The sequence below is a fragment of the Drosophila willistoni genome, chromosome 3R (genome assembly GCF_018902025.1).
Source record: "Drosophila willistoni isolate 14030-0811.24 chromosome 3R, UCI_dwil_1.1, whole genome shotgun sequence".
NCBI classification, from domain to species: domain Eukaryota; kingdom Metazoa; phylum Arthropoda; class Insecta; order Diptera; family Drosophilidae; genus Drosophila; species Drosophila willistoni.
The window spans coordinates 14,286,253-14,347,200 of NC_061086.1; the positions used below are offsets into that span (position 1 = coordinate 14,286,253).

The 60,948-nt window shown below is 39.3% G+C and overlaps 5 protein-coding genes across 8 annotated transcripts; 2 read left to right on the forward strand and 3 right to left on the reverse strand.

Moving 5' to 3' along the window:
* The first annotated feature begins 13,312 nt into the window (after positions 1 to 13,312).
* On the forward strand, positions 13,313 to 15,355 carry LOC6651075 (insulin-like growth factor-binding protein complex acid labile subunit). Of its 2 annotated transcripts, none has more exons than XM_002073904.4 (2): positions 13,313 to 15,025; positions 15,143 to 15,355. In XM_002073904.4, exons 1-2 carry the CDS (start codon positions 13,352 to 13,354, stop codon positions 15,158 to 15,160), a joined length of 1,692 nt encoding a protein of 563 aa, XP_002073940.2. In that variant the 5' UTR covers positions 13,313 to 13,351; the 3' UTR covers positions 15,161 to 15,355. The 2 variants fall into 2 exon arrangements, with proteins under 2 accessions (XP_002073940.2, XP_023035953.1); XM_023180185.2 differs by having other exon boundaries at positions 15,148 to 15,355.
* Positions 15,356 to 27,359: 12,004 nt separating this feature from the next.
* LOC6651076 (DNA polymerase iota) lies at positions 27,360 to 30,938 on the forward strand. The gene is made up of 3 exons (XM_002073905.3): positions 27,360 to 27,457; positions 28,076 to 29,038; positions 29,108 to 30,938. Exons 2-3 carry the CDS (start codon positions 28,082 to 28,084, stop codon positions 30,356 to 30,358), a joined length of 2,208 nt encoding a protein of 735 aa, XP_002073941.1. The 5' UTR covers positions 27,360 to 27,457; positions 28,076 to 28,081; the 3' UTR covers positions 30,359 to 30,938.
* A 265-nt stretch (positions 30,939 to 31,203) lies between these two features.
* Positions 31,204 to 32,281, reverse strand: LOC6651072 (dynein axonemal assembly factor 6). The gene is made up of 3 exons (XM_002073901.4): positions 32,033 to 32,281; positions 31,748 to 31,977; positions 31,204 to 31,683 (listed from the first exon to the last, which is right to left on the reverse strand). Exons 1-3 carry the CDS (start codon positions 32,160 to 32,162, stop codon positions 31,420 to 31,422), a joined length of 624 nt encoding a protein of 207 aa, XP_002073937.2. The 5' UTR covers positions 32,163 to 32,281; the 3' UTR covers positions 31,204 to 31,419.
* A 1,902-nt stretch (positions 32,282 to 34,183) lies between these two features.
* On the reverse strand, positions 34,184 to 46,686 carry LOC6651077 (neurofibromin). Of its 3 annotated transcripts, none has more exons than XM_002073906.4 (16): positions 46,590 to 46,686; positions 46,251 to 46,394; positions 45,805 to 46,189; positions 45,602 to 45,743; positions 44,956 to 45,546; positions 43,485 to 44,897; positions 41,833 to 43,424; positions 41,165 to 41,771; positions 38,748 to 41,103; positions 38,429 to 38,686; positions 38,275 to 38,370; positions 37,543 to 37,632; positions 36,951 to 37,153; positions 36,708 to 36,894; positions 36,485 to 36,650; positions 34,184 to 34,314 (listed from the first exon to the last, which is right to left on the reverse strand). In XM_002073906.4, the coding sequence occupies exons 1-16, from the start codon at positions 46,647 to 46,649 to the stop codon at positions 34,307 to 34,309; spliced, it is 8,298 nt and encodes a 2,765-aa protein (XP_002073942.4). In that variant the 5' UTR covers positions 46,650 to 46,686; the 3' UTR covers positions 34,184 to 34,306. The 3 variants fall into 3 exon arrangements, with proteins under 3 accessions (XP_002073942.4, XP_023036643.2, XP_046868080.1); XM_047012124.1 differs by lacking the exon at positions 34,184 to 34,314 and adding an exon at positions 36,143 to 36,305; XM_023180875.2 differs by lacking the exon at positions 37,543 to 37,632.
* Positions 46,687 to 47,855: 1,169 nt separating this feature from the next.
* LOC6651078 lies at positions 47,856 to 59,791 on the reverse strand. Its single transcript, XM_047012125.1, has 4 exons — positions 58,991 to 59,791; positions 56,592 to 57,250; positions 51,398 to 51,808; positions 47,856 to 51,328 (listed from the first exon to the last, which is right to left on the reverse strand). The coding sequence occupies exons 1-4, from the start codon at positions 59,067 to 59,069 to the stop codon at positions 48,146 to 48,148; spliced, it is 4,332 nt and encodes a 1,443-aa protein (XP_046868081.1). The 5' UTR covers positions 59,070 to 59,791; the 3' UTR covers positions 47,856 to 48,145.
* Between the last annotated feature and the right edge of the window lie 1,157 nt (positions 59,792 to 60,948).

A 60,948-nucleotide genomic window follows, 5' to 3' on the forward strand; every position in this document is an offset into this window, starting at 1 on the left:
ACATCGACGCTGCGGGCGTTTATTTTGGTAGATATTTTCCTTGACCCCTTGATGCTGTTGTTGTTGTTTTTGCTGCTATTACATTGATGATTTATGCACACTAGACCAAGTTACAGGTGCATTAGGTCACAGGTAACCTAGAAATATATATATGATGCATTTTAAATGAAATAAAGAATGAATGTGACTCTTATATATTTTTTATTTAGATAAAAAACTATTTAATTTTATATTTCATATTTTATTTATTTATTTGTACATGTTAGTTTATAGATAAATCTATAGCTACAGGGGGGACAGCCATATAGCTTCTAAGGCTTTCGGCTGGTTTATGTTTAGATATTCATTTCTTTAATACAATTCATATAGTTTTTGCTTAGTCTAGATTATATTATTTTGTATGTTAGCTTATCTTATAAAAGGTTCATAATATTGGTTAGATTGAGGTATTTTATAATTTCTCTTAGATTTTCAGGGGTTGGGTTGGATAGTAGTAGGATAAGGTTTTGGTTTAGGATTTGGTTTCGAAAACATCGTGCATGTGTTCATGAGGAATCGGTGTTCGTGTGTTAGTCTCGTATGTTCTAGCCGTAACCTTATAAGTTTTACTTGGGTTTTTCTAGGTATTTGGCAAATTTCTAACTTTGTTAGATAGATACATTAAGACAGATACATTAAAACCCACTTCTCCAACCTAAATACACTACGAATTCAACAGACATGATGCTGGTATCAAGAGATAAACAGACATAACAAATACAATGTTGATTTCATATTTTATTTTATATTATTGTTACTAATTAATATAAAAAAAAACGGCAATAGAAAGTATAAAAGGTCTTCTTATTCTTTTAGGAGTTACCTAATGACATTAGCCTTTTGAAATCTACTAAACATTTTTAGTTGTCAAAAAGTGTTTTTTGTTTTAAGATTTCTGGGTCTTATTTCTTGTGCATATTATTTATAAACCATGTGAAAAAAAATTGTCAATCTCTTATACTTTTATTACACAATTAACAACAATTGCAAAATGTTAATAGTTAATTTGACAAATTATTTCTATAAAATCGATCGAATAGTCACGACATTTGGTTCATGTTTTAAAACTGGGAAACAATCTTTTGTGTTGCCTTGTCGTACAATTTGAATACTTTGGCATGTGCCGCGAAATCGAAGCTGCAACATATTGGCACACTTGAAGCACGTGCGGCACATTGCACATCACTTGAACTCGCAACACCAAGTGCGTCTGGTCTGTAGGTCCTGGTCCTGGTCCTGGTCCTGGTCCTGGTCCTGGCCCTGGCCCTGCGGGGTGGGTTACCACACAAAAAGTTTGCCCACCAACACAGTTTTTCTTTCTTTTTCTTGTTTTTTTTTTTTTGTTCCAAAGAAGTCGCACGCTCTCTATAGGAATTTTTACAATGAAAAACCCTTGAGGTTTGTGAGGTGTTCTGGTGGTGGTTGGTGGGGTAAATTTGAACTTTTTTATTTGCGGTTCAAGAAGAATGGTGAATGGCTGAAGTGCTGCTTGCAAAACAAAAAGCGTTTTAAGTTTTAATTACACCAGGCACAAAGAAAAAAGGCTAAAATGAAAGCGAACAGAAGACCAAACGGCGACCCTAGAAACACATGGTGGTCTCTTCAAGTGGAAAGTAGCTATACATATATATTTTAGGGGAGATATGGGGAGGAGGATAAGTTCTGGAAGGCATGGATAATAAAGTAAAAGTTTTCCAGTTGCACTCAGAAATCGAATCTTCATTTTCATTGCTTATCGTCTGGCAAATCTTTAAGCATTTTTCAAAATCATTTCACAACGTTGAAACTTAACTTGGGCACCTTAAGGTGCCATCTGCCACTATCTATCAAATACAGGCAGCCATAGCTTGTCATTGATTAGATTCTTTAACTGTGTTTTTTTCCAAACGTTTTTTTTAACCAAAAATAGTAGCAAAGAAATTATAGGCCAAAGCACTTTACAATTGCTTCGAAGTATTGATTCCCTATACACCTGGGGTAAGTAAGTTGTTGGCTCACTCATTACCTGTGGCGTTGGGACTACTCCCAAGTAAGAGGTAGTTGAGAAATTGCTCAATTGCTTCTACTGATTAGACTTTGTTTTCAATTTGTCTGACGACGTGCCCAAAAATATGCCTCTGGCATAGAGTTTTTAATCAAAATTGTACAGGAAATCAAAAATCAGTTGGGAAAAATAAAAATCACAGTTTCTTATCATGATGTTTTTTTTTTTGTTATTTTGCCTTACCCCAATTGCCCCCAAAACCATCATCAAGTTAGAACCCCTCAACCCAAAACCCTTACCCTTGGTTGCTTCTTCTCTGTCTTTGTCTAAACAATTGAATGAGACTTTCAACGAAGTATAAATATAGAGGGAGACACAGATATATATATATATGTCTATGTATAGTGTGTAATTTGAGAAAAGCAAACGCAGTAGCTATGAAATCAATTACGCGATAAAGATTTGACAGCACAAGCGCAGCAATGTGGCAGTCGATAATTAATTTTAACGCCTTTATCGCCATGAGGTGCGCCCGACTGAGGTGACGGAGGCAGAGACTCCGACTGCGACTGGGATTGGGACATGACTGAAGAGATAGACCGATAGCAGGGCCAAGATAGCCACCAAAACCGATTTTGATTGAAGTCTGTCTAAAGAAGTTTTTGCCCTAATCTATGACAGAGAAAACCAACAAAATCACAAAACAAATAAAATAAGAACTTATGAGTTTCAATCTTTTTCTTCTACCCCCTTTCCTTTTTCATCTCTCTCTGTCTCTCTCTATCTTTGTATAATATAAGGTTATGAATTTATTAAAATCGGTTTTTTTTGGGCTTTATGTTTATGATTGCTGCGGCTGCGGCTGCTGCTGGTCCATTGGAAATGTTGAGAGATGCTTTCCCATGATATGCAAACGAACTCAATTATTTATTTTATCACAAATGATTTTGCTTATCAAATCTAGAAATCGCGTCATCTTCACCAAAAACCACAAAAATAAAATCCCAAAACTCGACAAAACCTTTTCTCAGCTCTCAACTGAACTGAACTCTCATCTCATCTCATCCCCCATTCACATTTCATCTCATTTCTTATGTGTTTTATGTTATATTCTCTTTTTGGCCACATACCTTTTTACCCTCTTGAGTTTTTCTTACAATTGCTTGGTGTCTGGTTTTGGTTCTGGTTCTGGCTCTGGCTCCGGCTCGGTTCCGTCCTTTGGCCATTATTCAAGGAGCCATTCTCAAGACTCTTTCTCTTACTGTCTCTCTCGCTCTCTCTCTCTCTCTGCTTTTCTCTCGGCTCATTCGCAAGCAGCATCGCATCGTTTTGGCGCTATCTTTGCCTTGAAATCTCCACAGTTCATGTCAAATTTCTTGTGTTTTTATATATCATCGCCATGCCTTTCCCTCTCTACCCACTTCAGAGTCAGCAGCAACTCCTGGCTGACTGTCTGACTGTGTGTCTGTCTGCCTGGCTGGCTGCTTTCCTTGTAAGTATGTAAATGTCGTCAGACTCCGACTGCAGCTGCATTTTGCTGCAGCTCTCCTCTCTAGCTCTTTGACTGATTGTCGTGCGTTTATCTTTTGATGGGGCATGGCTTCTGTTGTTGCCAGATATATCTTCTTGGGGTCTGGTTAATTAAGTTTCCAAGCAAGTTTTGCCACTGTCGGGGCGTCGCCAAAAAGTCAATTTTTAGCACCTATTGACATGCAAAGAGCTCGCATTAAAATAAGGATCCTCGACCCAATACCAGATCCGACCAACCCGCATGGCCATCATGGCCACACAGGCAGCTAGTCAAAAGCAAATCAATCAATTCCACACGCAAAACTTGTACCCGATAATTTCTCTATTTTGACTTCAAACTGGAAACCAACCAGGGACTAAGACCCAGGCCTGAGACTGGGTCTGGGTCTGGGTCTGGTTCGCTGGGACCGAGACTGGCTATAAATAATAACTCAATACAAATCCCAATTATAGCCAAGTGCCACCCGCCTAGCCAAGCCAAGGAGCACGAAGGTATAAGGACAACCCTCACGGCTATATATATGTATAAGGGGAAATCCTTGCCAGCTACCAGGCAACCTTTTGATTGTCCTTTTTGTGTGTGTTTGTGTGTGTTGATTTTATTTGATTCGATCAGCGGGGTTTCGCCTACATGAACCACAACGTCGACATCGCCTGGCGTCTGAGTATTTTTTGGGTTTATCCTGCCCCGCCACATAAATCGTGATTCGTGTGTTCGTTTCTGTCTCTCTGTGTGTGTCTGTGTCTGTGTGTGTGTGTACCGTCTCTTTTATTTAAATTTTCATTTAATTTGTTATTTGTTTACATGAAATACACCGACATACAAACCAACAACGGAGGCGACATATGACAACATTCTCAGCCGGCCACAATTGCCATTGTCTGCCTCTCAACACGGGAGTGACAGAGTGCTGGTGGGAGGCAGAGGGGGGCACGAATAGTTATCTATTGTCTTCTATTGTCAACCGCTGCTGCTTCCAAATGCAGTGACCACACACACCTGGACTGTCAGCTAGATGGACAGTAAGCAATCGGCCACTGTTTTGACCACTGAGTGTCTAATTGCTGTATTCAAACAAGAACGACTCCAGGGAGGAAGAGTGAATATTCATTGGGTATTTAAGGGAGGCCATCTAAAGCCCCTTTCTCACCAATTTTGTGGCTGAACTAAACCATTAACAAAATGATAATTCTAACACATTACTAAATTCTTTTGGGTTAGGTTTAAAGCTAGATGTTTCTTAAAAGAAATATCTCAAGTTCTTAAAGATTTATCATGGAAATTATATTTAGATTATGTTTATGAATAGAAACATATAGAAATTAGAACACTTGAAAACATTAATTCTTAAAATATTTTACATATGCCAAATTTCTTAACAATTTATTAAGCTGAGGAAACTTTTCCCAATGAAGCCCATTGGATTAAAAAAATATCAATGAAGCTAACTTCGGCTGTTTATATACCCTTGCAGTCCTTGGCCATAATATTTTTACATGCTCCAATTGGAGATACACAGACGAAACCTTCCAAATATCATTTCAATATCTTTATCTTCTTCTTCCCCATGCTGCGCTCTGTGGATTTCAAGCAATAACCTAGTACAGCCGATTTATATTCACTGTAACTTGTGTCATATTTATCCGATCAGATTAAAATTTCGGAATCTGATGTTTCATATCCAAAACTATGACATTAGTAAATTTCATAGGGATACTCCTATTTCTTCATCTATATTTCTTCTATAACTATATGATATAGTGGTCCGATACTGACAGGCTATAAGTAGCTCAAATATCAAGTTTCATCCCAATAGCTTTTGAGATAGCGGCGTCAAGTTGACTTGCGCAGACGGACGGACATGGCTATATCGACTCAGCTTCTCATGCTGATCAAGAATATATACCCCTTTTGGGGTCGGAAACGTCTCCTTCTGTGCGTTGCAAACATCTGACCAATTTTATAATACCTTCTGCAAGGGTATACAAATACTGTTTGATCTGAAAATATTTCCCACACTGAATTTATTATGCAAATTAAACATTTGGTGGAGACCTTTTTTCTCGAAAAAAAAGAAGCAAACGCATTTTATGCTCTCAAAAAAAAAAACTAGTTCAAAAGCTTAAGTCTAAGAGAAAAAAAAATTAATGTCAACATTTCGAAAATCTATTCGACGATAAACGCCAAAAAACCATAAATATTTGTGCGTATGTGTGTTTGTTTGTTTGTTGGTTTTGTGTTTATAACACGGTCATCAAAACGATCTACAGCGAATTAGTGGTAGCAAGAGCCAAAGAGACATTAGGCCGAGATTTAGTATCTGGACAGCATCTCTAACAAATTAAGTGGACAACAATAAATCAACGGGCCTCACGACGAAATTCGAATGAAAAATCAATAAGCAGAAAAATCTATTTAACCAAAACTGACTGAATACCCAATTTCAATTCCAATTTCAACTCCGAAAACCTCTGAAACCGAATCCAAATACCAAGTCCGAGCCGAGTCCGAGCTGCGTGTTTAACAACAAACAATTAAGATGGCGACCAATTGATAAGACAGACAGTCAAATCATCAACACAGTAACAAAAGTTGTCAGAAGGGGGGGAGGAGAACGGAGAAGGAGACGCAGACAAAGATGGAATTGATGGAAGGGGTGGGGGGTCTGATGAAACAAATGGCCATAATGAAATAATTATGACTGCGCTTTAGGGGCTAGACAACAACTAACCTAAACTATGTATGTATTTAGTTGGCAGTGGCCTTTGATTGAAGCAATGCCCCAGGAACTTTATCACAGCCAGCTGATCGAAATGTATGCGACTCGTTCCGATTCCGATTGGCAAGGATGTGGCATGCTTATTGCTTATTGTCGATGATGTTTCTGGCTCTATCCCTCTGTCCCGGTCCATGGCCTTGGCATCTGTGAGCAGAGTTGATGGCTTTGATTGCCGTTTTTGGCCATGCGTGATATTTATTTGTTATTTGACACAAAACGCTGATTGCTAAAGACGACGACAACGGCCACGACCACTACGATGGGGGCACCTTTTTGGCATGTGTCGCAGACAATTGAGTGACCAACATGAAAAATGAAGCCCAGTCAGGCCAACCACTGGAAACATTTTTAATTTGGCTGCCATTGTGAGGCCCAAACAGGGTAGAGGAAAAGCGAAAGGGAACACAGAACAACAAAACACACACACACAAAAAAAAAGGAATTGTAAACATTTTTGCGCGCCATCATCAAGATAAGTGAATAGAGGAACAGCAAAGAAAAAAAAAAAAAAAAAAACCAAAGCAAGCCACAAACACGATACAAAGGCACTCTCCGGAGGACTATTTGGCCAGCGAGAAATTAGACACGTGATGAGCTGCCTTGGACCCGAGATGGTGGCAACAAAAACCAACTTGATAACCAAACACAAAAATGTATTTAAAAAAATAAAAGGAGACTCCACTTTTTGTTTCCCTTTTTTTTTTGTTATTCTTTTTTTTAACCTCTCTCTCTCTGTCTCTCTTCCTATCTCTCGTTTGTTGATAACAAACGAAACAAAATGCAGCCAAGAGACGACTTCCCCCAGATTAGGAAAAGTCGATTCAATCAGCTGCCACTTCTGCTGCTGCTGCATCATTTGAATAGGTGAGAACAGGCGATCCAACGGACTCGATAACAAACAGGAAGTCAAGACATCCAATGCCAAATTATGACTAGATTTTCTCATATCTCTAGTTATGTAGATATTTAAAGACATAGGCATAGGGGCTCAATGATCAGCGAGCGCATTGGCATTTGCTTAAATTCCATTTTTAAATTTGAATGTCGTTTATACACTATCCAAACAGGGTATCACAAATGTCAAAACTATCACCAAATCTTGCATTTTTCAATTAAATTGGATCTTTTATCCTTATGCTATAAAGAGGGCTCTCAAACCTGGGAAAAACTATATAAACAAAGTGCTTTAACTTGTTTTATTATTCTTTAAAATCAAGAAATACTGTAATGAAAACAGAAGAAAGTAAATATAATTCTCAATGGATTGGAACAAAAATTTATTAAATACCTACCCCACCAGTTTTAGGGTTGAAGACATAGTATTGCTATTGCAATTCTCGAGTTCTTTATCAAAGTCTGCTCACCTTTTTGTGCTATCTTTGAAATAATCTTTGAAATAATTGACCTCAGACCGGCTAAATTGCAAGGTTTGATTTAAATTTCAAATAGGTCGTAATCTAACCAGATTAAATACCTACCTACATATACAGTACATATTTATATCGATTTAGAGTTCCATATATATAGAATTAGATTAGAAAGAACTTTTAAGCCGCTCAACCAACGAAATTGATGTATTTTTTTACTTAACTAAACTCACTAACGTCACATTCTATTCATAAATGAACATTATAACTTAGTATTAATTAATTAGTTACCCGCCTAATAATACTGTAATAAATCTTATAAAGTTTTCAAGTTTGTCAGGGTATAGAAACATCGGTATACCACACACCCAAAGTTCCTATGGCCGTCTGTTCGAGGTTTTTTTTTTCTTCTTTTTTTTCGGTGGCATCCAATTAAATTCAATTTTCATACAAGTTCGAGCGATGCTACTGCGATAAATTAAGCAAACATTTTGTCGTTTTTGTGGTTGCTGGAACAGAAATCAAACATAAGCAAGTTGCATGGCAAACAGAGCAGAGAAACACACACACACATGGGGGACAGAACGCAGAACACAAGAAGTGTTGATTATCAAAATTTGATAAGAAATTAGACAGAAACATAAACACATTGACATACACTGCACACAATATTCGGCATTATTAATGACATTTAGTCGAATGGTTAAGGATCTTAATCAACTGAAGCCATAAATTTTCTTCAAGTGTATTCCTCGTCGCTTCGGTTCACTTGCTCTTCTGGGTTTGCCCGAATAAATTTACCAACAACAAGTTTATTTGTGCGTAAACAAATATATTTATTGGAAAGGTAACACTTGCCGAGGCAGCCACAAAACCGCATAAGGGGAAGGTGTTCGATTGGAGTGAGGTGTGGCGTGGTGTGGTGAGGAGAGGTGTGGGGGCCAAACACCAAAAACCAACAACAACTGTTGCCCAATTGACCAATACAATTTGAGTGATGATGTGCGTCGCTACATGTGGCCCAAAGGGTGTGAAATCCAACTTCATTGACAACCTTTAGTCTTGAATAATCAATTCACTTGGCAGGACTAGAATAGAAAGCCGATAGAAGGGCGTCTAAGAGTTGTTTATTAGCAAAGATACCACAAGACACAAGATGCTAAGTTAGTAGTGACCTTGTTAGTTAGAGGAACTATTACGTCCAAGTTTTCCTTTCTTGTTATTTTCTTATTTATATGCTAAAGTGGGATAGACTAAATGTGGATGAAAATTCAGCTGACTTGGTCAATTAATTCTATTAAGATGATAAGATTTTGCTTGTGATATGGCTTGAAATTATTTGATTTAGAAACTAAAACTAATTAATATTAAAAATTAATGATTTTGTGTTTTATTAAGAATTGATTGTCAACTGTATACTTAATCGACAAAGTGCATTATCTTCACCTGTAACCTGGTTGGGTTTTTCCCCACATTTCTCTAGCGTAAATAGTGACTGTCTGTCTGTTTGTCTCTCTGTCTGTCTGTCTCTCTGTCTGTCATAGTGAACATCAGTTTTCGGAGGCGCCACAATAATGATGACTTGCACAATGTTTGCCATTTTGCCCTAACAACTTTGTAATTTTTTGTTTACACGCTTAAATTGTGCGGTAATTGCTTTGGGAAGTGACAATTGTTGGGTCTATCTATTCAGAATATTGTGCTGTGTGTGTGTGTTTGTGTTATGTATGGTTGCGTTTTGCTGTGAAAGCGGACACATGTTCCAAACTGACTCCGACTCCAACTCCAACAGATACTTCACTAAGCCAAGTACGCACTTGGCCCTGTCAAAGACAGACCACTGAACGATGGAGGGCAATGGAGATTAAACAGATGCTAACGGTCAGATAAACCTGCCGACTGCGATGTAATTTGTGTAATTATATTCTCAATTACCAAAAAAAAAAGAAGAAGAAAAACGAACCAGGGGAAAAAACTTACCCAAAGATGCTGTCGTTTTGATTAGAAGCTCAGAAAGCGTTTTCAGATTTCTCGTTATTCCACAAAAAAAAAAAACAAAATTATGAAAGAGGCCATAGATAATGCCCTGAAAGCCCAGAGAAGGGATGACTTCGGAGTAAAGGGTGTATATGGTATGGATGGATGGATACAAAGACATATGCAAATGGCAAAAAGGCATCCTGCGGTCCTGTGGCCAGGCAACTTAAGTGGTTGCTGCTCAGGAAGCGACATCAGGCACAGCAGCAGCAGCAGCAGCGGCAGCAACATTCGCAGTAGCGATGTGATGCCAGCTACGATATGATATGATTATGTTAAACGCTCGTTTTGTTTGCTCACACACACACACACACACAGAAAGAGATATATACATACATACATACGTATATACACAAAGCCAATTGGTCATTGGCTTGGAGCGGGCAGCTGTTGCTCTTACTCCTACCAAGCGACTATGTTGTCGTCGTCGTCGTCGTCGTCATGCTCGCTTAACTGATTTTCCAGTTCTATGGATAAAAAGGAGCAGCCAGCTCTCTCTTTCTTTCTCTCTGTCTTTTTCCCTGTGGTAGTGCATTCAGTTCAGTTTCAAGTTGACGATTCCATAATTCAATTTACAAGATAAGGCCAAAAAAAGAAAAAAAACCCAAGAACTGGCAACCGTTTTGGGGCGTGTTTTTTGAAAAGAAGACAGCTAGCAGCAAAATATCACAACAAAAAGACGAGAGAGCACAACAACAAACCAACCAACAACCTTTTAATTAATTATGCATCAGCGATTGTGTTTAAATAAAATGAAGCTCAGTCAAATCTTTGTCTGATATTTGGTTGTTGTGGTTGCTGTTGTTGCCTTTATCTGTTTGTTTTTTGATCCCCAACAACAGCTGCCAGTGACAAGCTCACGTTACGCATACGCCATGATGAACAGTATGAGATAATTTATTAATCTGCATCTCTTTTATAAACAAAAAGTGCTCCGATTTGAACTCAATATGTTTTAAAGTACAGTTAGATAGTTTTTCCTTTTCCAGCAAAGATGAGGAATTACTAATTAAGTACTAATTAAGATAAAAGGTTTGCCAAGGTTATTCACAAATCCTTCTGTTTCTTCACATCAAAACAAATCTTTAAGTACCTAAAGTAGTTTTTTATGCAGATGTTTGTTTCTCAAATAAGTAGAAGTCTTCATTTTAATGCATTTGTCAATGGGTCGTCAGGGGAAACATGACTTCTGACACAATGATGAGAGCCCATATGCCCACATTGGAAACATTATTGTTGTTGCTTCTTGTGCTCGATCATGGGCATGGACAGCAGCGGGATATGGATGAGCGGCGGCGCAAGTTAGAAGCCATCATAATTTAAACATGAGTGTTGGCTGCCACTGCGCACTGCGCTAACAATGAGGCTGAGGATTCAAGTTTGTTCTCTCTTACTGAAGAGCAGAGGGTCAGGGTCCGTCCATTTGCAGCATGTTATCAGTAACTCTGATGGCAGATTAATCGGCTCCGATAAGCCAAGTGAGTGCCTGCTTTTTGGACATGGCATTGGGACCTGAAAACCAGGGACCGAACCGATGACGAGTGAGGATCTCTACTGATGACGGTAGCATGCATGGAGCGTTTGCTTTGACGTTCGATGACTGAGCGTGAGGGTTCATCATCAACTCCACCTCATCGTCATGGAGTTACTTTCTATGCTTTTGTTCATATCACATACTCACGTGTATATGTGTGTGTGTGTGTTGGTATGTTTTGTGGTTTTATCCCTTCAACTCCTTTGTGAAAAGGTGTGCCTGGGTTATGCGAAATATGCATCGAACATTGATCAGACTGGGCGATCTCTCTCTCTCCCATTGCCCAAAGTGGTTTAGATTAAGGGGTTTAGGTTTTTTTTATTTTGGGTTTCTGTGTTTTTTCGGTCAAAGAATGAAAACAAAAAACAAAAAATGGGGCGTTATTTGCTCAACGAAACGTGCGACTGCTTTGCTTTTTGGCTTTTTGGGCTTTAAGGAGATCGATCTGAGTCGCAAGTCCGGATCGGACCAGTGCAACTCATTGACCTCTACTTCTCTTCCTCTTCCTCTTGCACCGTTGTGGTTGCTGTTGTTGTTGTTGGCTGTTGAACATCTGTCGATCTTGTATGGCGATAATTTGAATTGAGTTTTCTTTCTCTTCTGCTGCTGCTGCTGCTCAGACTGCCATGTTTTGTGTGATCTCTCTCCTTGTCACGTGGTTATGTTAATAATAGACCTCAATTTGCAGATGCGGGTCAGCAGTCACAATGGTTCCGTTTCCGTTTCATCCACCTAGTCAAGTCAAATCAAAGTGCAAAGCTTTCCCATCACTACTCATCAGAGAGAACGTGTGGACTTAGATATCTGGTGGTTCAGGTTGGGACACCTCCCCAGCGCCCCCCTCTTGTTCATCTCCTATCTTGGAGTTAAACTTTAGCCAATCCGCTGCGCACGTTCGAGTCGTTCTCTTGCAATTAACGCGAAATTCTACGAATTGTTTAATTAGAACTCCACATTGCCAATGCCAGTCGCAGTCGGAGTCGCAGTTCCAGTTTCGACTTCGTCTCTGCACGTTTGTTTCCCTGCATAATCTTTTTGTAAACATGAAACTCGCGCCATTATGTGGAAACGTTCCTTGGGACGTTGTTGGTTTTGGGACTTCATCTTCGTCTTGTTGTTGCTGTTGTTGGTCTCTTTACATGCGCCGTGTGGCTACGTTTTAAATTTAAAATCTGTGAATTTGAAGCAGTTTATCGGAAGAGACCAACTTCAGCTTACTTTAGGTGTTGGCCAGACTCTACACTCCACTCCACTCCATTTTACTTCACTGTGGCTGTGGTTTGTGTTGTTGTCGTGTCTGATTTGGCTTACCGATTAAATCATTAAATATTCCGATTGTGTAGCGTTATAATGAAATGTTTTTAACGCTTGTCTGATTTGAAATTATGCAGAGAATTAAAGGATCTTTCTCTCTCTTTCTCGTATTTGTACAAGCGAAATAAAAATGCAAAACCTCCTTTTTTCCTTTTTTATGTTAGGTTTTTTTATGTGGAAATTGCTGAGCGCTTGTTTGGTGATAAGCTCGAAAATTACTGGCATTCGAGTTGATGGAAATGCGAGAACATGGCCTTAAGTTATGACCTGAACTATTCCCTTGAGGATTACCAAAAGCATGAGGCATTTCAAAGGAAGATGAATTTATTTACATGACGATATGTTTGCAATTTTATGTGATGTATGCGACAAACTGAATTGTAGGAAGATATATAGTCGATTTGAAGACCTCTAACAACAAATTATAGTGTAAGATTGTAAGCCTTAATGACTACTTAGTCATGCTTAATTCAATATCAGTAGTGACGTTGACTAACTAAAAGAAATGATGCGAATTTCAGTTTGCCATTGAGTTATCGGCATCTGAGTGAGTTGAGAAAGCTACTAATTATCATGGGTACACACAGCTTCCCAGGGGCCACTGTTGATTAGGGCACACATGCTTGCATCGGGTGGCGGCTAATCAGTGAATGCCTCCCCCAGCTGAGTGTGCTGATAATGTGCAGCAAAAGCAGTCGGACGAATTGCTTTAGTGCATTGAGTGCGTCTCTCGGTGGCAGTTGAGATCAACGGGGAAATTGTGAAAATGTTTATTCTACATATTATTGCTGGCTATATACTATGTAGTTTACTCGGCGATAGTCTTCAAGTGGAGCCCTCTTATGGCACCACGGGGCGAGTGAATCTCAGCGCCTCCTGTCCGAATGCCTACTGCAATTTGGATTTGATAAACACAAATGAACAACACTTGGCCTATTCCACCGATCTGGCCAGGAATCTGCAACAGCTGTATCTAAGCAATTGCAATAGATATTCATTGCCGTTGGTGCTGCTCAATTTAACACCAAATCTACGGACTCTGGTGATGCAGAACTGCAGCATTTACCACATAACAAAGGATGCCCTGAAGCCGGTGGCGAATCTCACTTCGTTGCAAGTGCAACGCACTAACATTTGGCTGCTACGTGATGAACAATTTGTGGCTGTGCCCAAGTTGGAGATGCTCGAATTGGGTTTCAATAGCATACACACAGTCCATGGCCGGGCATTGATGGGTCTGGAGCGACTCCGTCTGCTGGGTCTGCAGAGCAATGGCATTGCCCAGATAATGGACAAGACTCTGGATCCACTGATAAACCTTCTCCATCTAGATTTAAGTGACAATGAAATCGAACACTTGCCAGGCGATATATTCAGCAAGAATTTAAAACTTCAGACGCTGCTGCTGAATGGCAACCGTTTGGGTCAATTGATGCCACCAACTCTGACACCGTTGGTTAATTTGCGGCTCCTGGACCTGAGTAATTGTGGACAATTGGAGGAGCTGCATCTGAGCAGTGCGCAGTCGGTGCTGCTGGAAGATAGCGGCTTGCATAGCTTAGTCATCGAAGGCGGCGTTATCAAGCTGCAGGCGGGCAACAATCAGCTGACCCTAGTTAGTATTGGCGATAAGAGCTCCGTCATCGAGCTGGATTTGCATGGCAATCTGTTGACTGGCAATGAAACTGAGCGCCTACTGCGAGGCATGTGGAATTTGCAACGTTTGGACTTGTCGAAAAACATAATAGAGACATGGCCCATGCCAGCGATATTCCCCAATACCACAGATATCTTTATGCTGCCCAGTTTGACCCATCTGAATTTGGGTTACAACCAACTGCGAGGCTTGCCCATGGAATCCCCACTGCTGTCAAGTAGGCTAACCCAACTAGATATATCCTTCAATCACATGTTAACAGCGCCAATTCAAAACTTGGCTGCCCTTCAGAATCTCGAACATTTGTATCTCGAAGGGAATCGTTTGCATGAGCTCGATTACGAACTACTTCATCATCAGCATGAGTATCTCCGGGAACTGGGTCTCTATGACAACGAATGGAGCTTTAACTTTCTCCGCAAAATGATTACGTATCTGAATGATCGTGGTGTCCATTTGCCAGTGCGTATACTCCACAGGCAAGAGAACACTACCCACACTCTGATTGCTGCTTCAACTGGTCGTCATTTGATGAATGGTGAAAGTCTACCCCAATCCCAGGCGCAAGCAGGTGTGTCTGGCATTCATCCCTATTGGACACTGCGTGATGTATTGGCCTTTGTCACATTGCTGGTGGTTTTGGCCATTCTTCTGCTACAATTCTATCACATACTGGACGATGAGGGCTGCTTGAGAAGATTACGACAGTGGCGACGAGGCAGACAATCGACCATAGCAAATGGAACGAATGGCGCCCGACGACTGGATGAACAGGATTCGGAAGTATGAATTGTTAACTAGTTAAATTCAACAAATTACTTAATATGTTGTTATCTATTGTTTATACTTATATGTATGTATATATTATAATTTCTTGTTTCTTTTTCTTCTCTCACTCAGCACAGCTCAAGTGAATAAAGTGCTAAATTCCTACTATGATTAAACCATATATACGGCTGATGATAATCCGATAATAATTGATAGGTTTAGATTCCTTAGTTATAGTTCTTAAACCTAGACTTCAGTGAATATAATTTCACTCACCTTAGTTATAGCTCATGTATTTGATAATATAATTTGATAATATATTTGATCATTTTATTTCGTTTGATAGTCATTACAGGGCATATTGTAATTTTGCATATGAAGTGATTTTGTGTTGTGTTGGTCACAAACCAAAAAAACAGCCTCCACTTGCCCAGACCGGGCCAAAAACAAGATGCATTTACAAGATTCGTACAAAATACGAATTTAAGTTCAAAATAATTGCACGGCATGCTCACAGAGATGGTGAAGTAGTTGAAGGAGTGCCATTGGATGACGCTGGAGGAGGCAAAGGGGACAGACGAAGACATAGGATAAGAAGGCAAGTGCCGAGGACTGCCGTTTCAACCAAACTCAACTGGGTATGGAGCATGACTCGCTGGTGTGTCTCTAGCTTGTGGCCTGACCAATAACGACAACAACATTCAAGCGGGAAACAACTTTAACAACGATTTTTCCGCCTCTGTTCTCCATTCTCCACCTTTTGCTGCATGCTACATTTGGTGGTGGATGGTGGATAAACCTATGGATGGGGACGGAGGGGAATTGGTGCTGGGGTTGTGAATGTGAATGTGAATGTCGATGGCGTTTGCATTTGCGTAGATGTTGTTGTAACCGTCTGTCCTTCCCACCTTCATTCCCCATCCCAAACCGTTGGCTTGTTTTTACCGCCCATTTGCCTTAACCCTCTTGAAAGTCTATCAACATGTTTCGGGTGGAAAATATTGCCCATGTTTATGTTTTTTTTGGGGTCTGTAGTGAAGATTTTGATAGGGCATCGCAATTTCTGAGAAATTGTATTTTGATTTATTTATAATGTTGCAGCGACATGCACATGCATCACACAATGGAAACGTTTCACCCATACCACTGTATGAATGTTGCTGCCAAATGCTTCTGGTTGTTGTTTGTTGTAGTTGTTGTTGTTGTTGTTGGGGATTGCAAATCAAATTGTTTTGATTAAATTAGAAATATGCAAATTATGCTTTAGCTCATTAATTATGCAATCCTACATGATTCGGTCATTCCGATTATAAAACGGACCACAAACATTATATAGCGGGTGTGGGGGGAGGAGGGAGGGAGGTGCTAAAACCACGCGTTTTACTGGCGATTTAAAAGGCCCATCCAAAGCAACCAAAAAAAAAGAAGAAAATAAACGCTTAGCAATTAAATAACTTCACACTGTGCTCGAAATGGGCGTGAACCCGCCACGCCCCTTCATGCATTTGCGAATGTGAAGCGCACGCGGCTTTTCTGTGAAAAAAAAATATTTCAACGATTTGTAAAAATAAAAAAATAAATAAAATAAAAATGTCGAAAGGCATTCCATGTTGCTACCCTTTATTCAATCATTATAATCATCAGTTGGGTAGATCATGGAAACCTTTTTGACTTGGTCGTAAGAGTTCTTGAAAGTTAATCAAGTGTTTTAGGTTTGTTTTTGAATTTACCGCTAAAAATATATTCCAAACTTGAATATTTCCACAGGAATATACTAGATTTAGTGAAAGAAAAGCTTGATCTTGTGATGTGTGAACTTCCAAATATTCATAAGATATCTTGAAGTACAGGTATCCCTCGTATAACGCGGTCTTATACAACGCGTTTTCGATATAACGCGATTTGGAAAAATTAGGGGTTTCAGTACAACGCGAAATTTAGGCTTATATAACGCGAAATATGTATGTACATATGTATTATTATTCATATCTTGTGTATTTAATTGTATAAGAAAGTATGAACTTTAGTATTGAGTTAAAATATATGTGCATCTGTTATTTTGTATGTATTTTATTTAAAAAAAAACCTATTGGAACATAACCCCCAAATTTATATGAAAACTATGTTTTAGATAACGCGCAATTACATAACGCGCAATTCTTCTGGAACGTAACTATCGCGTTATACGAGGGATACCTGTATTATTTATTTAGAGCAGTGGTCGGCACGACCCATTCCCCGGACTAGGGCCTAGCTCTGCCGCAGCGCTGCCATCTCACATACACTGAAAATGTTCGTGTAGGTTCGGCAACGGCACTTCGGAAACAATTCAGTCCACATGTCAAAAGTACACTTTAAAAAATGTTTGTTGACAATGAAAAAATTAATATTTTCTTTAGCGAAAATTTGGATTTCTTGTGCAATGCGTTATTTGCTATCAAACTCCTTTAAAGTTGGTTATAATGCATTTGACATTACTTTTATGACCTAATTATAATGCATTTACAATTTTGTCGAAACATTTCAATCTAATTATTTTAGCTAAACAGTTTTTTTTTTTGTGTAAAGCAAGAAACGTTTCGTACTTCGGTACTAAATTTTAGAGTTTTTTTTTTATTGAAAATACGTCGAAGTACTTTCGCATTCACTAGAAGTTTCTGTGATTCTTTTACTTTATTATTTGTATTCCCCTATAAACTTTAATATTAACAATATTAAACCTAAGTATTTTCGAAAGATGACTCTACAAGCGAGGCTTTCTTTTGAGCCCAACATTAAGTTTGGAATAGCCATGACCCCAGAGGTCTCTTTAAAAACTGCTATCATTGAAAGATGTCAACTTTTTACCCACTAGGTACTCTCAATTCGTATACTTTTAAGAAGTCAGTCAGTGATTACGATTTACTGGAGAATGCATAGTATGCACAGGAGGAGTTTGAAATGAAGGCACTGGCAATGGCAACGGCAAAGGCAACGGCAATTCAGTTCAATCCAATCCAATCCAATTGAAACCAAAAGTCTGACCACAACAATTTACCAATCGTTCACACATCCCAGGGGCCAGTTCACAGAGTTGCGTGTATGTAATGTTCTCCCTCGCTCTATGCAACGTTTTTTTTTGTTATTTTGTGTGTGTTGGTTTTCTTTTTTCCTTTTTTTTTTTTTTGGGTGGGCGTTACCGCGGAGGCTGTGCAAAGTGTAAATTTATGATCATGCGATTTTTATCGAATTGTGAATGTGAAAAAGAGTACAACATTTTTTGCACTTTATAAACTAAAAGGCGAAAGGGCGCAAAGAGGAGAGTCCCGGCCGCATTCGGAAGGGAATTGCAAGATATTGAGAGGCTGTGAAACTGAAACTGGAACTTGCGATTTACTATAGACTGGACGGGGCCGTCGGCTGAACGCATTATTATTAATACTCGCACGCCGTCTGTCATGTTTTGTATTTAGTCAATTTTTATGTTTTTTTATTGAACGTTTTTTTGTAGCACTTTATACTGCAAATCTACTGCACACCCCCTTTTGGCTTTTGGGCTTTTGTTTGGTCTTGGTTTTGGTCTTGGTTTTGATTTTGATTTTGGGCTTGGGCTCCTTTGCCATTGCCGATCCATAAATCATGAGCCTTTTTCTGAAGGCAGTGGGAGGAATGGTGTGCGGCATGGTGGCAAATGAAGGTGGATAGCTGCGTTTATCAAATTTTCGCACACTTGGCTTTCGACTGGCTGACTGACTGGCTGGCTGGCTGAATGGAAAATTAGATTTTCCAAAAAAATAAAACATTTTACAAGACGTCTATGACGAAGGCACGCCCAGTTAGCTGGGCAAAGACAAAAGGCGAAAAGCCATGGAACGTCACCCGCTGGCGTTTCTCAACCTTTAAGCTAACCAAGGCACGACAATGACACGGTGCGACCTCCTGACAGTTGCTCATTTAGTCAGTTAGTCTGATAGTCATTCAGTCAGTTAGTCAGTCAGTCGGTGAGTCAAGTCACACGTGGCATGTGATCGAAGAGATGGCAAGAATGGCAAAGGAGATTGGGCTGGCTGCCTCCCATTAATGCGATTATTTTGTGCACTTTTTGGCAAAGCAACGACCAAGTTAATAAACATTATTTCCAAGCCAGTGAATGGCATACATATGTATGTACGTTATATGGCACGGCATTAAAAGATACTTTAATGTTCCTAGGACAATGACAACAACCACACACACCGAAAACCAACCAATAATTTTTCATCTGCCCCCTTCCCCCCATTCATATTTCACACCAAGCTTAGGCCCAAATTTGTAGCACTAATCCGTTAGAGAGTGTCGAAACCTGCGTTTCTTCCACGACCTCATTAACGAATGCAGCCCCCCTACCCCAACTGCTGGGCAGGAACAGGATCAGCAGCAGAGTGGACTGCGTGATGTCGTTAATCGCATTATTTACAGCAAACAGGATCAGCGGGTTGACTTTTTGAATTGTCTTTTGGCTCGTTGCCTCACTCAAAACTCAAACTCAAGGCGAGAAACACTCCCACGAGGATATCCATGACATATGTAAAATGTAAGCTCGTCCAAGGACCAAGGCCGCCACCACCACGAATGGAGAGGGTGCTAAAGCGGTGGCGCGTGTCAGCGTGCGGTTCATGTAATGAATATCCGCTTAGCCTCTACCGGCAGACCGGTGTTTGCCACTGCTTCTGCTGCTGGGATGCTGTTCAGGCTACTCAAGGGTTGCTCCGTACCGGCCCTTCGTTGGGTGGTGGTGGGTGTGGCCCATACGACGGGCGTGTATGGGAAATTGCCTCACTGACTGCCACAATATGCCCATCCATAAATACGTTCATCTACACAAAGTGAGCAATCAATAACTGCAAAGACCTGCAATGATGTGAAAAAGCAAACCATTAGAAATTGAAACTTGAAACAAAAATGCTACAAACCATTTAAGGGTGAAATAATTCCATTGTACTTCACACAGTTTTTCAAACTGAAATCAGTGCAAAATACCTAATAATTCAAAGAGGGGTGGGTAGAAGAAATTGCTTTGTTTAGTTATAGATTCCTTAGACAGACAGACTTTCTAACTATTTAGTACTAAATGAATAAAAGAAAAGCTGTATAAGTTGATAAGTGCATCTCACCCTCAAAATGAAATTGTAAAGGTTCCAAACTCAATTGTTTTATTTTAGTCATTAACATCTCACATCAAAGCAATATTATATAGCATTTGGAGTAAATAGAAAAACTATATTTGCACACTAAAAGAGTTCAAAGACGCAATTTTTAAAAAATGTGGAAAAATGGAGCTTTCAACTCTCCAAAACTTGGTAGCGTCAGTGCCAAACAGGCTACAAGAGTTTCATAAAAATAAAGGAGACTCTATTAAGTATTAGAAGTAATATTTTTTTTGCGAAAGTCAAAAAAAAACCTAAAATAAAGGAAGTTAAAAGTAAAATGCACTTATACCCATTTTCTAAGAAATAAATTTCAAATTCTTCTTTTTGTTTAAACGAGAAACATATAAGATGTCTTTATTCTATATTCATTGATATGTAACTATAAATGAAAAAAAAATTAAAATAAATGGAATACGTTTCCCAATAAAAAAAACATTTTAATGGCTTCCACATATAGCCACTTTACTTAGGTATTTAATTTAATATTCAATTCTTTGTTGAATCGGATTAACTTTCGCTTGATTGAAAATCTGCATAAAATCTGTAAAATCTGAAATAAAATAATTACGTTGATCATATTAACAGAAGACACAGAATGCAAACATGAGAAGATTTGAAAACTGTTTTGTCCTTTTTAAGAGTCTTTTTTGAGTCGTTTTGATGATCAAAATATTATTCATTTTATGCTTGAATAAAAGAAAACTCGAAAATGAATCCCCCATATGCTTAAAAGATGATTTGCTTAGAGTAGAAAAACAAAAATTGCGATTGGCATTAATAAGACTCAATTATGACTCGAAACTGATTAAAACAAGGGGTCATAAGAAGAGTTGTGGTTTGGGTACCATCTTCCTCCGACGAATGGGTAATTTCTGATCAGAAAATGAGCTCATTCATGATCATTTTAATCAAGCAAGACGTCTCTAAAAAGGCTTAAATATGATTGTAAATGCTTGCTGGATATTCTATATTTAATCAGACATACTAAAATGTGTATATATTTCAAATTATTTTTGCTGTTTGTGTAGATTTCGACCTTTTTTGAAGTTAATCAAAACTGGGCTTAAGCCGGCTTGAGGTCAATAAAAATTATTATTATCAAATTATTTGTGAAATTATGAGAATCAATGGTTCAAGATTTGTCCAATTGGAGTTTCTTGCCAGAGTTTTGCATTACATACATAAAGATATTTAGAGCCTTAAAAATTAAATGTAAATTCAACAATATTATATTTTCAGTTTTGTTTCAAATGAATTTCCATCATTTAGGGACTAGGTCGTTGACCCCTTTTATTTTTGGGTGCACAGAATTTGTCAGATCTAAAGGTAAGTCCGTTTTTCTATTTTATTACTCAACCTTTGACCCTTTTGCAACTAGAATTAACTACTTTAATGGGTATTAGTTATGAAGTTCCAATAATCTATAAAATGAACTGGCAACTAGTTAAGATTTTCTCACAGCAAACGGCAAAGGTTTTGGGCCACATTTATTGTAATTTCATTTCACTTGGAGAACTTTTCACGCCGTTTTCCGTGGAAATGCCATAAAAATCGAATGAAAATCTCCACGCGGGGTAATTAACGCAGGCATAAAACACTCACACACACACACACACACACACACTCAACGACTCCTACTGGTAGTAATTAGTTGGAGGATTTCTCTGACCTCAGACCAGCTTCCAAAATGATAATGCAAGAACGATAAGTTGATGGAGACGCAGCAGCAGCTCGTATGGGTATTTTAAGTAGTTACTTTTTGGGGATGGACAGAAGTGATAGCCATTTAATGGACGGCAATTGGATCAGGACGAACAAACGTACGAGAGAACAAATTATTTTTATAGGTCTTCCACTAATAAAAGTAAAGATAGGGTCACATTCTGAGGATGGCACAACGAATAAACTACATATAAGCAGTGGAGGAGGAGGAGGGGGAGGTAAAGATGCTAGTCTGAGAGAAAGAGAGTTGAGTAGCACAGATTAACATATTAAACGAAATCGATAGCGATAACACACAAAGCTTGATGCCAGTTAAAGGATATTGCGGCACAAGGCGCACGTGATGCGCTAATTTTTCGCCTTGACACTTGCAGCATCAATAAGGGAGCAGACCAGCCGGAGGGAGGACCTTTGGAGAATGGATGAACGGCGCGTGTGGTCCGCCGGATATGTCAGAAGTGTCGTCGTTGTGGCACGTGACTCGCTTTAGAAAAAACAAAAGGCCAAACCGGGTGGTCCTTCATTCTCTCTCTCTCGCTTCATGTAACCTAAAACCCATCGAAAAAAATACGAAAAAACGGGCGTCGTTTAAATGGGGACGAACAATGAGCTTTAATTTGTTTTTATAGTTCATACAAGTGGGATGATGGCACGCTGCACTGCATCCCAAAGATCCAAACAAAATCAGAGATCAAATGCAATTTAAATTCAAACAAACCAATCAAATGAAATGCGAGCCGCCGATTGACGCTTTCCGATAGCTAACTTACATATGTTTTCATTCAAAAACAATTTTTTTCATACTCAATCTATACTCAATCTATTGACAGTTTACACAGCTACTGCGAAACCATATCACAGATGAAATATTCTCATTTACATAATCATTTTTTTCGCATATCAAGTGTTGGAATATTTTCACATTAAATTTTGTACTAAATGTTTAATTGTATTGAAAAATAGTTTTGGTTTAAATATTAGTTATAAACTTTGACAATTTTCAGAGAATTTGAAATTTTGAAAACTATTAAAGCAAAGGCGAAACTTGGGAAATGGCAAATAAAGTCGATCTGCTTCCTCAAGGAAAGTAATCCGAGAATAAGATTTTTAAAACACTTTAAGGACCTTTTGAAAAACTTTCTGTAAGAAGCAAATGATCTGTGATCAGAGTTCTCAATTGCCATGAAATCATATAAGAATATCTTAAACTAAAACTTAAAAACTTTATTTCCGACTGATCGGCAGTACGAAAGCTTTATCCTTTAATATAATATACCTATAATACCTATAGCTATCAATTTATTTATTTATTTATTAGTTGTGATCATAAAACAAAAAATCGGTGTATAAGTTGATTAACGATTAATGCCAGCTGCAGGGGCGTGTATTTTTTTGTTTTTTTTTTGGTTCCTGTTTTTTTCTTTTTGTTAAAGCCAACACCCCCTGTTAAATGCAAAATAGGAAAAGGCATCGACAACAACAGCAATCGCATAATGGCCACAAGTGGTTGTTGCTTTTGTAGTTAAAGCTGGAACTGAAGCAAAAGGCGCAACCTGATTGGATCTCTCCACTTGCTTCAGCAGCGAATACGAATGATGCAGAGAGAGAGAGCGACCAACCGACCGACCGACCGTACGACCGTAAGACCGGCTGTAAGATCCGGCCCCATGCCGCGGCATCGTGTTGGGAAGCTGGGGGAACAAAATCGTCGTCGTAGTCGTGGAGCGAAAGACCGAATTGATGCAGATGCAACGAGATGCTTGTTGGTAATAAAATTGGTGCTTAAACGAATCCACTCACAGCCATTTAGCAATATCAGACATGGCTGTAAAATTAACAGAGCAACACACAACGAGCTCCATCCAGATCCAGATCCAGGGAACGGCCTCAAGTTCATCCGTGCCCACTGCCATGTGCAATTATTTCTTTGTTGTTGCTGTTGTTGTTATTCTTCCCTCTCTCGTTCGCGTTAATGATGCTGCAACCAGACGAGGCTTGTAAAATGGCAGACTGGTTTTTTGTGTGTGGAATCGGTGCGCTTTTAACCAGCCATTGCGTCTGCTGCATCCACCAGAGAGGCTGCAACAACACGCTGAGCCTGGCTAAGCCAAACCAAGCCATGCTGGCTCTTGGGGCACTTAGCAACACCCACTTTCTCGATCACGACGAGTGGTCCGGTGCAATATGCAATAGTCTTCAGGCTCAACACAAATGGAGATGGGAAACACCAATGCACAGTGATACGAAATAGATTAAATGATAGAAAATAGAAATGAGGAAAGTATAAATATTTATATTCAACCTAGAGTAAAAGAAATAGTAAATTTACCAAGTGAAATTAAATAAATCATTAAAAAGTGACAAAAATATATTTCATTTACATAAAAAATTATAAAGAATTTTACACATTTTTCCATTAATTATATGTAAACTTTTAAGGATCTTTTTGTTACAATTGAAAATCCAAGAAAATGTTATCATTAGTTTCGAAAATTGTTAAAATATTTCTTGTTGAATTTTACTGAATTTAAGGATCAAAGCTTAGACTTCGTTCCACTGTGCCCTTAAGTAGGGAGAGAAATGCATACAAATTTATGACAACCGTCGAACATTTTTGATGGCTCTGCCACAAGGAACTTTTATTGAGATTTTCGAAATTCTGACAGGCCAGGCCACAAAAACTAAGAAAAAATAAAAGCAAAGAGAACATTGATCGACTGTTGCACGATCGCATTAATTTATTAAATAATTTAATGGCAAAAACGTTATGGCCAGAAGAGTGAAGGCCCATACCCCAAATGGGCCCTGAACGGGGCATACACACACGGGGCGTTTCTAACAATTTTATGCCAGATGAGCGCCTAAATGATCGCGATCAGAGTTGCGAGTTGCCCCTGCCCCAGCAAGTCCTGCTCCATCGAATGTACATACAACGTGCGTCCACTTAAACAGCAGACAATCTTCATTATGGACACTGCAGGGCACACAGCTGCAGCAGCTTTAACTTTTGGTTTTGGTTTTGGTTCCTTCTCCCACCGATTGGAGATAGATTGGATCACCTCTACCCACCATCCATCTGGGGCCCCCCGCCCTGACTGGCCCGATGATGATGCTGATGCTTCCCACCACTCGAATGCCGGAGCTGCAGATGAAGCTGCTGCAGTTGCCAGTTTACCAGTTGAGGTGTTTATTAAGGTGTAATGCAATTTTTCATATTTTTCTGTTTTCTTTCCTGCTTTTGCTTTTGCGTGGGCGGAGCAACTGGAAAATTGCAATAATATGGCCTGGCCAACAAAATGGATGCAGGAAAATACAAAACAAAAAATAAACTGAAATGGGGAATAGCACAACAGTAGGATAGTATAACATATTGGGGCACAGAAAGGGGGGGAAGGGCAGGGGCTGTGAAGAGCAGAAAGTGTGGCAATGGCAACATGTTTGAGGTTTTCGCTTTTCCGACATAAATAATGGCCATAAATTGAGCATGGCCGGAGCTAAAAATTCAGTATTTATAGCCAAATGATAAAAATAAGATTTATTAACATTTTGCTGAATCCTCTCCCCTTAACAATCCACCCCACCGACACCACACACACACACACACATTCATCCTAAAGAGCGGAAAACAAAGAGGGAAAAGCGGCAGCAAAAAAAAAATAAAACGGAGACCCAGAACGGGACTGGAGCCAAACGTTGCGCGAGTAACATCCGTTTTATTTCGCCGTGTGCCTGATCCTGCATTCTCTTTAAGTGTGTGTGTGTGTGTGTGTGTGTGTGTGGGAGACATCCCCTTATCCGGGACACCCATCCATGCCCCTTAAGTAGGCTTCTATGTGCAATTCTCAGGAAGAATTAACGCTTGGCTGATGCAGCAGAGGGGAGAGGGAAGGGAAACTCGAGGACCAAACTAATTAGTTTTTAGCCTCATTGCCAATTCATAAGAAGCGAAGAGAAAAAGTGTCAGTTGAAGGCAAACGAAATGCTCCACTGGCAGCTGGAGCTCATTAGCAGCCACCGAGACGACACACAGAATGTATTAGAGAAATTGAGAAAGGATAAATGGGATAAGGAGAGTTCTATAATGCATTCATTATGCGATAATCCTCTCCTGGATGCAACCTGCTACGCCGTTCACCGTCTTTTTGCTGGTTTTAGGAAAGACATCTTAGTCTACTTTAAATGCCATAAGGTCTTTTGGTTGCTCTTTTGAAAAACTTTTGAAACCTCTTCCATAACTAACTCTTTCTGAACTATATTTATGTAAATTATTGGTTATAATATTAAAGAGTTATTTATTTAATTGAAAATCAAAGTGATTAATTGCATGTACATAAATTAATACTTAATCAAATGTGTTTCAATGTCTCAGCAGAGTCTATTGAGTAATATAGTACAGGGTCATGGCAAAATGTGGGATAATTTTGTGTTCCTGGCAGTGTCCACTGCATATCACAGCTGATTAATTTTGGTATCCATTTTTGTGGCGTTTCACAATTAGTGCAGCGCATCGCCTGCGGTTAACTTGGGCTACAAACAAGATTTCAATAAGGTGAAGCCCCTCCCGCTAAGCCCCGCTTCCACTTTCATGCAGGCTTACCTTCCTTCAATAACATAAAAAGGAAAATCAAGCAAAAGTAGCAGCCAGCAGCAGCAGCAAAGGCAACAACAACAACAACAACTGAAGACGCACACGCAGGCTGATTTTAATCAAATTCACAGCATTGTTTGCCTGTCAAGCAGGCAACGGGGCGATTATCACAGGCTGGGCAGGGCCAGAACCAAGTTGTACGCAGGACGAGGACGCGACGACAAGGCAAAAATGTTGTTTTAGTTATTGTTGTTGCTGGTAAATTCCAAGCGCATTTCATACGCCACCAGAGGCAAAACAATAACAGCAACTTTAACAAGAGCCTGTGCTCCACATTTTGGCCAAAAGTGCGCGTGACCAGAGCTAGAGCCACATCCAAAAACTGCCCTCAAGCAGTCATAACATTTGAGAGGGAACCACACACACACACACACACATGCAAACGCATACTCATACAACACCCACCCACTTTTTTGGAACATTGTTTTATGGTCAATGGGCCTTTCTTTATCGGGTAAAGTAAAATATTAAAACCGAAAACTCATGCATATCATTATTTGAAAAAAAAAAAAAAAAAAGATTACTTGCAATAACCGTTAACCTTTTTTGTTTCTTAAATGTATCAAATTCATTTTGATTTAAATTTACCGCCAACGCGAGCACTGTGGCGCCACCTGCATGCACGTTTTCCAACACTAAAGTAGTAGTATCGATAAATTGTACCATATTTATCGATTGTACTTTGATAAACTAGTGGCAGCCCTACACTTATCGATAGTTTTGCCAGTATTTCGGGATTTTTGCATATAATGGTATTTTACCATATAATGGTATTTTAGCATATAATGGTATTTTACCATATGTGTTAGTTTTTGTTTGTTTGGTAGTGTGGGTGTTCATCGATGTGCGGAGCGAGAAAATTAATTAAATTAATTAATTTAGTTTAATTAAGTTAACGAAATATCTGAGGTGTGTACTGAATACTTGGCAACAATGTCGAAGTTTGCAAGTGATTAGTTAGAATGCAGTTTGCGTTTCCCAGTGGCGACCCGTTTGCATTTAGTGGTTTTCCTTATTTTTTTTACATGCATATGTTTAATGCGTCATCATTTTCGTTATCTTCGAGTTAGCTGTTTGGGTCCGTTTGTTTAAGCCAAATGCAGTGCCGGCTCTCAATCATTGGTGGATATGATAATGTTTGTGCTATTTGTTTGATTAGAAAGTCGGCGAAAACCCTAGAAAAAGCAAGAGCGATAGTGTGTATGTGTGTGTGTGTTTGTTGCGGCGTGTGGAAGGGAGACGGAAGAGGCAAGCAACAGCTACCCTCTGTTGTTATTGTTGCTTTTGTCGTTGTAATTGTTACACACAATGGCGAAATGACGTATAAACGAAGCGACACCAAGCCAAAACGGCACGTTTATCGGCAATAAAGGTCACGGACGGACTTCGGGTGGTTGGGGGGAGGTATGTGGGTGGTTGGCTAGACAGCGCGTGTATCTGTTTTTGTTTTGCTTGTGCCGCTTTTAGAAATGGCGCCAAATGAAAAATTAAACAAATATTTCATTTAAACAATTCGCTTCCTTCCAGTCCATAATGGATTTTGCTAGTGTGCTCCACAAGAGCGAAGCTCATCAGCGCACCATTGTGCACCTGGACATGGATTATTTCTACGCACAGGTTGAGGAGATACGCGACCCATCGTTACGCCAGAAACCCTTGGGAATTCAGCAGAAAAACATTGTGGTTACCTGCAATTATGTGGCCCGAGCCAAAGGTGTGCACAAGCTCATGCTCATATCAGACGCCCAAAGACGCTGCCCCGATTTGGTTCTGGTGAATGGCGAGGATTTGGCACCCTATCGCTTGATGTCGCAGAAAATCTTTGACTTGCTTCTGAACTACACACCAGCCGTGGAGAAGCTCGGTTTCGATGAGAACTTCATGGATGTGTCCGCTCTAGTTGAATTGCGTCAGGAACATGCCGCCGAGGCCCAAGAGAAACCACCCGTGGGCCATTTGTATCCAGATGATGGCACTCTATTGACGGACTGCCTATGCGGTTGTGCCCAGCGTTTGGCCATTGGCAGTCGCATCGCCCAGGAAATTCGGGAGGAGCTGAAACTGCGGCTGGGCATCACATGTTGTGCTGGCATTGCCTACAATAAGCTGCTGGCCAAGCTAGTGGGCAGCCGGCATAAGCCTAATCAGCAAACGGTTCTAGTGTCCAGTCATGCGGAGGAGTTTATGCGCGAGCTAAACGATCTGCAAAGGGTGACAGGAATAGGCCAAAAGACACTATCACTGCTCCAGGAGGCTGGCATCAACTCGGTGGAACAGCTCCAGCAATGCGATATGGATATGATGCGTAAAAAATTTGGTTTCGAAACAGCTACCAAGCTGAGAGATTTGGCCTACGGACGAGATGTCAGCGCAGTGCGTCCAACTGGAAAGCCAAAAAGCATCGGCATGGAAGATGCCTGCAAGCCGATTTCGATTAGCAGTGATGTGGAAGATAAGTTTCGCATGCTGCTAATGAGGTTGGTGGAACAGGTAAGGATACACAGTGTGATATATCTTTTGATTCCTCATATTAACACACTTCCTTTCGATTACTTTCAGGTGGCCGAAGACGGACGCATTCCCATAGCTATCAAGGTGGTACTCAGAAAATTTGATGCCCAAAAGAAGAGCAGTCATCGAGAAACCAAACAGGCTAACATTTTGCCCTCCCTCTTCAAGACGTCCATGTGCTCCGGTGAAACAGGCACCGGTCGGGTGCAGTTGGCCGATGGTGCTCAGGAGAAGCTACTTAAGATTATTATGCGTCTGTTCGAGCGTATAGTGGACTTAAGCAAACCCTTCAACATCACCCTGATTGGATTGGCCTTTTCCAAGTTTCAAGAGCGCAAAGTTGGCTCATCCTCGATAGCAAATTTCCTTATTAAGAAAGCCGATCTGGAAGTTCAATCAATTACTTCGCTAACCAATACAAGTCTCCCGAGCCCCACGGCAGAGAGTCCAACCGCCCAATCAGATGAAATCGCCTTTCGCTCATCCCCCACCACGTTCAAACCTAGCGATCAGTTTTACAGGCGTCGAGCCACAACAGCATCTCCTGTGCCCATGCTTCTGGACAATGGATCTGAATCGGCAGCTACCAATTCCGATTTCAGTGATTTCTCCGAGACAGAAGTGGAGCCTTCGCCTAAAAAGAGTCGCTTTGGTCGCCTGCTGGTATCCAAGCGGAGCCGCCTAGCCGTGGATACTGCCGCTACCGATGTGGCCTCTCCCAGTAAATTACGTGTTTGTGATCTACGTCTCAATTCTCGCGACAGTGAAAAGGATTTCCCAATGTCCCCCGTCACGCCGTCTACATCGACAGGAGTAGTCGGAGTTTCAGGTGGAGGTAATCCTGCCACACGCCATCGCACCATTCAGCCGCCCAATACCCTGCTTAATCGCATCGATGGCAGCCTTAGAGTCATTTCCACGCGCACTGCCAGCCGACTCAGTTCCAATGCTAGCTCAACAACGTCATCGCCTCTGCCATCACCCATGGATGACACTCCAATGAGTGCTCCCTCTACGCCCACAACAGTGCCGATTTGTTTTGCAGCTTCATCTTCCACCAATGGTGCTTTAACAGGAATCGCCTGTCCAGCTGGTGTCGATGCCCAAGTCTTTAATGAACTTCCGATGGAGCTGCAAAGTGAGCTAATTGCTACCTGGAGCAGTTCATTGGTGGCAGCCGTTGAACAATCGGCAGCCACAACAACTGCCCCATCCCCTCCAGCGACCACAACAGCAGCTAGTGGAGCTAGCGGAGCACAAAAAAACACCCTATATCGATATTTTCTAAGAAACAAGTGATTCATTTTCTCTATCATCACACATGTCTTAATGTTTCTAAGATCAAAGTGAAAATCCTATATCTAAATATATATATATTTGTAGAGTGTAAGCTTAAGTTGGTTTCCAATGTTTTGTTTTATATGAATCTAAGCGGATAACATTGAAATTTGCATTTCAAACTGTTTGACCCAAGTCATTTTGGATTTGCTGGCTTTATTTTATTTTATATATTTAATTTATATATGAACATATATCTGATTTAACGATCGCCATGCTAGGGAAGCTATGGCATCAAAGTCGCGTTTAGAATTTCTTTACTACACATTTCATTTTACATTTTTCATATATTCCATAAATTGGGTTGGCATACTTAAACATAGAATAAACATTTTGAACATCTATCGCAGATAGCATTGGAATGCAGATCATTAATTTTTCATTTTGTGTGGCCACGATAGTTAAAAACATTAAAAAACTGTTGTCATTTACCTAAAACATAAGTTAATAAATGATAAGTTGCAATCTGTGATCTGCGGATTGATAAATAAATAAATCATTAAAATGCGTCCGGAGTCTATAATGGCATTCTAGTAAACCATATTCTCTTGCAATGGAATCTTTGATATTCGCAAAGAAACTATAAATGTATATTATATTCCTGAAAGATTTGATAATGTCAAATGATGCTAATCAGCTTTCTTAGCTTTTTGTAGGATTCGTGTTCGTCGTATAACGAAGAGGACTTCAGTCGGGGTAACGACATATCAATCACTTCAATCTGGCCAAAGATGAGCATATCCTGCCGAAAGCAAAGTAATTGGAGACAAACAAGATCTCAGAAAGTATTACAAACGACAACCTTGTACGTTACAAATTAATTTATTTAAAAACTAAAACTATGTCTCAACGTGATAATTTAGGAAAATTCGTTTAGCCAAGCTTGCAGTCTGAAATAGAATGCTATTAAATTAAAATTAAGATCCCAGATATGCCTTATAAAGGGATCCAACAGAGAACGTAGGGGATTGTCGTAAACTAAGGACCATGATGTCAATTGATGTGTTGTAAACTTTTCGTAGTTAAAAATTAACATAGTCCAATTCCCTACGCAATCTCAAAGTGATGCGTAACTTTTGAAGTTCGACGTCGTACTTTGCTTGACATCGATCTACGTCAACGGGATGGGGTAGGGCAAGCTTGAGGCGATATAAGGTAGTGCCCAGATCCAATTCAGTTTCCTGCAAGCTTAGGTTCATTTTATCGGCGGTCATGTCCTCGTCGGGCAAAGATATCTCTAAGATTAGGTCCTCACAGCTAGATGATGCACCTGTTCGGTTTCCCATCTAAGTGAATGGGGCAACAAAATCACTCTTTAATTTGTTACGCAATAGGTTATACAAATGTTACCTGCAGAAAGACATCTTCGGTACCCACAGCCTGACGATACGTCATTGTGTACTCCGGACATTTTCGAGTCTCCAGCTCATCGGCATCTAGCCGTTCTTGTTCTTCCTGCCATTCCTCTAAGTTTGTTGGCTGCTGCTTTGGCTTCTCCTCCAAAGGAGTCGTAACTAAATTGGGCGTCTTCTTGGTTTTTTGTTTGGCCTTGGATGAGCCGGACCCTATGCTACCAGGATCTAAAATATATTGTTATTCGGTGCACTTACTTTGTATTCTAAACATTTCACTTACTTAGTCTGTTCGCCACTGGGGACTCATCCTCGTCTTCGCTGCAGCTGCTGTCGTCACCTGGACGGTTTCGACGGGGATTCAAGAGATTTTGCAACAGTTTTAACTGTTCTGGATTGTCGAAAAAAGACATTTTTTGCAACCTTTTTATACGTTCTCGAATTTTATTTGTCTCTCTTGTTGACACTTGTAACTCACTTTCAGAAGTGAGTATGAAAAATAATCAGAACAGAAACTGAGAAATCGATTTGTCAGCTTTCTATATACCTACTATAGAAATATTAAGAGCTCTATAGAAACGGACTTGTTTATTTCTCTAAACAAGGTAACCATGTGCGAGAAGAAAGGAGAGAAAAGAAAAGGTATCATGACACCCCCCAGTCAAGCCATAATTTTGCTCTCCAAAATATTATAAAAAAGAGAAAAAATGCTTCAGTTTTTCACTAATACAAAAATCTTAAGGATGACTCCGATCATCGTGAGCCTGACCCACAAAGATTCCAATCGCCATTCCAAGTTCCAAATTGCACCACGTGCCAAAAAAACGACACAAATTGCTCTCTCAGGGCTATTGATAATAGTCTTAATTTGTCTCAGTTTTTCGAGTGACTTTCCAAGATCTACAAATGTCAGTCGATACGAGTCCACAAGAATTCAATTAATGTTTTTAATTAAATCTTTGCATGTAAATCTTCATCAAGCCGATGAATATTCCAGACATAACAAAACATACCCATGTTTTTTTTGTTGTTGTTTTTAATTATGTAAAAGTACGTTTATTTGTTCCATACAATGAACATTTTTAACTTTTCGTAAACATGATATTTGAAATATGTTTTATTTTTGGTTTTTACAAGGATATACATAATTAATATTAATGTTATTCATTTTCTAATACAAATTTCGTAAAATACACATATAGCAACACACACATATACAAATACAAGTAGATTATGTTTTAGCTAGACAAAATTAACTGCTTTGTTGTTTGTTTTTTTTTTTTTAAGTTCGTTTTGTGCTAATAATGAACAATATTAAAAAAACAAACAAAACAAAAAAAAAAAAAGATTAAATTGAAAAATGTGTAACGGGTAAATATAAATGAATTGTTGCGCTTGTAGTTTTAATAAGAGGTACAAATGTGTAACTTATTTTAACTATCTATTTTCGTTTAAAACATTTTACTTTGTTGGTTTTGTTTGACTTAAATCTAATTTAGCATTTTAAATTGGACAGAACTAAATTTCCAAATAGTATATTTATGGATTGGGAGAAGAGATTCTCGTGCTTCTACAATTTTTACCAAAATACGATAAACATTGGACAATGGAAATGAAAATAAATTAGTACACATTTAATGATAAATTGGGATGAGCTTATTAAATTAAAAAAAAAGAAGTAAATTATATTAAGTCGGAACGCCGACTTTGAGATACTCTGATTCTAAGGAATAAAATAATCAAATGATTAATTTAATTTTTCCTCGCGGCATTTCATTTCCATGTTAACTATTTCTGAAAACTGATAACCAGATTAATCTAGTTTCTCGAAATCTAGTGAAACAGGGAAAACAATCAAAATAAAGAACTCAAAATAAATGCATTTAAATTACGAATTTTTGATACTTGTAGATTACGGGTGGGCGGAGGGTGTCCTGGGAGAGGTTCTCCATGTTGTTATACAAAACAATTAAAAGGCGGCATGCTGCCGATATTTTAAAGCTTTTTGGTTTTGTTGTTATCGTTTCCTATCGCGGTTCTTATGTTTCTTCTTAGTGTTAATCTTTGTGGTCAAGTCCATGGTCTTTACAGGAACTGGTGAACTTGGTGTTGTACGTGCTTAGTAAATAAGTTACAAATTTAAAATCTACATACGAATACAATTCACATTCGATATAATGATCGTTTTAAAAAATATATGCATGTATGTATATATATATTTATGTACCTAAAAATCTCGTTTTCATCGTTCCAGTATTTTATAATATTTCTTTCTCCAGTATTTTATATATTTTCTTTTTTGTTTTTACATTTTTTTTGTTTATACAATTTGCTTTTGTGGTGAATTTTGTACGATAATTTGTTACTAACTTTGAGGTGAGTTTTATTTGTTTCATTCATTTCGTTTGTTTGAATATATTCTTAGTTTCTTTTTGATATTTTTGGTTTTGTTTTTTTTTTGTTGGGATTAAAAACATTTTTTAAACAGATTTAAGAAACGGATTACTTTAGCAATTAGTGTAGAACGTCTAGTGCGCGGATTTGTTGTTGTTGTTATTCATGCAGCTGAAAAATAAGATCGGAAAATATATAGAAAGTGGAAATTAAAAATTGCATAAATGGGAACAAAATGAAAAGCGGAAAGTAGGGCAATCTACGGCTGTGCCGCATTTAATTACTTCTGACCAATCAACCAATATTAAAGCTTTCAACATGTACATAAATAATCTATATAAAAAAATATTATCCATTATAATTATTGTTATTATTAAACCTATTTAATACATCTTTAGTGGCTCTAAATGATCATTGAGGCAAAATGTGTGTGTCTTATAAAAAACTATTAATTAAGCTTTTGTCTATTACTGTGATTTGGCAGTGTGAAACGGAAGTACACATAACAGACGACTAATGATTACCATGTTTTGTAATGTCATCTTGTTAAACAAGAAAGCTAATGCTGGGAAACCTTTTTCTCGTTTAATTATTCATAGTCGTAAAGTTTAGTTAGTTAATTGGTGTTGATCGATTATAATAAAAAAAGGCTATTTCAACTTTCATTAGGGCTTGCATCAAAAAGGGAACGCATGACTTCATTCTATACGGACATAGTTATATCTACTTAAAACATTAAAATGCTTGGTTCAAGATTTCTATATTCTTTAAAATCTATGCATTCAGTTTAAAATTCTTGGCCAAAAGTAATATTCAATGTTGTCAAGGATATACATACGTGTGTAATAAGTTAACTAAATCAAAGGTTTGCTGATTTGCTTACAAATATTTTCTATTTTATATATTAAAGCTATTTAAATATGCAATAAAAATATAATATAAAATCTCGCTGTATATTTTGCTCTGTTTGGCTTGTTCTATTGTGAATAATTTCAACTACTTTAAAGCTACATCAATATAAATGAGTTTTCTTTGCTATAAGTTTTCATTTTTTGTTAGATTAATATTGGCATGCAAAACAATTCATATATAGTTTTATATATGTGTGTATATAATAGATCTACATATTTTAGTAAAACTCTATTAGGAATTTTTTGTGATATTATTGATTTCTTGTTTTTTTTTTTTTTGTTTTAACAATTTCGGAAATCGGTTGCAAGCATTTGATTTTAAATTTTTTTGCTGGTTTCTGAATTAAATAGCAATCAATATATATTATAATTATCGTGTAACAAAATGTGTTCATGACACGATCAACTACATTTATGCTATAAAGTGCTGAAGATCTGTACGATATATGTATATAAATAATGCATTTCTTCTAGGATTGTTGATATCATCAAATGTTGTTTTTATTTTGTGAACGAGCTACGTTCACTACGCTTAACCCACAAATGACTTTCAAAAGAACTTGATCGAACTCTGAAAATATTTTTGGGCTTTTAAAAAAGTTTTTTAATTGCAAACAAAGTTCTCATTAGTTTGCATACAAGATTTAAACAAATTTAGATTTCTCAACAATCCTATGATATTTATGTTGGACAAATATGTTGTAAATGCTTCAAGGTACCAATAAGTATAGTAAATCGATTAATACAATTCCCAATTTCTGGTTTAATACTCAATTCCAATATTTTCTTTGTGTATATAGAGTTAAAGCATTTGGTCTTCAACTCTTTTTGGTTGTTGGTGTTTTGCTTATCTTTTTTGTTTTTTTTTTTGTTTGTTTTTGTTTTTTTAACAATTGAAATGCTGTGGCTAATATTAATCAAAATACATTCGATTTCGTACAATTATGTTGCCGTATGTTTTTTTTTGGTTTTGTCTTATTTGTTTGGATTAATTCTTAGTTAAGTACACAAGGTTAAATTGATAATATTTATGTAAATAGAATTTGTTTAGAATCATTTTTAGATATTTTGGCAATACGTTTAATTAATTTGTGTTTGGTTATATGCGAATGTTTTTGTATTAATTATTGCTGTGCGATGGACTTTCGTTAATTCGATGTTTGGCGCGTGATTTGCTGTGTGAGGCGCGACGTAGGCTGCTAACGCTGCCCGCGCAATTATCGTAAAAATCTAATGATTCCGATGAGAATGCTATATATGTATATAGGTAGATAGTTTCGTATTTATATATTGTGTCACGTAATTTGTGGTGTAATAAAGAAAATGTTAAATATTAAATTAATTCAATGCGATTAATAATGCTAGAGAGGAACTCTAAAGTAACTAGAATTGATTTCTGGGTGGTAGAAACGATTCGCTAGAAAACTTACCCTTATCCGTTGGAGAACCCAAGGTCAGGCTACTCAAGCTTGAACTAAGATTATAGGGACGCGGTGAGGGTGGAACCGGAGCTGTTTCATCTCCTGGCAAGCATGTTTCCACCATGTATTCCAAACAGTTGACAAATAATTCAGAAGATTCCCCCATCATGTTGTACTATAAAATGAAGAATGTGAAAACTGTGTTCTTAACTTAAAGTAACTTAACATTTACCTTGGTAAATGGTCCAGCGAAACGCCACAGACCACCAAATCCGCAGCTTTGCAGGAAATGCAATTGCTGTTGCGATGGGTCTTCGCTAGCCAGCATATTCTGTATGATATTTTGCACAGAGTTCAGTACAACTTGATCATGAGACACCGATAATATATTGTTGATCTTCTGATCCAATAAGGAGTGACTGAAAAATTCCAAAATTATTTAGAAAACTTTAATGGCAAGAATTAGTTGACTTACATTACGGGAAACACTTTGGGGAAGACGACAGAGCCTTCGGCTAAATACTGATATAGGACACGTGTTTCACCCTCATCTGATGAGTATTTGACTAGAGTGGCCAAAACAGTAAGGACCAAGGCTTGGATAGACAAATCGGGTAACACTTCTGGATCAAGCAGAACATTCGATTCATTCGACACTGAAGAACGAGAACCGCGTTCCTGTAAGATATCAAAGATATTTATAATTGTGTGTATAAGAGAATCAAACGTGTTTTGAAACGCGCATGTTCACATAATGAAATTCTATTATTCCATCAGTCGATTATTTCGAGAAAGAAAACTAATTTTACACTGAGAGATAAATAGATAATTGTATAGTGGTATATATGGGTGCAAGAATAAGAAAGAAATGTGCTTTATTGATTCGTATGACAATATGGAGCATTCAGGTGGCAGCAATGCAGAAAAATCAACATAAAAAGAGGATATTTTAAACTGATTTCTAGTTTGAATTGAGGTGTCTAATTATTATTTTTTAGTAGTGGACTTAAAATAGGGATTAGTGGAAAGTTTCTTTTTTAGTTTTTAGACGTTTAGAGTAAATATACCTGACGTTCTTCGATGCCGGTTGCATTATTCGGATCTTTGGTCGTGGGTACCGAAAACGAACGTTGAGTTTTGAATAAAACTCGCGCATTCTGCGAGTCGATGAGAGTCAGAGTTGTATTTTATTTTCGTGTTGGTGTTGATTGTTTGATAAACAAATTATATGAAAAATCAAAGTACATGCATGGCAAGTAGTAAGTAAGTAAATAAATATATATATATATATAGGTATACATGTATCAATATAATTAGGAATTACAAGCATCAATTAAATGTAAGTAGATGTAAGTCAGCAGGCAAATACAGTAAGTAGATATACGAGTTAATACATAGATTTAGAATTTTAATAGATATTGTGATATGTATGTATGTTACGGTTTTTAAGTTTGTAGTTTGTTTTCAACAAAACATAAAAGAAGATAAGAAAAAATCATTGAACGATTATTAGTTATGCAAAGGCTGATCTCAATAGATAAGTAATAGTAGATAGTTGATAGGCGGGATACAATGTATAGGTATAGGTATAGGTATAGGTATAGGCAGAGGTATATATAGAGAGTCAAATATATATTTATATATATGTATGTACTAAAGTTACTATAGCAATTGGTTATAACAACTTTTGTACAATGAATTTTGAGGATTTCATTTTGGAGTGAGAGAGATAGAGAGAGAGAGACGAGAGAGAGTATACACTACTAACACCAATTACTTGCTGGAGCGGAAGAACTCACCTGAAGTGTGGGTACTTTGTGCTGGCGGGCGAATTGTAATGCCGATTGATCGAGTATATCCCAGCTTTTCTGCCGACGTGACAAAGGCTGACCAATCTGTGAGTATATAAATATCATAAGTACTAAACTTTAAATATCTATTCTATGAACTTACGGCCTGCATTGCACCATTAGCTAGTTCGCCATTCTCCACACTGCCACCTAAATCGGCTGGCCAGCGGGGTAGAGCATGTTTCACATGACAACGAGATCGAACCTCCTCTGAGACAGCTACCAAAGCCGTAAGATAGGCCACACTGTCCGGCGTGACTTCGAATTTGTCCCGATGCAGTGGCTTGGCAATTATGCCCAATAACATGGTGAGGACACGCGATGTACGGGATACAGTGGTTGGCGTTGGATGACGGAAACCCTGGGGAAGAAAAGGAACATTGAAAATTAAACAGATACTCTCGTTGAATGGATTTACTCACCTTTATGAGATGTCCTACTAAAGCGAAATGGAAGTTACTGCGAAATGAAAGACCGACGGCATGATCGAGTTGCTTGAAATGCCATTCCAACTTTTCGCGCGTCTGCATCATAACCTCGGCTATAGTCTCCGTTTTGTCAAAGCATCCTTGGGATTTAAGCGTGTGCAAATTTTGTTCCAATAGAGCCAGACCAGCAGCATAAAGGGTAATCTCGTCTAGCTGCAGCACTGAGATGGCCACCCAAAATAGAGCTCGATGTATGGGCGATTCAGGACGTAAGAGAGGTTGAATGCGGGTCAGGCACATGACCAAAGCCTCAATCAGAATTAAATCATTGAACGATTCTAGAGCCTTGACTAGTATGCGAAGCAATTGCTTCACTTCATGATCCGTTACACTCTTGCTAATGCATCCAAAAACAATTAGGGCTCGGGGTTGCAAGGCGGGATTATAGCAGAAGGCGAAGCTACGTGCTAATGAAGTCCAAATGTTAAGCCATTCGCAGTCAGGAACATCGCGCATGCAGGCCTCCATGATCTCAAGCAATGCATCTGTGATTACTTCCAGCGAGGGCAGCGACAAACGTTCTCGATCAGCGGGCAGGGGTTGGGTTACTCGTTCATTTCCTAGCCACTTATCTGTGGGGTGACGACAACTGGAGCGGAAAGCGGTGACTGCAGCAGACTTAACTTTGCTGATGCCAAAAAGTAAATAGAATTTTGGCAGAGAGAATTCATCCAATGATAGACGCAAGACGCGTTGAGCCTCTTCCGAGAATGAAGGATTTGTGCAGGTACAAAGTGAGTGAATAATATTGATCACCAGGCCGTGGGTGGAAGCTCGCATGGATAGAGAACCCGAACAGACTAGAAATGTAATTGTGTGGAAGAGATATGGCACTGAGGTGGCCACATCTAGGCAATTGTTAAAGGACAACATAAGTAGATAGCGTCCCAAAATGGCAATATCGTCCCACATCATGTGCTGTTCTAGATATTGGGTGGGGTTTGTGCAGGATTTGTCCATCACTCGACACATGCGGGTAATCACCTTCTTGGAAACTAATTGGACATTGGCTGAGGCCAAAGCCACAGCAGTATCGGCCATAATCTCCACCTGCGGTGATCCCAAGCCATAGGTAATGGACTTGTGCAAAAAATTATCCAGAACCATGTCAATTAGTTCTGGTATTTGTCCAACAGATCCCCAGATTTTCGCCTGCACCGAGGGATACATCTCTTTTTGGTCAATGGTAAGACAAATTAGTTTATCCAAAATTTGCGACACCTTCAACTTTTTGGCATCGTCATTGGATTTGCAAAATTTAACTAGATTCTTTAGCCAGGGCGTCATGTACTCCAAGCATAAATGTTTCAGTTCAATGGTGCTTCGTTGAAATCCCTGAATTGATTCTTCAAGAAACTCCAGCGTTAAGTGTGGCTCATTGGTGGCCAGTTTCTCGCTAACCGATTTGATAAATATGGTATTATTGGATGGTATACACAGACCTTGGGTCTCCAGTAGTTGTCCCTCAATCTTCAGGTCAAAGGTGGCAGTCAACGCACAAAGTAAATTGTAAGCAGCCGTCCGCAAATTCGGATCACACGATCCTAAGTTGAGTAGAGCCATATTTAGCAATGTGCCTGGCACATCCTTGGGTCGTATCTTCTGATGCACTGTCACCGAATCGGGCTGGCTAAGTTCCCAACGATTTCGTATGTGTATGATGGCTTGGACAATATTATCACAATCGTTGTGTATGAAACTCAATTGGCCACTCTCATTGGTGATGGACAAGGTGAACTGATTATCGTCCACCAGACAAACCTCCTCAATTTCGGAAGCATAGTAGACGTCATTGAGAAGAACAGAGTGTGCCAAAACTTTGGTTTTTTCAGCTGATGTAATCTGCAGGGCGGTGGGACCAACTTTAATGGCCACTTTTGTGTCCTTGTGGCTTAGTTTCAGGGCATTACTAAACACCTTAAGATCCTCATCCAATGAGAGAGTGGCTCCCGGCAATTTTTGTTGTTCGGCATCAATGTAATCAGTGAGTTTGTTTGGTGACTCCAGGAACATTAACTTCCGGTTGCCCTTCAATGGGGCCAAGATGCGATCATGAAACTTGGTATATTCACGCACCCACGAATTACAGTTGTAGATGTACACCGCATGGACATTTTCGTAGGCCACAGTGGGCAAGACATAGAACCATTTTTGTAGAAACTCAGTACGGAATCGGTTATCCGAGCAGGTATGAGTGAAATCAATTACCACTTCAAAGGGAGAGTGACAGAAGGGTTTTAGAGTGAGAATAACATGATAAATGAGCAGATCGCCATTGGTTTCGCCAATTCTGTAAGAGAATACGAGTGAGATATGTTTCATAACTTATATTTTATATCATTTGTACTCACTTGTAACGCCTTGCTATATAGTAAAATACGGGGTAACCGGACTTACTGGTACCCGCCTGATAGAAAATATTCATTGACTTTAATGTCTTGAATTCTTCTTTTTCATGCATTTGGTGTTTAACCATAATTTCTTCAAAATTCGTTGAGGACATGTCTATGGAGCTCCATCGAGCATATGAACTGAACATCATGTGGGAATCGACTGGCTTGTGCTCGGGTGGACCTAAATAGGCCAATAGTGTGGCCATCTTATCGAAAGGACGTCTGCCCACTGCCTTGTGATCCCGACTGCTAGAAAGGTAGTCGCCAATCTTCTCCTGATGCGTCCAAAGCAAGCGATGCAAAGCCAAAACGTTTGCATCCGAAATGAAGCTCATGCTGTGTGATGTCTGATCCACAGTCTCGCAATCAGAAGCAATCTGGATAAAGAAACGACGACCAGCTTCGAAATGATCGCGCAAGAAGTCATTGAAACAGAGCATATGCTGTTCTTTGGAGAACTCCACATGATTGGCTATATTCTGAAGGATTTTCGACATAAGCATCAGTCCACGCTTGGCAGAGCTGTGAACTTGTTTGTCTACAATACCAAGCTCCTGGGGGGAAACTGTAATAACAAGATAATTTCATATTAGATGACTTCAAGAGGGACAATATTTGTTGCTTACCAATGGCTGGATTAATGAATCGGAGGAAAATCACAGTGCCCACTGCTCCAATGTTGTTTTGAAGTAAATTTGGGAATCGTTTGCTTAGCACTTGATACAGACAATGGCACATGGAACGCAACTGAGGCGGGAAACGGTCCGATGAATTGATAATGGCATCGAACACCTTCTGGGTGAGCGCAATTAAATTATTGCGATGTTCTTCGATATCTTCACTTGGATCCAAGCGAGCGGGATCCACCTCAAAGCAGGTTTCCTCCTGTTCATCCAGAAGCGGACGTATCAGTGGCTCAAGCAGCATTTGAAGATAACTAGCCCCATAGATCTTAAAACAGAAGGCCATGATTTTGCTGCCTAATGAGTTTCCGCGAAATAGCGTCTGCATGCAGTCGGAGACCTCAACCTCGCGATAGAACATGTTCCATAGCAATGGTGAGAGCAAATGTTTGGCGTCGAAAAGGGTCACTAGGACACGGGCCAATTCATCCATTTGTGATGTTGTCACCACATTGGCCAGTGCCATGGCAATGGGAAGCTCACCCTTGTCACTGATCATTGTCACGAGTTGAACTAACTGCTCAAAGCGATCTGCGAGCACCGTTTCAGCCAGAGTATCAAATTCTGTGCCCTGCTGGAGAATTTGCGTTAGCACCTCCATAAAAGCGGCTCGGGTTTGCAAATCTGGATTGTAGCCCAGGTCAATTGAGTGCATTAGACCTGAATCAATGTTGGCACCCAGCAAATTTGACATTGCTTGTATGGTGGCGTTCCGTAGGGCTGTTAATTTGCCTGCAGCCATTCTTGGTCTTGGTGGCAATAGAGGGGTATTATTCAGTTCCTTCTCCGCCTCCGAACTGTCTATGCAATCGTTAAGAAGATTCATAAACAGGGTGAAATACTTCAAAAACAGGGCGCTCTTGGCATCCATTAAATCGCCACGATCCGACTCCTCTGGTTGGAGGGGTAGACCCCGCAGAAGAGCCGCTACTGCTTCCATGCAGGCTTGATCCAAATCACGAAATATCAACGAGGTGTTGGTCAATATGGAAGCATCTGCTGAGCTGGGCGGTGCAATCTGGTGCGATGTGCCCATTACCCAATCCGTTAGATATTCCACCAACTTATTACGGAATTTCATCTCCTGTCGAAAAGCTAAATCGTCGCGTCGTTTCATCATTACCTCCACCAGTTGGCAGAGTTTCGTTTTGATTCGAATGGCAAAAACTGTCATGTCCAGATAGCGAGCATAGCGGACTACGCCCAACATAAGACCTTCAATGCTGGTCACTCCCAAATGCTCTGATGGCGATGGTTGGTCGTTATTAGGGTCTTTGCTGGCCTTTGGATCCAAAATTGATTTCATTATGTAGATTATATGCTCAATGAATTGGGTATTTATGTCGGTAACATTGACATTCACTTGGCCCTGCTGGTCAAAAAATTTCTCCACAATGGCCCGTATTTGATCGAAGAGAATGGGATACAGCTGGGTGGACATCTCCTCTCCCACTAGCTCCTTGACATTCTTTTGTATATTGAGACCGATTTTCTCGTTGCTGCAGACCAACAGGCGCAAAAGCTGACCAATAAATCTAAAAAATAATAATATTAGATTTAGAAACTATTATTTACATTAAACTTTAAGCACTCACTGTGTAACAGGACAATAGCTACAATCTTGTGGGGGTGCTGCTGGTATGGCAGTCAGCGAAATGGTACTTGGATGCAATGAGCCGTGCCCGGAACTTGTAGAACTCGAGTATAAAGAATTCTGCGCCAAAGATCCAAGGGAAACATTGTTCTGGCATTGCTGCACTAAAATCTGTCGGCTGCTATTTCGTTTCTGTAAACAAACTCCGCCAAGAGCCAAAAGGAACCAGGTCATGTTGGCCCATTCGTTGATTTGTTCCTCAAGATCATGTTCAGAACTCTGATGACTTGCCCGTCGTTTGCCCATGCCGCGATGAAAAACCTCGGCCTGGGCGTCTTCTCCTTTGCATTTAGGATACGTTTGGAGCACCTTGCTAGACACCTCCCAGTTGCGAAAGGTCTCCTCCCAGGCCGGTTGAACACCATGCACACAATGCTCAATTTTTCTTAAAAGAGTCATGATGCGTTTCTGCAGTGTGAGACGACTTAAAACGTTGCCATGGCTATTATCAAAAAAGCAGATTCGGGTATCTGTAGCCGATGTTGACAATTGTGCCAACTCCTGATAGATATGGTAATTTGGCATAATAAAACCCACTGTCAATTCATCTGAGCTACAACAAATTTCAGCCTCTTCACAGAGAAGGCCAAAGCATGAGAGCGATGTGAGGACAGCATCTAAATCCACGCTCCACAAATACATAAAGAAGACCACTTCCATTTTGATGTGGGCCTGCTTACAAATCGCTATTTGGCTACCAACATGGGCATAATCCTTGTGGCGCTGTAGGAACGTATTCCGGCAAATCAAAATTTCACGTAACCATTTCAACACATCCGTATAGTTGGCTATCTGATGTTGGATTAGTTTTTGCGATATGGAGAACAGAACCTGTGAGCTAACATCCCAGAACGTATTGATTGGCGCCTCTGGGTTCCACACTTCAATCTTCTCCGGCGCGTGCAAGGCCAACAGAGCTTCCATGGCCTCTTGAGCGACATCCGGCATGGTTGTTTGATGTACTAGACTGACCAATCCGTTGATTAATTCCAAAGTTGAGCTCTGCACCTCATGGGCAACCTTTCCCTGCGTATTTAGTAGCAATGTCGGATCAGCGTGAATAAGCCTAACCAGCAATAGTAATAGCATCTTATGGGCTGGCCCTTCCTCGGCTCGAGTTAGACCCTTTTGGGTATCTTTAGATTTAAGTGTCAGTGAGGTAATGTATCGCAATGGCGTATGCGCTATATATCCTTGTGTGGCCTTGTTTAAAGTATCCGTGAAAAGAGCTCGCAATTCCGCTGAACGGTAGTGCACAACATCCGTTTGCGGCCACCAGGATAAACGTGGCTGGTTGACAATGCGGAAGGGATTTTTATTCTGCAGACGAAAGTCCACATAGATGTGGGCCAAACTAAAACAAAGATTATAAGAATTAGCAAATGTTTGATAAACTATTCACATTTCCATACCGTAGCAGAGAGCAAACAATTACAAAATGATAAGCCTGAGGCGAGGATAGATTTAGGCACACTTTTAATGCCTCAATATTATGCGGATTGATGCGAAAGCATGACACCCAGCAGTCAATCATTAGCTCAATATCTGCAAAATTATAGCCCTGTCCACGGGAAAATGGCTTCGCAGGATTGAAGAGTAAAGCCTTTAGATCATTTATAAAATATTGGACCAGTTTGAAGACGACATTATTCGAATCGTTGATGTTGATGTAGGTGGAGGCTTTGCAGAGCTTGACACATGCAATGGCAGATGATTCTGTAACCTGTTTTGATGGCGAATGCTGGCCCAGGCCTCGCTTAATGCTTTCTATAAATTGCTTGGCGGAAAAATCTTTATCTCGTGAGGCCGATTGGGTGGACTTTGATTGGGCTTTATCCTTGTTGTCCTTCTCCTTCTCTGATTGTTGAAGCTCATTGACAGTGGCCTCCAAGCTGGATGGATTTAAAATCAACAACAGCATTTGCAGAGGCCAGACTAGAGTTTTGCTCTTTTTGTTTTCGGTTTTAAAATATTCAACAAAGTCCAGCAGTGGCTCCCAGCACCTAAATAACAAATACGTGCAAGAAATGAGTGCAAATAAGGGTTTTTTGGTCTTACGTAGATATATCCCGATTGGTGCCTCGCTGTAGATCCTGAAATTCTTGGGGATGATATTCAATCCAATTCCAAATGGCCTTCTCCAATGAATATAGCAAAATCAAAGGCGGTGCACGCTTTGAACGAAATTTGGTAATAGTTTCTGTTCAAATAAAATAAATTGTTAATGAAATCGTATTTATTAAATATCTGTAGAATTTTACCCTGCAAAAGCTTTGTCAGCTTCAACATATCCATGTCAATGTGCTGGATTAATTCGATGTCGTTGTAATCGGGATTCTCTTCTGTGCACGAAGTCAGCTCTTGTATGCGGGCCGAGATTCGGTTGAACACTGCTGAGAAATGATTCTGGGATAAGGCAAACAAAACTTTTGACGCCAAAGCCTTTAGCTGAGCAGCATTTGGATTATTATCGCTCTGTACATCCACAAATTGTGAAATTTCTCTCAGTAATAGTTTCACATTCATTGCCTCCTCGAACCGTGCCGTGTCCTTGGTCTGATTGGTAAGGCATCGTTCCAGAGTGGTCAAGATTATGACCAGAGATTCAAAGTAGCATCGTTCTGGTTCATGGCGATTTTGTAGGGCCTATAGGGCAGGAAACAACAAATTTATTTAATAAAAGTTGAATTATTTACTTAATACATACCGCTTCATTAACACGCTGCAGCATTTTGGTCAGACCCGATATCACCAGTGAGAAACGATAGCGTGAAATGTGGATCAAGCAGGCCACTAGTTGATCCTGGCTCATCCTGGCCTGAGTGCCATAAGGTCCGATTTTGTTTGGCAGCTGCACAAAAGGAACGCGCATTTAATTGATTATTTCCATTTCATTCATGAAGAGGCTGACTCCCTCTCCATCCCCACACCAACCTGCTTCCCCATATACTATACAGGCAACAGCAGGTACATTTTTTCCCAAGCCGATTTGCAATTGAAGTATTTTGAGGGAATTCGGGACTACTGCAAGTGGGACTCGACTCACCTGATCTTCAAATCGTGCCAGCAGGGCACTCGCCCATTCGCCAGGTTTTTGCGTTGCCATTTTACTGCATTTTTAACAAATTTTTACAAAATATCTAGCTCAGACAACAAACAGAAAACAACATTTGCACTCCCACTATTCCGTTTTGTTCCCTGTATTCCTTTCGCTCCTCACTTTGTAGGCGGCGCCACTGATTTCAGTGTGTGGGTGGTAAGTCTAACCGCGCAATTCAAAAATTATTCTCAAGTCCATACTGCCGCTAAAAATGGTTTGAATTTGAATTTTAGCCCAATAAAAAATTGATAAATTTGAATGCAAGTAGTTTTGTTAATTTTATTGAATGTTTTCATTTAATTTATTGAATCCTTGTTTAGCTGTGTCTCGTATCCATTATTTGTTTGTGTATTGTACTGATTTCCGTGTTTTATTTTAGGCTGGAGAGCTGTGCAAATTAATACTTAATTAAATATAATATATGTATGCACTATATGTACATATAATGTTTCAGCATTTCGAGCAGTAATAGTTCTAAATCGTTTTTTTTTTGTTATTATTCCCTTAGTTCATTGTGTATGCATGTGATGACCTAATGTATTTGTCTTTTCGATTTTTCTAATATTGTACAGTATAAAGTTTGGTTTCGCAGCTATCTAAAAAACACATGTACAGTCGCATATAAGGTATAAGTATATAAGATGTTTATTCGTACATATATAGATTTAATTATATATATATATATGTATATATGTATAGTTTTCTTTCATATTTACCCAGTTTTATTAATAATGTTTGCGTTATTTTCGAAATAACTGACAAAACGTGTGATTTTCTTTTGTTAGGCATAGACTTAAATTTAACAATTGTGGAATTATTGGCCATTTTTGGGATAAGTGAAAAACGAATCTTTGATCATAAATTTGTGAGCAAAAACAGAAACAAATTTAAGAAGAGTCCCTAAATATATATATATATATATATTTTTTTAAAATAAATTTATGCATGTAACTGTGTTTTTGTTTTGATTATTTCCTCTTTTTTTTTTTTTTGAATATTTCTTTAAATGCAGTTATTGATATTTATATTTAGTTATATAGCTTTCGGAATATTTCTAGATATGATATTGCCATTTTATTATTTAATTTTTATAGATTATCTTGGGGATTTTCTTTGTATATCAAGTTGCAGGTGGACGTTTGATTCTTTTCTTTTTTAAATAATATATGTAACAATATAAATTTGTATGTATTTATGTAAATATATATAGGTATGATGAGGAAAATAGAGAAACCAAAAATCGTTGTCATTAGATCAGTTTACATTTGTAAGTTAATAGCATAATTTGTATAATTTAGTTTGCGTTGTTTACTATTCGATTGAGTCTTATGTCTAAATGTGAGTTTATCTCTTGAAATTGAATTTCTTGAATTTATTTTAATTATTTAATTTATTTGAGGGGGAATATTCCCCTACTTATATGAGACTAAAATTTAACAATTCCTTTGGGGGTTGAGTTGGGGGTTTGGGTGTTTTATTTTTCTTTTTTGGTTTCTTTTCTTTTAGATGGTCCACACTTGAACCTTTTCGGCCACCACACACCAGCTGGCTCGCTCGTAATAGGAGCTAACAATGTGCAGACTGGACACATGATGGTTAATTAGGGCGTCCAGCTCACCCTCGCGAAAGACATGATAGTAGCGATGATGAGTGCTGGCACCACCTTGGGAAGGACTGTCCAGTGAGTTGGTAGAGCTATTCGAATGCTCAAGCGAGTCAGTGGATGTGGGTGGCTGTTGGCGCTGCTGCATCATCGTTTGTGTTGGATTCCCTCCCGTAGAGGGGGAGACGGCTGTTGTTGTTGGGGTGCTGGCGGTGGCGGTGGTGGTGGTGGAGGGCGTGGCCTGTTTGATGGCACCAATTGTCCGTCTTACCTGTCGTTGGCCATATTCAAGCATGCCCTCACCTAATTGGTCACCACCGCGAGCTTCCAGAGCTTCGGCATCTTCTTCTTCTTCGGGTATGGGACCAACCAGGCCAGTCACCTCATCTTCTTCCTCCTCTTCTTCGTCTCTAACGTCGCTGTCGCCATCGTCCTGGAGCAGATAAGCCGTCTCCGGATTGAGTTGATAATGACGATTACGTTTGTAGTTGAATTTAGAAATTTTGCAATGCTCATAGATGCCCAGCGAAAAACTAGGCTCATTTTCGTCTTCCTCCTCGACTCCCTCCTCCTCTTCGCCATCTTCTTCATGGATAGTAAAGCTGCGCGTCTGCGACGATAGAGACGAGGTGGATGAGGAGATGGGTGATTGCTGTAGACTGGGTTGAGTTGATAGATTGGCCAGCATTAGACGTCGTTCCCGCAGTTCCTCTCGTAAGGAACTCAGATCGCCATTTGAACGCTTCTTCGCCGATGAGGAAGCTGATGATGCCAAATACTCTGTCAGATCCCCAATCCCGTCCAGGCTGCGGCACTCATTGCGATTGCACTTATCCTCAAGTTCCCGCTGCAACTGTGCCGACAGTTTCTCAGCGAAATCCGCACAATCTTGCACTCGACTCTGCCTTCTTTCGGGCAACAACGGAGCACTGTCCGAATTCAGGATAATGTCATCGTCATTGTCCTGGGCTATGGATGCATTGTTGATTTGCAGTTCACCTTTATGGTATTGCTCCTGTTGGCGGCTTATCATCGATGCCAAATCATCGTTTTCGTCTGCTGACGCTGTCGTAGTCGTGGTCGTTTTCTCTCCTGATCCAGATGCCAACTGGGCCGATCGGGGAGCACTAATCACACTATCTATTGAGTCAGGCGACGAGGGCTCACTGGAATCACTGTCCAAGTCATCGGTGGCCGGATTGAATAGCTCTAGAGAAAGCAATTTGCTACCCAATGCTGCTGTCGTGGAAGATCCCGAACCCGATGCTCTTCTGATTATTGGAAACGCTTGACGTTGCATAGGCAAAGATTGTTGCTTCCTGAATTTGGGGATTGGAGGCAAATCTCTGATAGTTTGGCGTGTTATCTTGTGTATCTGCTGCTGCTGCTGCTGTTGTAGTTGCTGTTGATTCTGTTGCTTGATGTGGGCCTCATCGAAGTTAAAGCGGGCCGGCTTTGTGGGAGGCGTCAGAATTGCCATGGCGGCACTTACTGCTGCCATTGTCTGGGGTGGCGATGTCACTGTGCCCTGAGTAGCGGCAGGCGAGTGGGCTGGAGTCGGGGGACAGGGCATTATCAGTGGGGAAGTTGGCACAGAGTGAATCATTGTTGTTGTCCCCGCAGCTCCTGCTGCTGTTGTCATACCCATTGTGGGCGGCTGCCTGGGACTGTGAGCAGTATTGGTAGAAGTTCCACCCATTTTGGCTTGACCATTGCTGGATGACGAATTGCTCGAACTGGAATTAGAGTTTTGATGTTGCTGCTGATAGTTCAATTGCTGTTGATGCTGTTCCGGTTTGGGTATGAAAATGACCGAAGCGAAACTATCCTCGGATTCAATACTGGTGTCCGACTGCAGACTGCTGTCTTTTGAGGAATCGGATCCTGATTCACGGGAATGACGACGGGTCTGGCTCTGTTCACTGTCGGCACAGGCAGCGCATTCCTGCTGGTATTGACTACAGTGACAGACGTTGGGCAAACTGCATTCCAAGCTGCTGCTGCAGTAGCTCACGGGACCCGTTAAGGTTGCAGACGAAGTTGTTGAGGCGGCGGCATTAGAAGGAACCAAGTGCGTCAAGTGATGATGATGATGGTGATGGTGTTGATGAAGTTGATGCGGAGATACAGCAATCTGTCTATTATTATTGTTGGTGGACATCTTGTCCATTTGGGCCTGCGGCTGGAGAGGAGTACACGTAGCTTGGGGAACATTTTTGATGTTTTGCATTAGCTTGCTGATTCCTGTCTTGGTCACCCGTTCCAGACTTCCAGTCGAACTCTTTATTTTTGTCGTTAACCCTTCGCGTATCACCTGCAGCCGTTTGGAGAACATTGCCGAACGGCAGAGAAAGGCTTCATTGAGGGAAGTTTGCTTTTGGATGCGTTTACGGACTCGCTCCTTTTCCCTCAGACGATTGCAGGCCATCAGGTCTTCATTGAGGGAACTCTGCTTACGCAGATTGGCACTTGCTCCAGCTGGAACTGGGTGTGGGGCCACTGTCGCCGCTGAGGAGGCATGCTGATGAAAGTTGGACGCATAGCATCCACTACGCGTATAGAGACTGCTAGTGACTCCTCCATTTGAACTATTGTAGCTACTTAGCATTTGAAAGGCGGGCGTTATAGAGGAAGAGGACATCATGGCTGTCACGTGAGTATCATCTTCACAAAGCGATTGCTTTTGCTTGATGAGTTTTGGCCGCCGGCTTAGAGTATTGCCGGCACTGGCTGTTGTCGTTGGTGAATGACGTCCATTTAGCTGTCCATCGGGTGCATTCAGCAGAAGTGCAGCGGCTGCTGTGGCCTTACTTTCTCCAGGCAGCAGAGGACCTCCCAGACTGGGTACACTTGATCGGGAACGTACAATTTGCCGCGGCGGCGGCTGTAAAATACTGCCCAGACTGCGTGATTTCAGCGCTGCCGACAATGGTGGATCATGAAAATCTTCGAAATCCTCTAGGCGCCGCAATTCGATGGGTAGATCCTTGGCATCCTCATAATCTAGACTGCTATCGTTTTTGGTGTCCTTGGAAGTCCAGGAGTCTAGAAACCATGCATGCCGACGTCCTCCAGCGAGTTTCTAGCGAAATAAATTGAAAGTTTTGGTGTTAGTTAGAAACTTACGTTTATCTTATTAGTCTTATCTTACTTGTATTGCCCGCCGAACAAAACTATAGCAGGATTCACCAGGCGACGATGAACTCAAACTGGAACTATCTCCATCACCAGCTGAACGACTTGAATTCGTTGAATCCTCCGTATATGCATGATAAGGTGGCAAAAAGTCATCCTCTTCATCCTCATCGGAATAGGTAAAAGTGCGATTTTTTGGCGGTTGCCATGGTATGAGCACATCCTGCGACTCAAACCGACGATGTCGTTGCTCCAATGCCCATACAGTGATGACTACCCGTCCACCGATACGCAATATTCTGGCCAGCTCCCTAAGGGCACGCACTCGACGCTCGGTGGTGGCGAAATGGTGCACCACAGCCAACGAGAGCACCGCATCGAAGCTATCATCGCGGAAAGGCAACTCCAGATTGTCGCACAACGCCACCTGCGGGATTTCACAGAGCAAAAAGAAAAACATGAGCTGGGCTTACATAAGATAAATGTACATGAGCAGAGGCGCAAAGACAAAAGTCTGACACGGCCCCCCCGGCTCTTCCAATTAGGTTGAGCAAAAAAGAAAACTAAGGAGGAACAAGTACACAAAAGAAAATCCGTATAACAAGCGAGCTATGGAGGAAGTCTATTTTCCCTAGGGTCAAGCCAATGGAAACTATGCAAGTTGCAGTCAGTTGCAAGTTCAAGTTGGCCAGGGGGTTTGAGGTTTTCAAAATTGATTACTAAATTATTATGCAATTCTATTTTTCGTCTTTAAATTTAGTTTGATATACAGGAGCATTTAATTTTGCCAATTGCTTTAATTTTCTAAATGAAAACCTCGTGAAGTTTTTGTATATTTGGTTTACCCTGACCAGCATAGATTCTGATAGATTTTAATCAAAAGCTATAAATACTTTAGAAACTATAAGTGCCAACGCTTTAAAAATGAAAATTAATTATGGGATTGTATAAAAATGGCGAAAATAATGCTTTGGCAGACAATTTATCATTGAGTTGCATGCCTCACCCCGCCACACACACACACAAAGGTGATGGAAACTTTTGTACGAGCTCTTGTGGTTTCACCTTAAAAGCATTTATTTTTTTTACTTTTTTTTTTTTTTGTAAAAATTGACCTAGCCCAACGTTGCATGTGGCGAGAACGAGTTGGTTACTTTTTTCTCCATTTTTTTCTGTACTTTTTTCATGCCATGTTTACATTCATGTGCGTCATTTATATTCACTTCCATGTCATGGCCACAGCTGATAGTGTCAATTAATTTGACAGCTCTTAGAGAGCAAAAGGAAGAAAAATAAATAAGCAGAAAAAATAGAATACCCATAGAAATAATACAATAACTGATTGGACATGACCCAAACAACAACTAAATTGCAATAAATTATGTTTACTTTAACATATGCAAGGCGTTTAAACAAACTAAACAAGAAAAAAATAAAGAATTTTAGACCTTGACCTCTTAAAACAGAAAAAAGGAAAAATCCACATGAAAAAAAATGAGAAATGCATGTTGGACAGGTGGTCGGCCATCTGGTTGAAGCAGAGATGTGGATGGCATCCTTTTTTGATAAAAGAAATACCTTGGAAAATATGAATTAATCTATCTGTCGAATGCCATTGACAATTTAAAAGTTTAAAATGAAAATTTCAGCATTGAATACGCCTGTGTAGAGATCTGGGTTAAGTTAATACTTATATGTCTTCTAATGGCTTCTTATATTACTTATCGAATTCAATATTTATGTATATGAATGCATTACCTATACAGTAGTTAAAAATATTTTACTATCTCTATAAGTATCTTTTAGTAGCTTCTCTAGGTATCTTTCGCATTGCATGCAACTTCAGTTTAAATATATGTTGCCTACTTATGGGGGCAGCAGTTTATATGACACGTTGAAACATTATCCGTATTCAGCATCGTTTTTATTCGCTTCTTGGGCATCACAACTCGTACTCTATAGAAAATGCTTTTGCATAGTTTGTTCTTTTGATGTCCACCAAGCGTTGAATGCACATGCTGCTGGCGGATTTTTTTATTTTCGTTTTTGTATGCGCTATACAAATTGTATTTATAGCAGTCACCATTTTTTACCCACCCACACACACACACACAAACACACGTGAGAGCGTGAGTGTGAATGTAGATGCGAATGTGTGGATGTGAGTGGACGTGTAATGTCACACGGGTTGGACACATTATGGTTTTTGTTTTGAAATTTATGTTGACAAAGTTTCAATGTGGCAGGGGCAGAGATAACAACACCAAAGAGGGACAAGCGAAAGTGTCAGGTAAAAGCGAAACATGTTACGCATACGCCATGGTCTATGCTGCTAATGAGGCCAAGCTCTCGGAGTAAAATATATGTACTTATACTTGATGAAGGAAAGCTCGAGGCTTATTTAAATAGCGCTTAAATGCCCCTCAAAAGTTTCTCTCCTTCCTTCCTTGGGAACTGAAATTGCAGGTATTTTTTTCACCTGCCACCAAAAAAACCCAAAATGAAACGAAAGTGGGCCACAAACCAAATAACTCTTCGTCCGCGTTTCCCTTTCGGCAAACAGAGTCAAGAGCATCTTGTACTTTTTATGCGCATTTTGGTTCTGCCTTCCTTTATGCTTTTTGTTTTCTTTTCCTTTTTTTTTTGTTTTTTTCATGCAGCATTTTGGTTTCTGCAGAATTTATGATTGTATTTTGTGGCTTAATGTCTGTAAACTCTTCACGCCCATTCACTGCTGTTGCTAGTAGTTTATTGCTTTACAAAATTATTGAAAATCAGGCCATGCACGAGTTGCTGAAATCAAAGTTCTTGCGGGCCAACAAGTGCAAGTCAAAGTTAAATTGGTTTTACCCAAAGTTTTTCTCCTTGTTTTTATCATTTCTTTTTTTTTTTTTTTTGGTTTGGCGAATGCAAAAAGGAAAAAGTTGCATTTGGCTTGCATGTCACGTTTGCATTTGAGTTTATTTAACTGTGCTATAGAACATACAAACATTCACATTTATCCATATGGGGCACGTCATTAGCTAGAGGCAGGAGCAACGGCAATATTAAAAGAATTTTCTATGCCAAAATATGAAAATTTTTTGCATGCATAAAATTTTTGGCGGCCGAGTTCAGTTTTTTGTGTATGGCAATTTCATTCACAAAAGAATTTGACCCAATTGCATTTATTTGAAAACTTGTTAACTAATTGCAAATACCATTTGCAAGACTTTGAGAGACAAGTTTTTTGATGTAAGACCTTAAAGTTTGTGTCTGCTATATTCTAAGTATATTCTTCTACTACATGTTAGAAGAAACTATTAAATTATTCACTTATGTATATGTGGGTGTTAGAAAAAGTTGAATACTACTAGAATCTGTGAAAATTCTATCTACAAAATACACTCAAATGGAAGAAACCCATTTAATTCATTCCTAAGGTAACGACATACTCTTACTTATTACTTATTATTGCACATTTTAACCAAATTCAATAAGAATTAGTTATATATGTATATTTGACTTTTCGAATTCTGGAACAATTGGTTACACTCTTGGGCATAAGCATAAGCAAGTCATTTAATTTTTCGATATCCCCCTGTATATCGTCAATATTAAAGAGTTGTTTCGTGTTGTTAGAAACACCTGTGAATGGAAACGGTTCTTAACTCTTAAATGTCAAGGACTTTCTTCAATGACTATAACAATACTATCGAGCAGCAATCATAGGCACATTGCTGCGTTTAGTCTGTCATGTCGCAATAATGTGGCATGTTATTAAATAAATTAAACCATTTATAGTAAATTGCTGGTACTTTAAAGGGCTGAAGGCACGTAACTCTGACACCGGCAACCAGCCACAATCAACTATAATTCTTATGTAGTATAATACACAATATATAAATATATAAGGTGCAACCCTGGCTATTATTTTGCAATGCCATTGAACAGCCTCGCTGTTCATTTTGTTGCTGGTGTTGTCCTCGTCCTCGTCCTCGTCCTGTTCGTCATTACATGGCAAAGTGGTAGCTCGATCCCACGCAATGCCGGCAAATGTAATTTAAATGCAAAGAATGCATGTTGTCGATTACTTGGGAACTCTGGCAGACGGTGAGGCAGAATGGGTTCCCATTCAAGAAGTAGAGCATTGAGGATGGCTGGTCAAAAGAGAAAAGGGCCGCAAAACAATGAATGCATTTCTAAGAAAATGGCATTACTCGCCTGGAAATGGAACCATAAATAAGCGCAACCAGCGTTTGTAATAGATTATTGTGAAGAGAGAAGCAAAAAATAACCAGCTTGGCATTCCTCTGGGTATGTGGGTGAGAGTTAACAATTTATTGTTGTTTTCATTGAAAGGAAATGCTATGGGTTTCCTGGAACCACCACAGCAACAATAACAACTACAGCAAGCCTTTGAACTAGAGCTCTAGAAATACATATACAGAGTATTTGCAAAAAGAGTCAGGTCATACATTTGATACCACATCAAATGCGAGTATAAAAATAACACCAAAATTCTTTCAAAATTCTGCTTGAAATCTCTGAGAGGAGAGTTATAAATAGAAATATATATGAAAATAAAAAAAGAACGCTAAGGGTCATTAAGTAGGTTTAATTATTCATTGGAATATCTATCAGTATCAGTATGTATCTTAAGACTGCAACTGATTTTAACAATTTTCCACACATACTTATTTGCAGTTGAAAAGTTTTGACCCAATTTTATAGAAATTTTATGACTTTTTCAAATAGAATGAATGTAATTTCTACAAATGATGCAATTATGGAACATTTTCATAACTGCAGATGCAGTTAATTAGCATTTGTTCTCTTTCTCAAATTGCTTTATTCTATGGGTCCCATTTGGCACATTGCAATTATGGAGTAATAAAAGGAAAGAGCACAAAAACTGAAAAAAGAACATGTGCAAATAATTTCCAAATGATAAGCATAATTTATGTTTTACTCAGGCACAGGAGAAAGGTTCTCGTTTACCTAAAGGAAAATGGGTCAATTGCATGAATACGTGGGGTTTAAAAGCCAAGTGGTTGGGGCTTGCCACTTATTACTCTACTGTTGGTATTTCGAAGAAACATGTACTCATTCACACACATACACATACATACATACACAAAGATATGCAGTAGAACACGCACACATGTCAACCTGGTGGCAATTAGCACACATCAATTACTGTTGGCCCCCGTCATTTGTCTTGAACTCACCTCACCGCCCTTTTCATGGGCAACTTTACTCAGTCGATAGCAACGATCCACACCGATGGTGCAAATGGCCGGATTGCATTGAGTAAGATAACGCCCACTGCCGCAACCGACATCGCAGACCACTGAGCCGGGCTCTAAGTTACCAAGAAATTGAGCCACGCGTGGACGCACTGGTCCCGTTGGCTCTTCACAATGCTCATAGACATCATGAACATAGGCACGTTCCAAGGCAGCTGAACGGCCGCTGGCATCGTTTGTGTTTGTTGTTGTTGTTGTTGCTGCCGTTGTTGTTGTTGTTGTTGTTGTTGCTATAGTTGATTGTTGTTGCTGCTGCTGGTCTGCTGATGTCGTGGTCCTTTTTGTTGTATTGTCAGTTACAGCTGATACTCCGCCTACAAGAACGCCCACCGCAGTCTCTGTGCCCGTTGCAGTTCCGGGTGCGGTTCCTACTTCAAGATTTGTGCCACTTGTGGGCGATACAACTGTGGGCGCCAAATTGCCAGCTTGTGTTATGCTAGATGCAGCATTTGTTGCAGTTGTACTTGTCAATTGCTTGGTCATTGTTGTTGCTGTTGTTCCAGTTGCTGCTGCTTCGGTTGTTGTTGTAGCTCCTGGGGGCTTACTCGTTTCATATGTTGTCGTTGAAAGGAAAACTTCATCTGCAAAAAGGAAATAGAAATTCAGTTCCTTTGACATTTTTAATCTACAAGTTGAAGTATAAAATAAAATGTGATTTCATAGAATTTCCTTTAGGCTTCCATTTTTTTCTAAACCAATTTTCAATTTGCAAACTAACGAAAATAATTTATATAATTAAAAAGTAATTTTTTGCCTTATTGCATGTTGAAAACAAAATTGGTTTTTTCACTTGTGCAAAAAAAAAATAGAAGAAAATGCAATTATATAGTTGCATATGCATATGTATGTGTTAGAACAACTGTGCACACCCACACGATTCTGTGTCTCTGTGTGAGCATGCAATGCATGACATCAAGTCGTAAAAAGAAAAGTTGGCTAACTTAACTCCTTTTTTTTTGCCCTGCATACCGGAAATGTTTGAAAAACTGGCTATATACATACATATGTATGGATGTGTGCTTGGGCATTGTTGTTGACATTTTATAACTATATTTCCGGTACCAGTTACCAGTTAACATTTGAATGGAAATTTTAACGCCATCGGCCCATTGGCCATTGTCAGAGTAATAAATTGCATTAAACACCGAGGCCAAGTAGCATGGGCCCTCGGCTCGGTCTGTCTGTTGGGTGCCCAATGGCATTAGTGCAGTAAAATGCAATTATAATTGAAATCTGATTAAAAGCAACAATGACACAGCAGAACATCAGCTAAAAGCCTAGGTTGGCCTGAAGAGTGGGCGAGCTACTGAACGAGGATAAAAGATGGAGACAGATGCTGAGCATACTCTCGCTCTCTGTGTGTGTGTGTGTAAGTGTGTGTGGGTGTGTGGGTGTGTTAATGAATTTGCCAGAGTGTTAATAAGGTCAAAGCAAATGAGTTGTAAATGCTGTTGATTACTTTTTAATTGATAAATATTGAATGGAAGTGTCATGTCGAGATCCCCATTACATGGTTAAGAGCCTTCAGTTTTGTTTATCGAACTATATAAACGAGGCATTAAGTGAAGACCCTTTTTGTGCTTCAACAAATGACAAGCCTGTTTGCCTATAGTTTGAGGCTTATGATTTGTATAAACAAAATATATTTGATTACAAAATCCATTAAAATTAATTAAGTAAATACTAAATAGGAAGAGTCTTTAAATGAATCTTGCTCAAATGAAGCAAATAATTTATTTTAAAATGATGAAAAGACCTTGCAATATTGGCTTAAATGTATTAATGGAATTGCTTTTTATTCGACTGTTGAATAAATTTAAAGTATCATAAATTTAATTACATTCTTTGTAGTTTTTCTTCATCTGCTTTTTATGAAACTCACAGAATACAATCTCTGCCTTTTGCCTACGTATGAAATCATTTCTGTAGAATTTCATAATTAAAATATTCAAAGAAGATATTAATATGCAATGTCAGGTCAAAGAATGTAAATGAATAGCGTAAATGATGTTGTCATTCAGCTTGTAGCAAATTTTCTTTTATAACCTATTTGAGTTCATATATGTATTATTATATGTATGTATGTATATTTATCATTTATTTATTTATAGTCTTGCTTTTTAAGTATTCCCATTCTTGGGCAAACGATAGACATTACCATTATCAACGATGTTTGCCTATTTTCTTGTATATACGTAAATAAAAGGAAATGCTGATGGGAAAGGAATATTTTACATATGCCTGATAGACCATGCGTATACGTAATATGTATTTTGGGCAAGTACTTGTGTGTTTGGCGTATGTGTTTGCGTATTTGTTACCTTTTGTTAGGCCGTTCGAGGGCTGATAACTTGCATTCAACAACACCGTCGACGACGGCGTCAGTTCCGCTGATAACATGCGACAACAGACGAAATTGCCAATAGGCTGACGATGCTCTGGATGATGCTAGCGTCGATGATTATGATGATGGTGTCGACGATGACGATGGTTTATAATATGCCGATGAGGATAACAAAAAGAACCATCCACATGAACAGCAACAAACGGTAAACGAAAACGGGGACGAGCTTTAGAAAATCAATGTGCATGCATAATTTAAAGTTGGTTGCGGCACTTGAACAACATTTGACTTCCACTTTTGACTTCGACAAGTTGGCGTCGTTGTCGTTGGCGTTGTCTTTGGTGTTTTATATATTTTTAGATTTCTTTTTTAGCTGTGGCACGTTGTATACGATAATTTGGTTAATTTATTTTTGAAATCTATCATTATGGCGACTACATGGTGTAATTGCTATTGTTGTTGTTGTTGTTGTTGTTGCTACTGCTGCTGCTGCTTCTAAGGATACGACCACTGGTAGCAGCACGGGCATGGACACGCGTTTGTTCGCTTACAGAAATAGGATACACAAAATGCTTTTCCACACTGTCTCCTGTTTCTGTCAATGCCTCTGGCATATGACGTTTTCTTTATGTGTGTGTGTGTGTGTGTGTGTTTTTGTGTGACTGTTTGATTTTCTGCTTCTTATAGGCACTTTTCACTTGCACTTTTCTTTAGCTTTCCATTTATTTACTTTGTTCAATTTTCATGATTCAATTAAATTGTAAATTTTATTTTCTTATTAGATTTGATTTCTAGGCCAATGAGCACTTGGCGCTTTAATTATATACAAATTTGCTTATAACTTTCTATAAATGTGAATTTCTTCTTATACATGTGACTGTGTGTGTACGCGTGTCCGTGTCGTACTGAATGTGTTAGTGTGTGTGTGTGTGTGTGTGTGGATTTTTTTTTAGATTTATTTGTCTAAACTAAACTCGACCGCTGGCGTGTCTGTATGCCATGGGTAAACGTCGCGTACTAACTTAAAAAGCACGCGCCTATCCTTTTGTTCAAGGATATTGCCACTGGCAGAGAAATGTGGATGGCATTTAATACATATGAAGCTTTGAGTGTGTTTCTTGCTCTCCTGCAAACTAACTTAACGAAAGCTTTTATGTAGCCACACAGAAACACAGCTGTTGCCCACAATTGCGAGGCAAATGTGAACAAAAGAAAATCAACGAAACTGGAGCGGGAAAATTTAATAGACTTTTACACTTCACAGGTTGCATTTAAAAATAGAAAATTACAAATGTATAAGAATTGTCAATTAAGCGGAAACCCAAAATGTAGTCAAGTAAAAATCAGTAAATATATTGAGATACAAAATCAATTTCTTATAATTCAAATTAGTCAAAGTAATATAAATATAGCAAATTCTATAAATGGAACCTTAGGTTTACATATACAATGTTAGTCCTCCATTAAAAATCGGTTGATAACTTTTATGCATTTGATTCATACTTTTTACATAATTTCACCATAATTTCAATTATTTACTAAACTTATTTTCCCATCAGTCTAATAGCTTGGATAATAAATAAAAAAATGTAGAAAGTAAAGTTATTTTTAAGAATTACTGTCTCTATTTGTCTTTGTAGTATTGATCTAACTTATTTCAATCTTTAGAATAAAATTGCTTGCTGTCAACCTAAGAGAAATGTTGGATCCAAATATAGCCAATTCTGGGCAATTAAAGCTTAATGGCTTTTGTTTTTTTTTCTCTTGCCGTCAGTTTGTCAAAATTCATGAATGAACTTTTGTTTAGACCGCGCCTCACACCACTTCTCCAATTGATGGTGAAGCAATTGAAGAGCTCAAAAATAGAAAGCTTCGTCAAGTTGGCTAACAAAAGCAAGCAAAAGTTATATGTCGAAAATATCAAAATAGGCAGAG

What these genes read in the sequence shown, in the direction of transcription:
- LOC6651075 (XM_002073904.4), top strand. Translation starts at nt 13,352, where the DNA reads ATGTTTATTCTACATATTATTGCTGGCTATATACTATGTAGTTTACTC.
- LOC6651076 (XM_002073905.3), top strand. Translation starts at nt 28,082, where the DNA reads ATGGATTTTGCTAGTGTGCTCCACAAGAGCGAAGCTCATCAGCGCACC. An exon ending in TAATGAGGTTGGTGGAACAG is followed by an intron (nt 29,039 to 29,107) that starts GTAAGGATACAC and finishes GATTACTTTCAG; the next exon opens with GTGGCCGAAGACGGACGCAT.
- LOC6651072 (XM_002073901.4), bottom strand. Translation starts at nt 32,162, where the DNA reads ATGTCTTTTTTCGACAATCCAGAACAGTTAAAACTGTTGCAAAATCTC. An exon ending in CCCAGTGGCGAACAGACTAA is followed by an intron (nt 31,978 to 32,032) that starts GTAAGTGAAATG and finishes AATATATTTTAG; the next exon opens with ATCCTGGTAGCATAGGGTCC. An exon ending in CCGAAGATGTCTTTCTGCAG is followed by an intron (nt 31,684 to 31,747) that starts GTAACATTTGTA and finishes CCATTCACTTAG; the next exon opens with ATGGGAAACCGAACAGGTGC.
- LOC6651077 (XM_047012124.1), bottom strand. Translation starts at nt 46,649, where the DNA reads ATGGCAACGCAAAAACCTGGCGAATGGGCGAGTGCCCTGCTGGCACGA. An exon ending in TGGCACGATTTGAAGATCAG is followed by an intron (nt 46,395 to 46,589) that starts GTGAGTCGAGTC and finishes CCTTTTGTGCAG; the next exon opens with CTGCCAAACAAAATCGGACC. An exon ending in CTAATGGTGCAATGCAGGCC is followed by an intron (nt 38,371 to 38,428) that starts GTAAGTTCATAG and finishes ATATACTCACAG; the next exon opens with ATTGGTCAGCCTTTGTCACG.
- LOC6651078 (XM_047012125.1), bottom strand. Translation starts at nt 59,069, where the DNA reads ATGTTATCAGCGGAACTGACGCCGTCGTCGACGGTGTTGTTGAATGCA. An exon ending in CTCGAACGGCCTAACAAAAG is followed by an intron (nt 57,251 to 58,990) that starts GTAACAAATACG and finishes TCCTTTTTGCAG; the next exon opens with ATGAAGTTTTCCTTTCAACG. An exon ending in TTGTTCGGCGGGCAATACAA is followed by an intron (nt 51,329 to 51,397) that starts GTAAGATAAGAC and finishes TTATTTCGCTAG; the next exon opens with AAACTCGCTGGAGGACGTCG.